Here is a 72,089-nt window from a genome sequence, read left to right as displayed (position 1 = left end):
TGTGCACACAAAGCTGCTTCCACAGAAGAATGAGCCCCACAGGAGAAGCTCCGCATTGAGAACACATCTTTTCCTAAAACAGAGACACCTGGACCTGTTCTGAGATTTAATACCTGCAGGGTTTTTGGTCATGGATCAGGGCCTCCAGATCCTTGACATTCAGATATAAAAAAGTTGTGAAAATATCCTCACTGACTATGGTTCCCTTATCTTCTTTAGTTTGGTAAATGCTCTAATAGGATTACTCTTTAGAGTCACACCATGTCCAATACATATTTTAATTTTTATCCATTTGACCTGCAGAGGCCATAGTGATCAGGTGCTGGTTTGTCCTGGAGATATTCAGAGCCAGGATACCCTTGTACAAACAATGCAGCCAATACTGACATGATTTTGGCATGGCAGATCACTCTGACTCTGACCAGCGTACAGGTCCTCATTCTCAGAATGCATTTCCTGAAGCCTCGACAGTAGTAACACCATGGATACTGGGCGAGGGTCTCCCCAGAGGCAGAAGCAAGTGCTGATCCAGGAATAGTGGAGCCAGAATTTTGTCCTGGAATGTCAGAGTCTGAAATGTAGTGTCAGTGCAGTTTTACTCTGTTCCTTCTGGTGTCTTGAGCAGTCCCAGTAGCTGAGCCTTCCTGTTTCCTGCAGGAAGGTCTTTGTCTGGGCTCCTGCTGACTTCCCCTCTCTGTGTCTCTAATACAGTAATACACAGCTGAGTCCTCGGTGCTCACAGAGCTCAGCTGCAGGGAGAAATGGTTCTTGGAAGTGTCCCTGGAGATGGAGGTGTGGCTCTTGAGGGACGGGCTGTAGTAAGAGCTTCCACCACTATTTATGTTCTTGATCCACTCCAGCTCCTTCCCTGGGGGCTGGCTGATCAAGCTCCTTGCATAACCACTGGATGTGATGGAGAATCCAGAAACAATGAAGATGAGGGAGAGGGTCTGTGAGGGCTGCATCATTCCTGGGCCTGGCTCCTGCAGCTGCACCTGGGACCACACACCTGGGAACAAAAATCATCAGTCCCTGTCAGCCATGTGCAGTCACCAGCATCCCATAGACCCATGTCTGATGTTTGGGACACACGCTGGGGGGCTGTCAGCAGACACAGGAGGAGTTCCAGCAGTTTCCTCTTCCACACACAAATCTGCCTTCCCCAGAGACTTGGCCCCGTGTGAGGAGAGAGCTGTGAGCCCCCACAGCCCAGGAGAGGATTTAACCAGTATCTGAGACAGAAATTTGCATGTGGCAGATGCTATTCTCATAAGTGGAGAGAGAGTGAGGCAACTGTCTTTCTGTGCCCTGAGCACATTTCTTCTCTTGGACTGGATGCCATAGGTCAGGAATGGGAGCATAGCTTGGTTATGTATCAACATTGAAACATGCCGATGGACTGCTCTTCTTTCTTTGTTTAAGAGTTAAATCTGGACTGGGTGAAGGATCACACATTTTAGTATTATAGATTATTCAAATTGACCTTAAAAGTGATTAACACTATATGCCCAAACATCTTCCCAAGTCCAGGGAAACACATGAAGTAGACACATCCTTTCCATATTGGAAATCATAATTTCATCGGAAAGAGAACTTGATATAAATTTCATGTATAAATATTGCAAAGTAAATAATAGTTTTTCCCTTGTCCTGGCTGGGGCCCCAAAGCCTGCATGTGGCAGATCAGGTGCAGCCTCTGTCTCAGTCGAGCTCCAATCAAAATGCCACACTAGTTAGAGCTGCTGCCAGAGTCCAGCTCAGACCCTACATCTCAAACAGGTGTTCTATATGCTGCGCCCTTCCTTTCATCTCCCTTCTCCCAGGGCAGTGCAGCCCCTTCTCTCAGGTGAGCTGCTCAGGAGGCCTCCCAGGTTCCTAGAGGACATGGGGCCCTGATACCTGGAGGCACCATCTCCCAGAGACACACAGGCCCTGACTCTGTGCCAGGAGTTGTCCTGAGATGTGTCATCACAGAGGGTCATTTTGAAAACCACCATCCCCATCTTCAGCTGGGAGCCTGGGGAAAGATCTGGAGTCTGGTCCTCGGAAGGAAGCTGGAGTCTCATGAAGGTCAAGGTAACAGATGGAAGGAAATCAAAGTGCAGAGAAGGCACATCATTCATTCTATCACTAAACTAAATTGGAACACATCATGGGAATTGAAAGCATGGTTAATGCCTAAAATCAGGTATTACACATGCTCCATACACAGAAATTTCCCAGTGCAGTGCTCATGATTTAACAGCGCACAACAAGGCCTAAGACACATCTGACAGAATGAGGACACCTATGGATCAAACGTGATATTTTCTCAGGTGACAAATGTCTCAGAAGATGCCCCTTGTCAACAAGAGATCTGAGACTGAGGGATTGGGGCAGTCACCTGGGACTGAGGTGATGTATGTGACAGGGAAGGTGTCCACTCTCCTGCAGGTACTGCAGGGACCCTGTGAGGAGAACTTAGCACAGGTCAGCTGTGCCCAGCATGCAGGAAAGTGAGGTGGATCCGAAAGAGTGAAACCTTGAGAACAGCTGCTCCAGTGAGAGGCACGTTATTGCTCCAGGTGACGCGTGTGCTCTCTAACCCAATCCTGCCCCCACCGCCACCAATGTGGAGGTGAACTCAGCCCCATCCATGTTCCTGGCCCGACCAGTGATTTGTGTCCTCACTTGTCCCAGGGGGACCTCAGCCTGAACTTATCATTTTCTTCTTCACATGTCCCTGTGAAGCTACACATTTCAGGAGAGCACCTGGGTGTCTCCATGTCCCAGTTCTCAAGGAGCTTTACAGACCATGACCCCAGAGAAGTGGGACATGTTGAATCTCTAGTTGCTTTTCTCACTCCCATGTAAAGTGAGATCAGAGGGAAGTGTTGGGTTCCTTCCTGGGATATGCAGAAATGTTTAAATTCAGGGGAAAAAGTATTTCAGGAGAAAGGAGTTTCCATTCTGTGCCACTCAGTGCTGTGTGTGATGAGTGTCATTGTCAGACATGGGTCCCCACCACCATCACTGTGACACCATGACACAGAGTGTGCTGGGACCTAATGATGTGCCACCCACATTGTGTCTCCCTAGAAGGGACACCTGGGCACATGTAATGCCCTGTACCATCTGAGCCCTTGACTTTGCCACTGTCCTTGTCCCTACACCTCCACCTCACATGCAGCTCTCAGCCCAGGAGCCCCATGGCCCAGAATCCTGGACGAGGTTCCTCCTCTTCCCAGACTCCATTTCCCTGCAAACACCTATGGGAAAATCTCACGCCTTCTGAGGTTCTTGCCCACAAGCGAGTTCCTCAGAGTGACCTTCCATGTCACACCTGCTTGGACCCCTGATGCCATTCCTGCCTTGCAGGGTCAGGAGGCATCACTGGTCCTGGGACACCTGTGCACAACTCTAATTAGAGCTGGTGTGACATCTGTGGTAACACATTCAGTAACTAACATTCACCATGAGAGTGCTTTCTTAAATGGACACAGTGACTTTAAGTCCATCCACACCCTTGGACAATCATTGTCACCATCCAGATGCAGAAATTCTCTCTTTCTCACACTGACTCAATGCCATTAAATACTGACTCCCACTTCCTGCCCCAACCCCAGACACCTCATTCTGCATCTGTTTCCATGGCCTTGACCATTGCAGGTTCTCACAAACGTGGACACACACAGCCACTGTGGTCCTGAGAGTGACCCATTTCTCTGGGCACTGTGTCTCCAAGGCTCATCTGTGTTCTTGCAACTGTCATCTTCTTCTTCCTTTTAAAGGTGGTGACAGTGTGTGGTGAGGATGGAGCACATCTTGCTATTTAGGGACCTATTCCTTCTTTCGGGTTTCACAAATATTCAGGTTATATTAACTGGTATTTTTGCTGTTCCCCTGATCAAGAATGAGAGGGAAAAGCATAGGGAAGTCAGAGAACAAACTCAGGTGAAGGGTGTCAACATGTGATGACATAGAATGCAGAGGAAACACCTGTGTCCAAAGGCTGTTCTGGGTTAGGACAAATGGTAATAATTTCTGTAGTGTTGTCGTCTTCTGCCGTGGCCTCCTGTCCATCCTAGAAGCAGCAGGATAAGGAAAGAGGGGAGGTATAGACACAACCCATGTCACAAAGGCAGGGTTGATGGGGTTCTTCATCTGACTGGAACCGGGTCCACCTCCAGGTCACACCTGACTCAGTCTGGAGTCCCTAGGACAGGGGCGCACATCCTTCCCTGTGGCTCTGAGGAAACTGTGACTCAAAGGACGTACAGGGGAAATCATGGAGGAGGGGGTGTGAGGTCTACACAGGAGTCTCAAGTTTAGTTCAAGTGCAAGGACACAGTCCTGAGATGCAGGAGAGGCCCGTGTTCCCAAGGGTGCTGGAGGCAGGGCCAAAGTTCATGTGGATGCTCCAGTTTCAGGGCCCTCATGCAGAGGGTCCCAGTGGTCCGATGCAGGTCTCCAATTATCAGACTGGGCCCCACACATTAGGAAGGACATGTGGCCTCACCCAGTTCAACAATATAAAATATCTTCGCAGAACCATGACTGGTGTGGCCAGTTCGATTCCCATTCAGGGCAGCACATGCCTAGGTTGTGGCTATTTCCCGAGTAGGGAGCATACAAGAGGCAATCTCTCCTTGCCTAATGTCCAACCATGTGGAGGAGAGGAAAGTGACTCACTGTTCCCCAGCAGTCAGGGGTCCTGGCAGCACTGATCATTCACATGTGTGACGGTCTGTGCTGTGTGGGGAAGAGGGTGTGACTCAGCACATAGATTCAGAACCTCAGACTCATCTCTGCACTGTAGCAGAGGAATCATCCTCAGTTGGGGCTTAGTGTGAATTTTTAACTGTTTTGTTTGTCAACACAAAAGTACATAGACTACAGAGTTAGGGGGACAATAAGAACCCAGATGAGAAAGCAACCTTATCTGCCTACCCAATTCTTTCCTCCTTTTTTTGGATGAGGGAGGGTAAGAAATTCAAGACACATAAAAGGAAGCAGGAATGGCCCCTAGGGACAAAAGGAGGTGAATAAATTAAGGACCTTAATTGGAAGCCCTTCCTCCACCCCCCTGGGAACCAGCTTCTGAGATGAACCCCTCCCTTTAAATGCACTGACACCCCTGGTGTCCTGATCTCTCTATGGTGACACTGATGCCCCTTGTGCTCATTAGTGAACCCAATGGCTCTGATGTCCTCTTCTCTAATGAGCACTCCCCGGTGGTATTGATGTCCCTGTTGCCCTCAAGGCTCCATGGTGACAGTGCTGTCCCCTGTGCACGTGAACGACCCTGAGTGTCACTAATGGCCCCGTGTACTGAGCAGCCCCTGCATCTCCACCATCTTGTCTCCCTCCATATCTAAAAGTTTTGCTACATAAAAGTATTTTAGCACTGAATGGTGGGTCTCATGATGACATGTAAACCGTAAGGTCACAGGTCAGGACACACGGCTGAGATGACATCCAGGTTCCAGTTGGGGGTGAGCGAAACACAACATCTCACATGTGGATATTTCTCTACCTCCCCTTCTTCCTCCTGCCACTTCCTCTATACAATAGATAGATAGATGAAAGATAGATAGATAGATAGAGAGAGAGAGAGAGAGAGAGAGAGAGAGAGAGAGAGAGAGAGATAGAGAGAGAGAGAGAGATAGATAGATAGATAGATAGATAGATAGATAGATAGATAGATAGATAGATAGATAGAAATCCCCTGGTGCTCCTGAGTTCCCCTGGTGTCCTGAGCACCCCCTGGATCCCAGCCCCCGCTTCCCTCAAGGGAGGTTTGTGCCTGGGCTCACACTGACCTCCCAGTTGACTTCAAGTCCCTTGGCCACACCCTGTCACTGTTGCATTGTCTCCTCAGCTGCCCCACCCAGGGTAGGTTTTCTCACTGTCTCCTTAGCAATGATTGGCCAGGGCAGGTGGTTGGGCCTTGGCTTCTCTGAGGATCCGCCCTTTCTCCATTCCCACTGACAGTTGTCCCCAAGAGGGGACATGAGGCTGGCAGAGGAATCGGTCACTCTGAGGATGCCCTTCTTGCCCCTTGGGCTCTGGGTGGCACAGGTCTTGTCCAGCATTCTCAAGGCTGTCCTTTATTGAGCTCCATCTCCTCCAAGGTAGTTAGATGATAAAGGAGCTGCTCCATGACAAAGGCCTTCAGACACCAGGCTGGCTCTCCTACAGCCCGAGTTTTGTGGGCCAGAGACACGTCATCCACAAGTAGAGCAGGGTACTGTTTTGGCCACAATATCTCGTGATGATGTCTCAGGCTGACCAGGGAGACTTGCAGGTGGATGACCCCTTTGTTCCTCTCAACTGTTACTACCTCAGCTCCTCAAAGATGTTCTTCTCTTCGTGGTCACCATGGACACCTATAGGGCTCTGAAATGTATGCTGATGGTGGATGACCTGACCTATGATATCCAGACCCTAAGGATTCCAGAAGTTTGGACATGTGGATTCTCAGATAGTGACTGACACCACCTAACAGGACCCATGTATACATGGGGCAGAAAAAAAAAACCAGAGGCCTCCCCTGTTTTCTCAAGTGAATGCCAGTGAAGCCTCCAGGCTCAGCAATTACATCTATACAAGTCACCCAGGAAATATGAGAGGATGTCTCATGAGTTCCTCCTCTGTACAACAGTGTGTCACTATGTGCCCAAATCCTGGTAAGTCTGGGTAGGTTATTTGAGTCCATGTTCCAAAGTCTTGCTCTAAGGCACTACATCAATCCGTGTCCTAATAAGGTGTAATGTGAGGGGTCCAAACAATGTGGGCAACTAAGTGGTGCTAGGAAGCATCTAGCCCACAGCCAAGGAGTCAGATCTTTATACAGTTCATGATATGAGGTAATTCCTTGCATTCCTTGCAGCCCAGCCCTCCTGTCTCCCACAGGGAAGATTTCTGGACTCACATTGACTCCCCCTGAGTTTCTCTCACAAAGTAATGCACGACTCTGTCCTTGGCTCCCAGGCTGTCCATTCACAGGGACAGCACGTGTTTGCCATTGGCCCTGGAGAAGTTAAATTGCCCCTCAGAGAGTTGGCATATCGTGTGGTACTTCCATCCCCATTAATGTCTGAGCTTCACTCCAGCCCCTTCCCTGGAGCCTGGCAGTCTCAGTGCACATGGGGCCACTGAAGGTGCATGCAGAGGCTGGGCTGGAGAGTCTCAGAGATGTCCCAGTTTGAAGTGTCTCCCATACTCCACCAACTGCACCTCATACTGGAAACCTCAAACACAAAGACATCCTTGTCAATAAACTGTCCCCTGTCCACTATTTCTCCCAGACATATCCACTCAGATACTCAGTGTTTCTCATTCTCCATAAATTACCTGTTAAAATAGCTACAGGGAATACCCAGCAGAGGCCATGTTCCATGGTGAGTGGTCTGTTTCCTGTCCTCAACATGGACTGGGGACACCCTGATACCCCGGGCTGGGTTCCTGTCCCAGAGCTGCAGGGTTGGGGCTTGTCTGCTTTACCTCAGTAGAGGAACCCTATCTCCATGTCCTCCTACTATATAGGGAGCTGTAGCACTGGCTAAATAAATGATGACAAAGCCTCAATGTATGACTCTCCAAGGATATATGTCTGTTAAGAATTAAGCCTCAGTCTTGGACAGTTTGGCTCAGTAGGTTGCATGACGTTCTCGTACTGAAGATTGTGTATTTGATCCTAGATCTGAAAACATATGATCCACTGTCTAGGTCTGAATGGGAGGCAATCTCTCTCTCTCTCTCTCTCTCTCTCTCTCTCTCTCTCTCTCACCCGTCTTTGTTTCTATCTCTTCCTTTCCCTCTGATAATATGAAAAAAAAAGACTTATATTGAACATATGAAAGTAATAATATAAAAATAAAATAATTACTTCCTACATATGCTTCTATTCTGTCCTCAGTGACCCAACTGCTCCAGGAGACTTTGTCATCCTTGGTTAACTTAGAGATCTTGATATCCAATGATTTCCCAGGGCCATCTGTAAGTCTGATTATGATAAGTGCTTCTTTAAGGGGAGGTAGAGGGAGATGCAGCTCCAGGAGAAGAAAGAAGAGAAGTGACCATTGATGCCAGGTGACCTGTTCTAAGCTGTGGGTAAAGCGAAAGAGGTCACAGGACAAGGAAACTGGTTCTAGATGCAGAAGAATCCCATCAGACTCTCCATGTGAGACTCTTCAAGCTGCTATAAATGTGTGCCATGGACTGCGAAGCAAATGAACAATGGCTTTTATGTCCCACAGGCATGTAGGCTGGAAGTCCACAGTCCAGAAGCCAGCATAACAAGAAATAAAATGGTATATACCTCTGACTTACACATCAAATAGATTTACAATGTGGTGTACAAAACCACTCATTAAAATAACTCATATTCTATGTTTCTTTGTGAGCATATTTCAAGCACCAGCATTCTTCATCTTGCTTGTACAAGATATAACCTTGACCACACCTTTGGGTGATGTTTATTGTCCAGTGACAAGAATTTGTCTGCCACCAAACACCTCTAAAGCACTCTAAGTATACAGCCATGTTAGGACCAGCAATGACACTGCCTGAACATCCTCAGCCTCCCTCCTGATCTCTCTGTCCTCCTTGTTTCTCTCCCTCCTTTTACACCCTTCTGCCTGCAATGAAATTTTGAGAAGGGCTTTGATACAAAACCTGCCTTTTGTTATAGTTTTTGTAAAATAGAAAGAACAGTATGTCCCACCCAGTAAGGCCCTGGGATGCCCTGGCTGATGTTCCAACTGCTTGTGACAGGCTGGCCCCAAAGCAAGGGTTGCAGAAATGTACGGATTGCACAGTGTTACCCAGGAACTGTCTAGTTCTGTTTATGATAATGACTCCCTGTTGTCCCTCTCCATCAGCTGCCTTTAAATAATTTGCTAAAAAAGGAAATGAGTTTCATGGGAGTTGAAGCACCTGAAAGTGGGCAAAGGCCCTCGTGTGCCAGAGTGTGAGCCCCAAGAACCACCACTTGTGTTCTTTTTAGCATGAGTTGACTACACAGGACTCAATGTGTCACATGACAGTAGGCATGAGTCAAAGAGATTTAAGAAAAATGCCAGTTCTAAGGTGGGATTTGCAGGGTACATATGGTGTTTTCAATTATTGATTCCTGGATTATGATTGAAAGCACACGTCTTTTCTGTTTGGGAGATCTCTGTGAGCTACAGTCTGTGTAATGCCCAACTTTAGCCCCAGGTGTTCTCTGTCTGTTTTATTATCTTGTAAGGGCTTGGATTATACTTTGTTCTTTTGTTCACCAAGAGATTCCTGTCTCTGTGTGATCTGGGTGTGGTGCCATTTAAAAATTTTGAAGAACATTCATGCTAATATATCTTCTCAGTGTCTCCTGTCCAGAAGCCAAAATTTAGCCCTGTCTTCAGGATGCTCCCTTGGGAACACCATGCACTTACACAAATCAGGACAAACAGAATTGTCCTTAGTAAACCCCAGTGACTTGGCAGGGAGCCCTAGGTCAGAGCACTGTACAGCCACCAGGGAGCCCCTTTGCTGGACCTGCCAGATACACTGGTTCACTCATATCTCTGAGTTCAGAAGCTCTTGGTGGCTTTCAGAGCCCTGATGTCCACAGGATATCTGCTTGCAGGTTCCATGTAAGTATCCCTTGAGCATAGCCCTAATGCCAATGTACTTCTACTGTTCAATAAATTGCATATACACAAACACTGTGATAAGTTTCATGGCAGTGACCCAAGTATCCACTTCTCCCCAGTTCCTAACACTTGGGCAGGATCTCGACTCCCATCTGCACAAATGAAGGATCTATTATGAAGACGGAAAGAAAGCCAAGAAGATTGATGTGAAAGCTGGTGAGTGCCCACCCTTGTGGTTTCCTGTTTCCCTGGCACCTGAAATCAGCAGAGGCCATGATGAGAAGATCTTGGATTGTCCTGGGGAGATTCAGACACAGCATCAATTTGTCCACTCAGTGTATCCAATACTGATGTGATTTTGGGGTGGAGGATTTCTCCAACCTACAGCATTCAGGTCCCTCTTCTCAGAGTGCACTGCCTGTAGCCTCGAGGGTAGTGGCAAAGAAGACACTGGACCAGTGTCTCCCCGGAAGCAGGAGCAGATGCTGATGCAGGAATAGTGAGTCAGAAAGTTGGTCCTGACTTGTCAGAGACTATGGGCCAGTGTCAGTTTTCCAGTTTCCTCTGATGTTCTGAGCGCCACCTGCAGTCCAGCCTCTCTGTTTCCCACAGGGAGGTTTGTGTCTGGGCTCTTGCTGACTTCCCCTCACTGTGTCTCTTGCACAGTAATACACAGCTGAGTCCTCGGTGCTCAAGGAGCTCAGCTGCAGGGAGAACTGGTTCTTGGATGTGTCTCTGGAGATGGAGGCTCGGCTCTTGAGGGATGGGCTGTAGGAAGTACTTCCACCACCAGTTATGTACCCAATATATTCCAGCCCCTTCGCTGGGGACTGGCGGATCCAGATCCAGCCATAACTACTAGTTGTGATAGAGAATCCAGAGACAGTGCAGGTGAGGGAGAGGGTCTGCGAGGGCTTCACCATTCCTGGGCCCGACTCCTGCAGCTGCACCTGGGACCTGACACCTGGGGAGAAAGAACATCAGTCCCAGTCAGTCACGTGCAGTCACCACCATCTCATAGACCCATGTCTGACTTCTGAGACACTCACCCTGGTGGGCTGTCAGCAGGCACAGGAGGAGACCCAGCAGCCTCATGTTCTACACACAGGTCTGCCTTCCCCAGAGACTCAGCCCTCTGTGAGGAGAGTGCTGTGAGCCCCCACAGCTCAGGAAATGTTTTAACCTGGAGCAGAGAGGGAAATTTGCATACAGTAGGCTCGTCTCATAAGTGAGGGGAGAGTGAGGCCACTGTCCTTCTGTGCCCTGAGCACGTTTCCCCTCTTGGACCCGATGACAAAAGTCAGGTCTGGGAGAGTATTTGGCTGTGAGTCATCTTTGAATCATGCCAATGGACAGCCATTCTTTCTTTGTTTAACATTAAAGCTGAACTGCGTGAGGGATCACATTATTTCATTTTCATAGATTATTCAAGTGGATATTAAAACAGATTAAAATTAGGGCCAAACAACTTCCCAAGTCCAAAGTAATACATGAAGTAGACACATCCTTGTCACATTCGATAATCATAATTTCATATAAAGAGAACATGATTTAAATTTTCATGTAAAAATATTGCAAAATAAAGAACCATCTTTCCCTTTCCCTGGCTGAGACCCCTGTGCCTGCAGCTGGTGGTGCAGGTGCAGCCTCTGTCTCAGTCCGGCTCCAGAGAATGGGCTACACAGGTTAGGACCTTCTGCAGAGAGTCCACCATAGATCCTGAAGCTGACACAGGTGTTACACAGACTGGGCCCTTTCATCTCACTTCCTCCCAGGCAGAGCAGCCCCTTCCCACAGGTGAGCTGCTCAGGAGGCCTCCCAGGCTCCTAGACTACATGGGCCAATGTGTCCTGGAGTCACGTTTCTCCAGGGCAGCATGGGCACTGACTCTGTGCCAAGCCATGTCCTGAAACATGTGAGGAGTATGGGCCCTGCTTCCTGGTCACAGAGGGTCAGTTTGGAACCTGCCATCACTGTGTTCACCTGAGAGCCTGGGGGTGTATCTGGGGCCTGATGTCCCGGGAAGGGGACAGGGAGCTCTTGAAGGACAAGGTGAGGGAAACCAAAGTACAAAGTAGGTGTATCTTTCATTCAGTCACTAAACTAAAGAGGAACACAAGATGGGATAAAACAGCCTGATAAAGGCTTAAAACCAGGTTCCCTTACCCGAGTCTCAAACACCCTCTATCTACAGAAAGTCGCCACTGCAGTGCCCATCATCTAATAGTGCAGAGCAAGGACTGGGGCTCATAGGACAGACTGAGGGCATCTAAGGACCTGCTGAGAGGATACCTCAGGCGACAAATGTCTTGGGAGATCCCCCCATTGCTTACAGGAATGGTGGGTTGGTACAGCCACATGGGACCAAAGTGACATCTGTGGTGGGGATGACACTGTTGTCCTGCAGGGGCTAGGGGGCCCATCAGCAGTGCTGGGTCCCATCTGTTGTGACCAGCATGAGGGAATGGGAGGTGAGAGCCAAGGGAGAGATGCTGTGAGAACATATCCTCCAGCGAGCACCATGCCTGTGCCCCAGTGTACACTTGTGCTCTGTAACCAGCTCCTGTCTCCTCCCCAACATGGGGGAGAACTGAGTCCCTGTTTAGGGCCTTGAAAAGCCCAGAGTGTCCTCACCTTCCCCAGAGGGCCCTCAGAGTGAACAAGTCCTCACCTCCTCACCTTTGCCTGCGATGCTGCCGAGAGGTCCATTTCAGGTGGGTGCCTGGGTGTCTCCGTGTCCCAATTTTCCAGGAGCTTTAGATACTGAGGCCTGAATAAGTGGACCCTGTTGAGGATCTTGTCATTTTCTTCACTCCCATGCTAGGTTAGCTGCTCAGAGGATGCTTCAAAGTCAATATTTATGGAGACAAGGTGTTTCCTGAGAAGGTTGGGCCCATTATGTGTGACATGGTCTTGTGTGTGTGTCCTGGACAGTTGTGTGTCCCCACAACTCATCCTGGTGACTCCATATATTAGAGAATGTAGGGCCCTAGTGATATGCCACACACATCGCATCTCTCTCAAAGAAGTTCCGGGTCCTTCTCATGCCCTGCACCCTCTCAGGATGTGACTAACCCACTTTCCTTGATCCCACATCTCCACCACACTCACTGGTCTCAGTACAGGGATCCCTGTACCCCAGAGTCCTGGAACAGGTTTCCCCTCTTCCTAGATTCTATTTTCCTGGAAATACATATAGAACAGTCCCACCACTTCTGAGAGTTTTGCCCCAAATTTTTGGCAGGCTAATCTATTTTAAATGCACAGAATGACATTAAACATGTCCAAAAGTTTGTGTAATCTTTCACCTTCCAAGTCCAGAATTCCTCTTTCCCACACTGACTCCGTGTCCTTTAAATAACAACTCCCCATCTCCTGTCTCCCAGCCCAGTTACCCTTTCTGTACTCTGCCTCCACGCTCTGGATCCTTCATCTCTCACAGACCTAGAAGCACACAGCCACTGTGGTGCTGAGAGTGGCCTCTTCCCCATGTATTGTGTCTCCAAGGCTCATCTGTGTTTTTGCATCTGCCCAGGTTCTCTTCTTTTGAATGGGGATGATGTTTCGTTGTGACGTTGGAGCACATCTTGCTATTGAGTTTCCAATAGTTGCTTGGAAACTAGAAATTTTGTGAATACCTAATCAGAGAGGAGGAGCCACGGTACAGGGGAGGAAGGCAACACATTTAGGTAAAAGAAGTCAACACAAATCACCTGAAATGGGCAAGAAGCACCTGTGACCAGAGGCTGTCCTGAAATAGGAAAAACAGTAATAATTTCCACAGTGAGCTCGAGGTCCTATGTCATGGTCTCCCATCCATCCTGGAAGCAACACGATGAGGACAAAGGGGAGGGAGAGACACAGTTTGTGTGACACAGGTTGCCTTTGTTGTCAGTGTGGTTCTTTGCCAAGGTGGGAAAATGTCACACAGGAGTGCCATGAAGGAAAGGACCCAGGCACAGGGTGGTCTTTCATCAGCAAACAGACAATATCTGTTCTCCCTTTGCTGTTTGCACTGAGAATGTAGGGAATGAGAGTCACCAAGAAGAAAATATTGTCCCTGTATGCAGCTGAGAGCTTTAAGAGGAAACTCTGCTCCCAAGAGGAAGCCTCTTCTTTCCTCCCCCCAGACCCACACCTGCTCTTTGGGGGAGGCCTCTGTGCTGCAGGGATGCCAAGAGGTCCCCCTGTGTCCTGAGTGCCTCCTGTCTCCCCCAGGGAAGTGTCACTGGGCTCAGGCTGACTTCCCCTCAGTGTCTCTCACACAGTCATACAGGGCTGTGTCCTTGAGAACTTATGTATCTGTCATCTGGGTGTTGTGCCTTTTATGACTTGTGAAGTTCTTTCTTGCTAATGACCCAGCTTCTTCTTTTAGAGGATGTAATTTGAGCGTCCTCATTCATTTGAGGTTTGTCTTCATTTTAGATGTTCTGTTTCTGTTTGGAAATACGCAGCTGGATCTCAGGCCCATCAGAGAGGACATTAAGCCACATTTTAGCCTACTGGTCATCTCATAGCAGGAAGGAAAGAACTAATACGAATGTGCCCTGACTGAGAAGACAGTGACGGGTACATACACTATACATTTGGTGTAAGCATCCATGTTGTTACATCATCAGATTCTACTCAGAAAGGATTTAAACTGAAGGTCCAGAGGGCAGAGGAAGGTTTCCTCCCCTCTCAGACTGTCAGCTCGGAGAGAAGAACCATGAGATAAGTTTTTCGAACACTCTGAACCTTCCCCTGGAGGGTGGGAGCTGTGCTGGTCCTGGGAACTGTGGGAAAACTAGTGCAACCCCCACACTCTGTGCGGGTGCAGAAATAGCAGGGGTGACAGCCTCTTTCCCTGTGAAGAAGATAAAAGACCCCTTTTAGCCAAGCTGCTCTGCACCCAGGCCTGAGGTCTCCCCTGCTCTCCTCCAGCCACCGTGATGTTGTCAAGGACACAGGAGAAGAAGGAGGTCTTGTCTTCAGTACCATTATTATTCATATTGTCAGTACATATGGAAAAAGAAAGAACTATCAAAATATTATTTTTCAGGATCATGTGTGTAAAAATGATATTGAATCTGGTTAAATATAATCGATTTCTTATAAAGTTATTAGCATAAATATGTGTTATGCCTGAGTTTGCAGGAATAAATTCATGTTATTTATGTGTTTGAGAATTTGTTAAGAAAATCGCTTGGGTTAATAATTGACTTTAAATTGTCATGAAGTTTTAAGAACTAATAAATAGATGAAACTAAACTAAAATTTTCTGATACAGTTTTTCAGAAATATATATATTCCTGATATATTACATTTATATGACTTAAACATATATAAACACAGTTTTCCAAAGTTCAGCATCTTGGAACTTTGAGGTTTTGCTAGATTAAAAGGTGAAAATCATTAAATATATAGATATTTTGAGGTAACCTGATACTAAAATACCAATTGATAAGAATGTGCCTACTTTAGCTTTTTAAGGCAGAGAACCTAGAAAGTGGATTTGTATTGCTTACTTAGTACATCTTGTACTTTATTGGAAATACATATCCTGAAAATTTAAATGATTGTCAATGGAAAAAAAAAAAAAGGCTTGTTTCTAAAATTCATGAAGTGTTCATAAAAATATCAGTCTGAAGAATCTTAATTACTTACATTAAATTGTCATAAAAATCAAGATTTCTAAGAATTGAGAATTCTAATTAATTTGGAGAGCAATTGTATGGTTTCACAATAGAAGTATAAGGTATGAAAACCCTTGTTGAAGAAAAATAAAATATTTTTCTATTTAAAATTCACTCATTTCTGATTAAGTTTTTAAAGGCCAACTAAAAGAGTCTATGTATATTGCAGAAAGACTGTATACATCACAGTGAGGTTATTCAAATGAAAGTTCGTAGAATGCAATCTTGAGAGGAAATTACACAGTTAACTTGAATTATGAATTAAACTGAATAAAGAATCTAAATACCAAAAGTAATGTAAAACAGATTTTCTTTGTTTTATCTTCAGTCAGTTGAAAGGGGAAAAGTTTTCCCCTTTGCAAAGAAAGAAAAAGAGAGTATATTTTTAAAAGTAGTTATGTGTTATGTTAATCAGGTACTTGATTACTTAAAAACCCATGTTCTTTATTGAAAGAAGTAAAGTTTTGCTAGCATGTATTTATGTTTGATTCTTATATTGTCACCTTCTGAAACTCAATATCCAATAATTAAATATTGTTTCATAATGATATACAATCTTTTGGTTGAATATGTTCAAAATCTTCCCAGGGTTTAATATTTCTAATTATTTTATTTATTTATTTTTAGAGAGAGGGGCAGGGAGGGAGAAATGAAGGGAAATAAATCAATGTCTCGTTGCCTCTAATGCCACCCCTACAGGGGACCTGGGTCGTGACCCAGGCATGTGCTCTGACTGGGAATTGAACCGGTGAGCCTTTGGTCGCAGGACAGCATTCAATCTGCTGAGTCAAATCAGCCACAGCCCCAGGGCTTAATTTTATTTATTTATTTATTGGTCTGTTTGTTTACATTTATATATTTAATTATATATAATTTTAAAAAATTTATATATATATATATATATATAAAGTGTATATATACACACTTTTCCTTGATGTAAAATTGGCTTTGTGTCATTCCAGTAGGTTCCTAGAATGTCACATGGATTTGTCCTATCTTCTTTGGCAAAATATATTTTGAACCAATTAGCCTCATTTGATATGCTTATTCTACATGGGAATTATCTTTGTAAAAAACAAATTAATAACTATGTTCTATTTCTACACACATATTTAAAATTAAAATTTCATCTGTAATTTTAAGATAACTTAAAATGTTGTTACAGCAAAGAAAATTTCTTTGTCAATCCCATTGTAATTAGATCTATAACCATATCATTGCAAGTTTCTTCAGAATAAATCTTCAGGTCTGATTTTTTAAGGAGAGAAAGATTGCTAGAATTCTATGAAATAACAGGATTTATAGAAATACTTGCAAATAGTCACGCAAATAAAATTGATTAAGGGAGAGGATGAACTGAAGATGATTGTAATTTGTTCACTTTTGTCAAAAATAGCTAACTTTTAATCTTTTTGTTTTCCAGACATAAGAAAACTTGCATTTTTCATAGAGCAATTTGGTATATTATTATTTAATAAGCAATATTATAGCATTTATATGATTATCTCTACCTGATCCCTCCAGAATTTAGAGACTCAATGACTATTGTTATTTCCATAGCAACATATTTGTTTTCATAGATTCAGCAGGAATCTGATTTATTCATAACAGCACACATATAACCAGTTTCCAATTGTGGTTTTATTAACCAAGATTTTGACTGGAATGTCATGTCTGAGAGAGACATGCCTCGATCCTGAATATCAGCTAAGATTTAAGAATGAAAAATGACTTTGAAGAGAATTAACAACCCTGTGCAGACATTGCCTGGGGCCTTTTTATTCAAAAGGTTTATGGCTGCCTTTCCAGGCGACATGTGAAGATTTCTGTTCTGGAATATGACAAGGAGAAACCTAACGACATTTTCGGTCCCGCAAGAACTTCAAGGACTCCCTCAATATTATAAATATACAGGTAAAGGCTAATATCAGCTGGGTGGCTATTATTCAGAAATCTCTGGACTTTCTACCTAAAGTTGTCTTAGATAATCTCGTTGCTGACCAAGAAGGACTTTGCATGACTGCCAACTCTACTTGTTTTTCCTACATTGACCCCTGAGCAGAGGTGGAAACAAGCATCACCAAACTCAGGCACAAACATGATGCAAACAAACATTGGACCATCACAGTCCTCTCTTTGAGAAACCTGGAAATAGGATTAGTTTATTTTCAAAGCTTCCACAAGGACTCAGATCCATACTAGGAGAGAAGAGGTTGAACTATTCTATTCTTTAAAATGGTTGTATATGTTTCTTTTTTCTTTTTCTTTTTTATTGAAACCAACAAGTAGAGTTGTTTCCATTTTCCTGCTATCACTTCCCCTGCCTCACCCACCTCACCTCCCACCCTCAACCCAATCCCTTTTGGCTTTGTAATGGGTCTTTTATACTTGTCCCTTGACAACCATTCCTTTTCTCTTCACCGTTATACTCCCATCTCCTCTAGTTACATTCACTTCATTCTTTATGTTAATGCCCCTGGTTCTATTTTGCATGTTTTTTTGTTTGTTTTATTGATTAGGTTCCACTTATAGTTGAGATCCTATGGTATTTGTCTTTCCTTCTCTTCTTTCCCTCTCTTCTTTCACTTAGCAAAATGCTCTCGTGTTCCATCCATGTTGTCACAAAGGGTAAGAGCTCTCTAATTCTTTCTGCTGCATAGTATTCCATTGTGTGAATGTACCACAGTGTTTCAATCCACTCGTTTAGTGATGGAAACTTAGGTTGCTTCTATCACTTAGCTATTGTAAATTGTGCTGCCATGAACATTGGGTGCACAGGTTGTGTTAGTATTTCAAATATCTTTATGGTTTGATTTTCCCATGCTAAGAGAATACAGTCTGCTCAACAGGCACCTCTAAAAATATATCTGCTTTTAATTCTTGAAATTTTGGTTTACAGGAGGTCAGGATTTTCATTGCCAAAGAAGATTCAGAGAACATCAATATCATCATAGGTATGGAGAAATAATTGTCAGTCTTGATAAATAGGGCATAATAACTTGATACTGCTGTGACTTTCCATGAAATAGAATTAGAATAAGATGTACTCGTAAATGTGAGGTCTCTGAGGATGCAAGTCAACTGGTCTTCTGCAGGTGCATCTCACCCTTCCCCAAACAGCTTTCAGTCATGGCCTCCAGAAACGCTCACATAGGAAAGCCTGCCCAGAACTTCCAGGCCACCGTCATGTTTAAAGGCACCTTCAAGGAGGTGAAGCTTTCAGAATACAGAGGGAAATACGTGGTCCTCTTTTTCTATATGTTGGACTTGACTTTTTTGTGCCCAATGGACATCATTGCTTTCAGCGAGCATGCCCAGGCCTTCTGCAGCTGGGCCGCAAGGCTCTGGGAGTCTTGGTGGACTTGCAGTTCACCCATCTGGCTTGGAGTAACACCCCCTGGAAGTTGGGAGGCTTGGGCCCCTGAACATGTACCTGCTGGCTGATGTAACCAGAGACTTGCCCTGTGAGTATGGTGTGCTGAGAGAAGAGGAGGGTGTTGCCTACAGGGGTCTCTGTATCATTGATGACAAGGGTGTCCTTCGCCAGATCACTGTCAATGACATGCCTGTGAGGCGCTCCATGGATGAGACTCTCCAGCTGGTGCAGACCTTTCAGTGCAGTGATGATCATGGGGAAATCTGTCTCACTGGCTGGAAGCCAGGCAGCGACACCATCAAGCCCAGCATGGATGACAGCAAAGAACACTCCTCAAAATAAAACTAGGCTGACACACAGGTGCCAGGCTTGGGCTCTTGGACCCTACCTGGGAGCCCTGGGCTGGATCAGGAAAGTGCAGACCTGCCACTTCATATTCCATAGTCTGTGACCCTAAAGGTCTTGTCTTAGGCCTTTGGTGAACCGTGACCCATCCATGGATCTGCCAAATAAGGAACAGGATAGAGGGGACCAATAAAGTATTAGGGACAAAAAAAAAAGAGATGTACTAATAACTTTGTAAAAACTCATATTGATAGTTTCATCATAAGCATATTACAAACTCCAGCATTTCATGTCTTGTTTGTACAAGAAATGACCTTGACCATGATTTTGGTGACACAGATCACTAAACTGTAGGAAGTGTCCTGACACCAAACATATCCAGGCTGATGACATTAAAGATCCACATTGGGACCAACGAGGTCACTACCTCTGTGTTCACAGCCTCTCCTCATGATCCTTTTGTTCTTCTTGTCCCTCTTAAAAAATCCCCTTCCTGTGCTGAAATATTAATATGGCCTTTGAGAAAAGAGAGCTTTACCTTCCATATTGGTGGCAACTGAACAAAACCACTTTTCTTTATCTCAACACCTGCAACCTGAGTATTGCCTTTTAAAGTGGCAGGCAGTCAGACCTGCATTTGGTCCCACCAGGATGGTGTCTTCAGGAGAGGGCCCTCATTTTGGTAGATACAAGTAAAATTCTTGTAAGTCTTCATGGTGTAGAAACACCAGCCAGCTCTCAGGGCTCAACGAGAAAGTCACTAACCTCATCCTGGGCAACCTCTTGACCTAAGCATCTCCCAAAACCTCACCTCCTAATAATATCCTCTTTGCAGATGGAGATTTTAACATATACTATTGGGATAATAGCTGCATTCAGTCCACAGCACTGCCCTGAACCTCTGAGGAGAGGGTGGTCCTGCCAGCACCTTGGCCCTGGTCCAGAGAAGGGATTTCACACACTGACCCCAGACAGTATGGATTCCAAGGCCATGTGTGGGACACTTGATTCAGTTGTCCTAGGAATATAGTGCTGGCTGTACATGGTCTTCCTTTAGCCAGGGTGTCCCCATGCTGCTCCCTGATGTGTGATGGCATCAGCATTGGCCCAGGGACAGGGACACTCACAGAGCTCTGATCTCAGATGAGGAGGCTCCTTATGATGTCAGCCTGAGTGAGAGCTGAAAGAACATTATGATGGCATAGACTGTGCTGGAACCTGGAACACTTGTAACCCCAGGAACTTACTGTCACAATGTCATCTCTGTGATGCTTGTCCAGAGACAAATGTGGAAAAGTCATCCTTGTGAGTAGGGGCTGGAACAGTGCTCCATTCTCTATACTCCAGGTCATCATGGATGGGGAAATAAAATAAGTCATCTCAGACACTGTTCCCACTCAGCCAAGGAAAAAGGCGGTGATTCCCTCTCTTGCAGAATTCCCCAAGGCGTTGTGTTTGATGGCTCACTGGTTAAGGGGTTTAGAGTGGGTTTAGGAAGGATGAATGTACAGGTGATCTCATTACAGCACTATGTTAACGTTTACAGAGAATAGATGTCATTTTGAAGAAAAAAAATGTAAGAAGCACACCGGTTTACAGGAGACTGAGATGAGATGAGTAAATATAAGAGTGTAAACATAAGAGTGCCAAAGGGTTTAGGGTCAGGGTCTGCGAATGGTGTAAACTTCTTTCCCAGCATGAGCTGGTTAATCTAGCTTTTCAGGAAAAACAAAGCCTGCTTCAAGGAATTTACCTCTAGGCCTGATTGCTCCTGGGAATGGCCTGACCCAGTTTAGGGCTCTCTCCCGTATTGTTTCAAGCCTGAGCCAGGCGGGGAGAGCAAAGCTTCCAAGAGATAAGACTTCTTTCAGGTAGCTTGAGGAGTCCTTCCATGTCAAATCTGGGCAATGGAGGTCTTTCGCCCTATCTCTGTGTCCCCAAAGTCATTCCCATGATGGAAAGTCATTTCCTTGTGACTGTGCCTGTCTTAGGTTGTGCTGCCATTGAGAGGTCTGTCCCATCAATGACTAACCAGCCATTTTTCATGGCCAAGCAGAGTGATGTGAGGGAGGCAGGGTCTCTGTGCCTGCCAGAGACACAGGTTTTGTCTCCTCAGTGGCCTGTTTTCCCAAGGTTTCCTTGTCCAGCTCTACCTTGGGGCCTTCTTGCCCATTGGTAAGGCTACAATTCCTGAAACCAGGTGGGGTGTTTCCTAACATCCTTGACTTTCACGTACTTACTTTTCACCAAGCCCAATTCCATTCTCCCTAAATAGGAGAATGTCCTAGATCTTGCTGGGGAGTCACTGAAGTCCACATCCCCAAACGGGTCCCTGACCAAGAGTCCCAGATGATGCCTCTATGAATATCCCTCACTCAGATGGCAAGATGTTGCCAATGTGTCCCTGCACGAATCACATTAAATAGCAAGTGTGCTTTCAGAAGCATACTCCGTGCCTCTTCCTTGCAGTGCATCTGGTCTCCTGAAAACTTCTCAGAGTTTCTGATGAGTCCCTGACATCAGTGGCCCCAGTACCATGTTCTAGGCTGTCAGAGGAAGTTAGGAGGCTCATCACCCTGTCGTCTACTCAACCCAGCCCAGCTGTCACCCTTCTCAGGGTTTTTGACACACTCAGGATGTAGGTTGTCACACCGAGTCTCTTGCACAACAATGCACGGCCATGTCCTCAGAATTCAGGCCATTGACCTGCAGGTAGGCAGTGCTGACAGAGGTGTCCATGGAGAATGCAAATCATCCAGAGAAACCTGGGGCATACGTTGGTTTCCCAATTTGGTGCTGATCTATCCTATTTATTGCAGGTCACCTTCTAGGGTTGTCGCACCCAGTTCAAGCATAGTTGGTGAAGGTGTATCCAGAAGCCTTGCAAGAGACCTTCATAGATGTCCCAGGCCTCCTCACCTCACACCTGAATGTACCAGCTGCACCTGGGAGCGGGAACCTGTGGAGAGGAGACATCAGTGGGAGTATATCCTCCTTGGCTGTCCCTCATCGCCTCCTTAACCCAGAGCCTGGGGAGTCCCTTACCTGTTGCCACAGCCACCAGAAAGGGGCCTCTCCAGCTCCAGTCCATGATGAGGGGCTGTACCTTCAGGACACTGCAGAGGAGGGCGTGGCTTTAATTGATGCTCTCAGGGCACACACAAATCTGCATTTGACCTAGTTTTCTTCACATTTGTATTTTCATAAGGAAGTTAAATCATATTTGCATATTTGTTTCTACCTGAGAAAAGATACAGGACAAGGGACAATGGCCTTCAGAAGACTGAGATTCCACATCCTCATCAATTTTGGAGGCTGTGTCCCCAGTCCAGCCCCTCAGCGCTGTGCAGACATAGCTCCTTCCGATGAGGAACCAGCTCCCACAGGACATGCTGCTCATTGTGAACCCACCTTTGAGCGACCATAGACCACTGGACCAGTCTGGGCTTCATATGTGAAAGCTTTTATCCTAGATCGGTGTGTGTCTATAAATTGCTACATCAAGTTTGTTAATAAAACCGTCACTATTCTCTGTTCTTTGGAATTCACATACAAAAAAACCCTCGAAATAACCACAGTGACTGTGGTTCTCACATCTTATCAACTTTGGTAAATTCTCTGATCAAAAAGGACGTTAACAATCACCATATTCAACTCTTATTTTAGATGTGTCCATGTAAAAAGGAAGGCGCAGGGTCTCACAGGAAATTTCTCCCCAGCTCCCCCTGCACCTGCTCCAGGGCAACAGCTCTGAGCCCATGAGTCCCGTGGGCCCCTGCTGCCCAGCCAGCTTCCTGCAAGGAAGGGTCCTGTAGGGGCTCACAGGGCATGGACATCTCAGTGTCACTATTTCAGAGTTAAAATATGTGCCCTCACTTGAGGATGCTCCCTCAAGGACCCCATGTGCATCAACACCCCTGCACAGAGAGCTGGCCTTACTAAACCCCAGTGGCTCTGCAGTGAGCCCAAACCTAAGCTCTATGAAGCTACCAGGGAATCTCTTCCCCAGAGCTTACAGATGTACTTACAGAGTTTATACCTCTGAGTCCAGCAGCTCTCAGGGGCTTTGGGGACTTCTGATGTCCTCATGTTCCTCTGCTTGAAGGTCCTATCTGAGTATCACTGCTCATGGTACAAATCCCACTGCAATTCTACTGTTTAATAAATCTCTCTCTCTCTCTCTCTCTCTCTCTCTCTCTCTCTCTCTCTCTCTCTCTCTCTCTCGCACACACACACACACACACACACAGAGTGATAATTTTACAGATAATAACTCCAGTTCCTACTTCTCCCCTGTTCCTAGCACATAGGCAGGATCCCCACTTTCACCACAATTATATCAGTGATGTACTTGAAGGACAGCAAAAAAGGAAACATGATTGATATGAAGACTCTAGAGAGCCCTCCATTGTGGCTGCCTGTTCTCCCAGCACCTGGAACCAGTAGAGGCCATGGTGAGAAGATCCGGCCTTGTCCTCGGGAGGTTCAGACGCAGGGAAAACTTGTCCATTGTGTGCAGCCAATACTGTCTTGGTAAGGGTGTGGCTAATTTCTCTGATCTACAATGTATAGGTCCCCATTCTCAGAGTGCACTTCCTGAAGCCTCGAGGATAGTAACACAGTGGACACTAGACCAAGATTTCCCAAGGAGCAGAAGCAAGTGGAGATGCAGGAACAGTGGAGGCAGAAAATTTCATCCTGGCTTTTCAGAGTCTGTGGAGCATTGTCAGTGGAGATTTCAACTGCATCATCTGCTGAATTGAGGGCCACCTGGAGCTCAGCATCCCTGTTTCCTGCAGAGAGGTTTGTGTTTGGGCTCTTGCTCACTTCACCTCACTGTGCCTCCTGCACAGTAATACACAGCTGTGTCCTCGGTGCTGACAGAGCTCAGCTGCAAGGAGAATTGGTTCTTGGACATGTCTCTGGAGATGGACACTTGGCTCTTGAAGGACGGGGTGTAGTAAGTGCTTCCACCACCATTTATGCCTCCGATCCACTCTAGCCCCTTCCCTGGGGGCTGGCGGATCCATCTCCAGTCATAACTACTGGTGATGGAGTATCCAGAGACAGTGCAGGTGAGGGAGAGGGTCTGAGAGGGCTTCACCAGTCCTGGGCCTGACTCCTGCACCTGCATCTGGGACTGGACACCTGTGGACAAAGAGCACCAGTCCCATATTATTGTTCAGTCACCCTTATATCATAGACCCCTGTCTGACATCTGAGAAACTCACCCTGGGGGGCTGTCAGCAGGCACAGGAGGAGACCCAGCAATCTTATCTTCTACACACAGGCCTGCCTTTCCCAGAGACTCAGTCCTGTGTGAGGAGAGAGCTTTGAGTCCACACAGCCAAGGGGAGGATATAACCAGGAGCTGAAAAGGAAATTTGCATGTGGGCAACTCTTTTCTCAAAAGTGGGGAGAGACTGAGGCCCCTGCCCTTTTGTGCCCTGAATTTATTACTTCTCTTAGTCTCAATGGTATAAGTCAGGAATGGGAGAGGACTTGGGTTGTTAGTCAACTTTGATTCATGCTAATGGACAACGCTTCATTCTTTTTTTAGCAGTTAAATCTGGGCTGGATGAAGGATCACATAATTTCAATTTCATAGATTTATACAGGTGGATATTAAAACAGATTAACCTTATGCACAAACATCTTCCAAAGTCCAAAGAAATGCAAGTAGACACATCCTTTCCAGATTGGATAATCATAATATTATATGAAAAATAACTTGATGTAAACTTTCATGTGCAATAATGCAAATTAAAGAACTCTCTTTCCCTTGCCCTGGCTGAAGCCCCTGTGCTTGCAGATGGCAGAGCAGGTGTAGCCTCTGTCTCAGTCCAGCTCCAGGGATTGGGCCAAACAGTTTAGGACCTTGTGCCCAGAGTCCAACTCAGACCCTGAAGCTGACACAGGTGTTAGACATTCTGTGTCCTTCCTTCAGTCTCAGTTCCCCCAGGGCAGTCCAGCCCCTTCCCTCTGGTGAGCCACTCAGGAGGCCTCCCAGTTTCCTAGACCGCATGGTCCCCTGAGACTCTGCAGTCACCTTCCCCCTTAGGCACGCAGGCACTGATTCTGGGCCAGTAGGAGTCCTGAGATACGTGAGGAGGATGGGACATGCTTCATGGTCCTACAGGGTCAGGTTGGAACCTGCCACCCCCGTGTTCACCGGAGAGCCTATGGAGGGGTCTGGAGGCTGATGTCCTGGGAAGGGGACTGGGGGATGAGGAAGGCCAAGGTGACAGATGGAGAGAAACCAAGGTCTTGAGTAGGTGGATCTTTCATTCTATCACTAAACTGAGGAGGGACACAGGATGGGATTTTACAGCCTGGAAATGATTAAAACTATATTTTCTTGTCCATCCACAGAAACTGCCGACTGCAGTTCCGACTAGTTCATAGTGCACAGCAAGACTTGGGGCACATATGGCAGACTGAGGACTCCCTTGGAACAGATGTGAGAGATTTTCTCAGGTGACACATTACTCAGGAGATTCCCCCTTTTCGACAAGAGAGCTGAGAGTGACCAGCATGAAAGAAAATGAGGTGGGTTCAGAAGGAGAGAAGCAGTGAGAACAGCTCTTCCAGTGAGCAGCACACCATTACTCCAGGTGACGCCTGTGCTCTGTGCACACTCCTGTCCCCACACTCGATGTGGAGGAAAACTTTGCCCCTGTCCATGTCCCTGGCCAGCCCAGTGATGTGTGTCTTCACCTTCCCCAGAAGGACCTCACCTGGACATGGCATTCCCTCCCTCACATGTCCCTGTGAAGCTGCCCAGAGACTCATTTCAGGTGAGCACCTGGGTGTCTCCGTGTCCCACTTCTCAAGGAGCTTTAGTGACCATGACCTCAGATAGGTGGAACCTGCTGAAGGTCTTGTCATTTCCCTCACTCCCATGCCAGGTGAGAGCAGAGGGAAGTTTTGGGCACCTGCCTGGTGGACACTGAAAAGTGATAATTAATGAGAATAAAATAAGTACAGTGAAGGGAGGGTCCATTCTTTGCAGCACAGTCCTGTGTTTGATGAGCATCATGCCCATTGTGCGTCCCTAAGTCATCCTGCTGGAATAATGGGCAGAGTGTGCTGGGCCCTAAGGATCTGCCACCCACATCATATCTCCCTTGAAGAGACACCTGGGTACATGTAATGGCCCCTGCCATTGAAGGACTTGACTTACCCACTGGTCTTGTCCCCATGACTCCATCTCACACTCTTCTCTCTCAGCTCAGGGACTCCCCTGACCCAGAATCCTGGACAAGGCCCCCTCTTCCCATATTCCATTTTCCCTGGAAACACCCAGGGGAAAGTTTCACCCCTTCTTAGGTACTGACCCACAAATGCGATCCTCAATCGACCTTCCTTGTCACCCCTGTCTCCAGCCCTGACTCCATTCCCACCCTGCAGGGTCAGGAGGCAGCACTGCTCTTGGGACACCTATGCACACCTCCCATGAGTGCTGGTGTGATGTCTGTGGCATCACATACAGTAACTAACATTCACTGTGAGAATCCATGTTAAAGGGATGCAGTGACATTAAGTCCATCCACACCCTTGGGTGACCTTCATCACCATCCAAATCCAGAGATTCTCACTTTCTCCCACTGAATTCAGGCTATTAAATAGTAACTTTCACTTCCTGCCTCCACCCCAGACACCACATTCTGCATCTGTTCTCAAGTCCTTGACCACTCCAGCTTCTCACAGACATGGACACACACAGCCACTGTGATGTGACATGTTTCTCTAGGCACTGTGTTGTCAATGATCATCTATATTTTAGAAACTGTCCGCTTTTTCTTCTTTTTAAGGAAAATGATATTTTGCAAGGAGGTTGGAGCACATCTTGCTGTTCATTTACCTCTTCCTTTTCTCTGATTTTCACAAGGATTCAGTTGATTTAATAGGTGTTTTTTGCTGTTTTCCTGCCAAGAAGTAGGGGGCTTGGCACAGGGAAGGCAGAGAACAAACTCAGGTGAAAAATGTCAACACATGATCACCTGAAATGGACAGGGAGCACCTTTGATTACAGGCCGTGCTGAGTTAGGAAGAAGATTAGTAATTTCCATAGTGATCTCGGGGTCCTCTATCATGGTCTCCCCTCCATCCTGGAAGCAGCAGGATGAGGAGAAAGGGGAGGGAGGGACACAGCCTGTGGGACAAGGGCAGGGCCGATGGGGCCCTGGGTCTGACAGGAACTGTGTCCACCTTCAGGTCACACTTGACTCAACCTGGAGTCCTTGGGACAGGGGCACACATCCTTCCCCTGCCCTGTGGCTCTGAGGAAATTAGAGACTGTGAAAAAAAGGGGGTTCGGGGAAATGGAGGAGAACATGTATGTGAGGATCACAGAGGAGTCTCAAGTTTAGTTCCAGTCCAAGGACACAGCCCTGAGATGCAGGAGGAGCCTGTGTGTCCTGGGTGATGGAGGCAGGACAAAAGCTCATGTGAATGCTACTAAACCAAGGTCCTGGGCAAGAGGGTCCCATTGGCCCCCTGCAGGGCTTCCATGGTCAGGCAGCACCCACACATTAGGAAGGGCAAATGGTCTCACCCTGTTCACTGATATAAAACACCCTCACAGAGCCCTGGCTGGTGGGGTAGATCCATTCCCAGTCAGAGCACATGCCTAGGGGACAGTGCTGCCCCTGGTGCTCATGAATGACCGTGAGTGGCACTGATGTCCCCTGCTGCCCTGAGCAGCCCTTGCAGTCCAGCTGTCTGGTCTCCCTCAGGGAGACTTGTGTCTGCAGGACAGGAGAGCCAGTCTCCCTCAGTTTATAACAAGTTTCCCACAGAAATCTGTTGGAGGCCTGGCTGGAGTGGCTCCCACTGACATGTAGACTGAAAGGTCACGCAGGGCACATGCCTGGGTTTACATCCATGTTCCAGTTGTGGATGAATGAGAGGTAACCTCTCACATATGGAGGTTTCCCTCCCTCTTTTTTCTCTTCCCTCACCCTCTCCTTAATGATAAGACAAATGCATTTAAAAAAATAAAAGGAAAAAAAGAAAACAATATTAAAAAAAATAAGATGAGCAGCTATATTGTTCCTAAACATGAAACATGAAAAGATAAGGTAGAAAAAATTACTTTTCTTTTTTCATATATGTGTTTTTAACGTTGATTTTCTGAAATTTAAAAATAAAACAAATATATATTTGCAAGGCCAGGTGAAATTAATGAAAATAAATCTTTATTTCACATTAGCATTTAAATTACATATTTCCTCCATCCACTATACGTAAGTCCTATAGATTTTAAAAGCCAAAAATTTTTCACAATCATCCAGGAAATGAGGAGCAAGAGGGTGATGTGCAACAGGGGAGACAGAGACCTGAGGGGACAAGTTCCTGGGGGATGACCCCCACCGCTTGCGTTGAGGCATGACTGTTGGAGGAAGACATGTGAGGGCATTGTGTGCATGTTGGCGACAGAGTGTGAGATCAGCACACAGGGGCCTGGATGGGCTCTGCTCCTCTATGTGGGAAACATTTCCAACCACGGGGAAGACAAGAGCACTCAGGCTGGTTCTTAACCAAGGAAGAAAAAGGACACACAGGAACCTGGTGAAGGGAAGGTCCCAGGCCCAGGGTAGAATCTCATTGTTAAAAATATAATGTCATTAATCCTTTTGCTATTTGCAGTGAGAATGGGGAAGATGAGAGTCGCAAAGACAGAAAAAGTGTCCTAGATGCAGCCAAGAGCTTTGAGAGGAAACCCTGCTCCAGAGGGGAAGCACCTTCTTTCCCCACCAGGCCTGCACCTGCTCCTGGGGATGCCAAGAGGTCCCCTGTGTCCTGAGTGTCCCCTGGTGCCCTGAGCACTCCCTGCAGCCAAGCCCTCCTTTCTCCCACAGGGAAGTCTGTCTGAGCTTATGCTGTCTTCCTGTTTCTCTACGCAGTCATACACAGCTGTGTTTTTGGTTCTCAGGCTGTTCATTCACAGGGACAGCACGTGTTGGCTACTCTCTCTGTCGAAGGTAAATTGGCCCCTCAAAGAGTTGGCATATGATGTGGTACTTTCATCCTCATTAATGTCTGAGACCCACTCCAGCCCCTTCCCTGGAGCCTGGAGGACCCCGTACACATCGGAGCTACTAAAGGTGAATCCAAGGGCTGCGCAGGAGAGTCTCAGAGATGCCCCAGTCTGATGTCTCCCCCAGACTTCACCAGCTGCACCTGAAAACATAAGGACATCCTGATCTGAAAACTGTTCCCTGTCAACTGTTTCTCTAATTCATATACACTCACACTCTCAGTGTGTCTCATTCTCTGTAAATTACCTCTTAAAATAGCAACAAGGAAAACCCAGCTGAGCCCAAACTCCATGGTGAGTGATCTGTGTCCTGTCCTGAGCAGGGTCTGGGAACACCTGGGAATCCTGGGCTGAGCTCCTCATTCCAGAGCTGCAGGGCTGAGGCTGGGCTGCTTTTCATGAGCAGAAGGACCCCATTTGCATGTGTTCCAACTATATCAGAGTTGTAGTTTTGGACAGAGACTTGAAAGGCGTGGCCCCAACATGTGACTTGCTCCATGGTCATGTTTGTTAACAATTACTCCCCAGCCTTGGATAGTTTGGTCCAGGAAGTTGAACTGCCATCCTGTTATTGAAGGTTGCAGGTTCAATCCCAAATGTGGGCAGTTATGATCCTCTGTCTAGTCATGTATGGGAGGCAAAGAATCTCTCTTTTTCTTCCTCTCTCATTGTCCCATCATTTCAAATCTTTTTTTCTCTCTGATAACAATGAAAAAGTCTTCTGATGAAGAGAAAAATAATAATATAGAAATAAAATGATTACTTCCTGCAGAAGTTCCTGCATTCTCCCCAGTGACCCAATGGCTCCAGGAGTCAGGTCCATGCCCTAGGAGAGTAAACTGTCATGAATGAAGAGTTTTAAAGTGAGAGATGCCTTTTAGGGTCACCGGTAGTGAGCACACGCATAGAAATCAACCATTGCGACCTGAGGAGTTAGGAAGTTCTATCTGACCCGGTTTCCCATACGGAGTAATCAGACTACGGACTAAGAACAGAGTGTGACCCTACAGCACGTGGACCCAGGATTGGAGGAGGTGAAGTCTCTGGAGATTCGGAGACAGGAACATGAATTCCACAGAGAAACAGGCACTGCTCCTGGGCCATATTGTCTAAGTGCAATTTGGGGCTCAATGTGCGGCAGCCTCTCTATGTCGTGTTTGTCCTTATTCTCTAGACTCTGTGGTTAAAACAGTTTCAAACCTTTTCATTCATTTTCATGTGTACACATGCCACTGGGAAAAGCCATCACCTGGTCCTCATTAGATTGGCGACACCTGGGCAGTGAGTCACACTCAGTCATTAACCTCAATCTTGGCGAGATCTACTTAGGTGAAGGTGTAGTTAAATATTGTCATGTAAGCATCCTAAAAGTATAGAAATTCCATTATGAAAAACCGCAATGCCAAATATGAGTATGATATAACTGAAAAGAAATGAAATCATAATTGGTATGAAGAACATCATTTTTTTTCATCCATTGATTACATTTAAATTATCTTCCGTCCCTGCAGCCACTCTATATAACTTTCTCTACACCAGGTCACCTATGGCATTTCTTTCTTATTTATATCATCAGCATCTGTTGGTCTGTGTAGTGGTGACATAGTCCTCATCAGGAACTAAGGGACAGGTTCATCCTTGGTTCATCACAAGTAAATTTCAGGAACTCCATCCCTTATCTCTTTCAACCATTTTTGTGCCTGCATATACCACTGGGGAATGGTGTCACCTGGCCCTCATGAGATGGCTGTCATCTGGGCCTGAAGCCCCATGCTGCATGGAACAGTGAGCTGAACTGGGAAGAGAGTCTCCCAGGTGCATGGGTGGTGGATAAAGCAACCCTCGGGCCACCACTTTCAGGGTTCTTGGTCTTTATGTAGTGATTTTCTTCCTCATGCAGCTGGTTCAAGTTTTTTTTATTTCCTTTCCTCAGAAATAGACTCACATAATCATGTAGTCATTGATATGTTGAATTGGCAAGAAGGCTATTTTTATATAATATGGCTCATGTATTGCTTAGTTGTATTTATCTTCATTTGAATTTATTTTGTCACATTTTATTGTGACAGTTGTCATATGTGCATGCATTTGAAAAAAAACATCCTAAGTGGTCAATTTTTGTGTAGCAAATTTAATATTGAAAATGAGGAAAATGAAACGTTTTCAGCATGTTGTGCTTTATTATTTCAAGGAAGATAAACATGTGATAAAAATTTATAATGCAAAAGGTTTTCTACAATATATGGAGAAGATGCTGTGACTTATCAAATGTGTCCAAAGTGATTTGCAAACATTGTGGTGGAGATTTCTCACTGAAAGATGCTTCGTGGTGGGTTAACCAGGTGAAGTTTATAACAATCAAATCTAGACATTAATGGACAACCATCATTGTTATACCACACTGGATCTAGCCTACATAAAAATGTATATGTTATGTTATGGAAAAAAAAACAGTAAATGGAATTTTTGGCCACACATTCATTTGAAAACTATCCCATCTTTCTCACTCAGCAACTTAAAAACAGGAATTGTAGCCTCCGGGACAACGTGGAAGGACCCGGAGGGTGTTGTGCTGTAATAAGTGTGTGTGGTGCCAGGTGGGACCTGGATGCATTGGGCCATCACATTCACAATCTGTGTAAGTGCCGGACACTCTGCTGTAGGCCAGACATTTCTATAAAATATACAATGTCAGTTGGAATTTAAAATAAAAAAGAGAACTAATCCTAACATCGCTGATTCTAAGGTGGAGTGGAGCAGAGGACAACAGGTAGGTGTCAACGGCTGAGTCCAGGAGTGAGCTCACAGATTCCATCTTTACTAGGGAAACTCAGAGCATCTGTAGTTATATCGGAGACTCGCACTGAGTACCTCATCCTGGTACTACTCCCTGGTGATTCAATCTGGAGTAAGCAAACTGGGGGCTACTAATCAAGATTTACTATAAAAATCTGACTTGCTGTAGGACCCTTTATGATCCACGCACTGATTTCAACTCTTCAAGGGAAATGTTGCTTGTCTTCTTGGGCATGTGTGTGTGCCTGTGCGCGCGCGTGCGTGAGTGTGTGTGCGTGTGTGTGTGTGTGTGTGCGCACGTGTGTGTTTGTGTGTTAGGCTGGAAATCTACACAAAGATGTTCTGTGTCCCTCTGCATCTTTGTTGTGTCCCCTACAATTGGTGCTGTGAGCATGATGCCAAATTAATGACTATCACCACCAAGGGCCTTCCCTTTTTGGATTTGGGTTCAAGAGCCTCTGTTGCTGGCTGTCCAGCATGCACATGTCCTGCTCCTGGCTGCCTTGGGCATTGAGCTGTGTGGGTCTGGGCCACATTGTTTGCTCCAGAAGAGCCTCAGTCTTTTGGACACAAGAGAATATTGTCTCCTTTACAACAGATAGTTTTCACTGAGAGAATTCAGAGGTGAGTACAGAATCAGGAAACCAGAGAAGTTCCCTGAGGGAAACTATTTCAGTCAGAGGGAACCACACAGGAAATCAGTCCAAAGCTCCAACTGCACCTGCTTCTGGGACAATCCATTAATTTAGGGACACCTAAAGACCCAAGGTGGTCACATCCTCTCTTGCATGGACATTTTTGTCTGGGTTGACTCTCATCTTCTCTCTTTGCATGTCTGCAACGGTAATATATGGCCATGATCTAAAGTTATTGGAGGCTCATGGAGAACCTGAACCTGGTATTATGTGTTGATAGATCACACACCAATGTTAAATCTGGAAGCTGTTAACCAGAATAAAAAATAATAAAGAAACTTTCTGTCCAAAACCATTCTTCCTTCTGATTTAAAACCAGCCCAGACATCTGAATATTGACTTTGTATGCTGCTGTTTTGCCAAATTCACTTTTTAAGGTGAGGAGTTTTTTGGTAGAGTCTACAGGGTTTTCTATGTACACTATCATGTCATCTGCAAACAATGATAGCTTTATTCCCTCCTTTCCTACTTGGAAGCCTTTTATTTCTTTTTCCTGACTGACCACTGTGGCTAGGGCTTCCAACAGAGACATTTGAAAGGACGCTCAGCATCACTAGTCATCAGAGAAATGCAGATCAAAACCACCATGAGGTATCACCTCACACCGGTCAGAATGGCCATCATAAATAGATCCACAAACAACAGGTGCTGGCGAGGCTGTGGAGAAAAGGGAACGCTAGTACACTCCTTGTGGGAATGCAGACTGGTGCAGCCATTGTGGAAAGCAGTGCGGAATTTCTTCAAAAAGCTGAAAATGGAACTGCCTTTTGATCCAGTGATTCCCCTGATGGGCCTGTACCCTAAGAATCCCAAAATGCCAATTCAAAAGAACCTATGCACCCCAAAGTTCATAGCAGCACAATTTGCAATAGCCAAGTGTTGGAAACAACCTAAATGCTCATCAGTATGTGATTGGATTAAAAAATATGGTACATTTACACAATGGAATACTATGCAGCAGAAAGAAAAAAAAGAACTACTGCACTTCACAACAGCATGGATGGAACTCGAGAGCATTACGCTAAGTGAAATAAGCCAGGGGGGAAAAGACAAATACCATATGATCTCACCTATAAGTGGAACCTAACCAACAATACAAAGATGCAAGGAAAAGAAAACCAGCAACACTGAAAGGAAAATAAACCAACAGAGACAAGAGGTAATGAGGGAGGGGGGCAGGGGAAAAGGAAGGGAAGGGGAGAGTCAAGGCACATGTAGCAAGGACTCATGGACAAAACTGAAGGGGAAGAGTTGAGGGAGTGAGGGATGGAGGGAGTGGGCAAGGGAAAGTGGTGGGGGGTAGGCAGAGACAAATGTATTTGAAAAAATAAATTAATTAAATGAAAAATAAAATAAGCCCAGATATCATTAGCCACTGCAGTTCCTAGAGCTTGTGAATCAGGTCAAGGGCAGCAAAGAAATAGAAGTCTGGGAAGCAGTATTTGATGGAATTCTCTACAAAAAAAGTGGGTCCTCATGTCTCCAGGAAACTTCATCACATGAACTATTTGAGGAGGTTTGAAGCCCTCATCCAACCTGCAAGGTGAAATAATGTGAAAGTGGAAGTCAATACAAAACTATGTAGCATGGAAGCTAAGAAAGTTCTCTAATAACTCATTGTGCCAAGCAAGCAGCATTAACCTGAAATATCATCCCATATGATCCCTCAAAAGATGAATCGACAGAAGAATGCAAAGCAGTTGCTGGAAAATGTGTATGTTTAGACACTGGTTTTAAGTAAAAATAAAGTAAAATTTTATAACTGCCTATCTCCCGCAGATATTTGATTATTTTAAACCGTTGTCATTTGGAATCAGATACTTTCAAATGAATCTTGTTAAACTTCCCTCTGAAACTGCATCCATGGGATAGACACACTGCTATCACTTTCAATTATCACTCATATGAAAACTTTCAGAGACAGAAGAGGTTGATTCATGCTCCTATGTTACCAGAAACAGCAAATCCTGGCCCAGCAGTGAAGGTGAGGCTTGACCAGGGGCCAGTCCTCAAGGACCCTTTGAAGAGTTCGGATGGTTTCATCCAGCTTCACTCTGTCTGGGGTGTGGACTTGTTGTAGTCACTTTGTGTGCATTTCTGCGATGCCTGGAGTGAATTCCATGACAGAAACCTACACTCCACTCAGCTAATAAAAGCAGCTTGAGATTCCATTTTCCCCAATTTTTTTGTGCAGTGACAGAAGTGCTCACTGTAGAGATGTGTCACAATCCAGCGCTGTGTCATATGGTCAGGTGTCCACACCTCTTGGCCACCACTATCCACAATCTCTGTAAAGATTAAAAAAACATTTTTACATAAAACTTTTATAGGTTCATTAACTTTGAGCTGCTGTGTCCACAGGTCCTCACAAACATACTGGTGACCCACCAGCTTCCCTCAAGACACATCAGTTGTCCCATGTGACATGAGAATGGAGGGAACCATGTAATTAGTGACTTGCACTCACAGCTGACCTCGGTCATGCTGCATTCCAGTCAGGAAAGAATAGTGAAAACTGTTCATGCTAAATACCCCTTCATGTCACCCACAGATTAAAGCTGCCTATCTAATCAAACTCTCTAACAGACTCTGCAGTTGTCAGTGAATTCTACATATTGTGATGGCCAGTACAGTAAACTCTCTCTCAAACCTCATTGGAAGGAAACATATAAGTTGTTTCAGCAGCAAAGGCAGCAGCGAAACTCCATGGTGTTCGTTTTTGTGTTTAGTTTCACATCCAAAGAATCACACAAAATTCTCTTAAATTTGAAGTTTGGTTTATTAGGGCTCGTTAAACTTATGATCCTCACAGATTTTGGGGAGCCTGGAATTTTTTGAAGCAGTCATCAGAGTGAAGGCCTTCCAAAACCTGATCAACTTGTGTGGAAAAATCCTAAGACGTTGGATGAAGACCCCTCTCTAACTCTGTCATCACCACCAAACATCTTAATTTTCATCATCGTATGCTTAGTTAAAATCATTCTTTTCATTTTCTGTAGACATGGTGGATCTCCATGCAAGTGATCATTTATCTCATTTTTGCTCCCTTTTTATGGTTGATAAGTGAAATACATAGTCAAACTCACTTTTATTTTATACTTGACTACTGGTACCTGATGGATCATTTTTGCCACTTCTCCATCTGTCCATATAGGAAATCTTCGAAGAAAGACCAGGCCTCACCTTCAGATGTTATTGTCAAATGAAAGCACACAAACCCTGTGGGCAGAATCCCCTCACCACCATCTCAACAAAATAAACTCCTGAGCCAGTCGTTTTTCCTGGGTCTCTCAAAGTGCGACTGACTTGCAGAAGGGCCTCTCCCAATCCTCCCAGAGATGTCTCCTATGAGCATGATAAACATTCCTTACCCTTCAGTGTGTGTGTGTCTGCCATCAGCCTGGACATCCACAGCAACCTGTTTTGTGTCTTGCTGTCCCTGTCATGGTATCTACTCTTGGTGTTGTGAACATGATGTTAAATCAATGATCATCACCACAAGGCGGGTGCACCTTCTGGCTTTAATTCCATTTGACTCTGGTGTCCACTGTCCAGCAGGCAGGTGCCCTGCTCTGGCTGCCTTGGACACTGAGCTGTGTGGGGCTGGGCTACAGTGTTGGGTCCAGCAGAAAGTCAGCTTAGATTCAGCTGATGTGGGTGAAGAGAGTAGATGATTCATTGGAACTGGGCACCACAGTGTCTGAAAGAGTCTCTGTCTTTTGTTTATGTGAGAAATCAGTCTTTCTTTAACACAGACTAACTCAGAGACTTCAGAGTTGAGTTCAGAATGAGGAACCCAGAGAGATGTCTTGAGGGAAACTGTTACAGGAAGAGGAAATCACGCAGGAAACCAACTCAAAACTCCCAATGAACCAGCTCCTGAGATGTTCTTTGTGTTTAGGGGATGTGAACAGTCCCTGGTGTTCCTAGCCCTTCCTGCAGGGATGTTTCTGTTTGGGCTCATGCTGACGCCCCCTCTCTGTGTCTGTAGTACCGTGATAGAAGATCATGTCCTCAGCCCTCAGGCTGCTCAGCTCCATGTAGGCTGAGCTTATGGACTTGTCTGCAGCCGTGGTAACCCTGATTGGGAACTTTTGTGTGTGGTTATTGCCAGCAGTATTAGAGGTAACACTTCCCTTCCACTCAAGCCCTTGTCCTGGGGCCTGTTGCACCCCGTGCCTCCAGAAGCTGGTGAAAGCATATCCAGAAGCCTTGAAGGGGAGGTTCACTGAATCCCTAGGCTTCCTCACCTCAGCCCCAGATGGTGCCAGATTCTCCTTGGAGAGGACCTCAATGGAAAGTAGGTAGCAGTGGGTGGAAATGGCCATTAACTGTTCCTCATTCCCTCCTCTACCCAGGGCTGGGGAGTACCTTATGTGTGGCCACTGCCACCAGGTAAAAGACTCTGCAGCTCCAGTCCGAGGTGAGGACTGTGCCTTCAGGAATCGTTGTAGGGGAGAATGTGGTTGTGAGTGTTGCTCTCAGGGCACTGACAGACCCATGTTTACCCTAGTCTACCTCTTCCTGTTTGAATATTCATTAGGCAGAAAGTTTCAAAGATGAAGATGACCCCACCTTAGAGAAGGAAGTGGGCACAAGGACCATGCTTAGTGGGAGCTGGAGACTCCATGTCTAGGCAGGGTTGCCATATATGTGTCCTTGGCAGGAGGCTGGGCACTATGCTGACATAATTTCTCCCACTGAAGAACAATCTCCCCACAGGACATGCTCCTTACTGTGAGCCCACCTTTCAGTGACAGAGAGAGCACTTGGGTCAGTTCTGACCTCATTACATGAATGTTTTATTTCTGGGTCAGTGTGTCTCCAAATGCTGTACCTACTGAGTTACTACAACCACCCTTGTTCTCAGCTCCTTGGAATTCAAAATATAAAGAAGGCTTGTAAATAATTTACTCTAGGTCTCATATCTTAATGAGTTTGGTATATTCTATGACAAAATAAGATAGTTAAAGGAAACTAATGTCTAGCTCTTGTTTCCGACGTTTTCATGGAAAGAGACAAAACCAGGGCCTCATAGTCAATGTCTCCCCAGCTCCTCTGCTTTTGTTACTCTGCAGCATCCCTGATCTTGTGTGTCCTGGGCGCCCCCTGCTGCCCATCCCACACCCTGCAGGAGTGGACCCTGTCTGGGTTCTCAATGTATTGACAATTCAGCATATCTTTTCTAGAATTGTAGTCAGTACCCTGACTTCAGGATGCTCCCTCTAGGACACCTTGTGCTTTTACATCTCTGGGCACAAAGAACTAGCCTTATTCAACCCAGCGACCCAGCAGAGAGCCTCAAAACCTGGGGACTATTGGAAAATCAGAGCACCTGCCCTGGAGTTACCAGATGCCCTGACTTGGCCAATATCACTGAGCCCTAAAGCTCTTGCAGAGTTTGGGAGTCTGCAATGTCCTCAGGTTCCCCTGGTTAAAGGTCTCCTCACTTTTTAATACTGTTCTCTCTGGGGATGAGGGGTTAAACATATAAACTTAGAAGGGAGACACATGTGTTCATGCCACAGTGCTTACCTGGAGCCTCTGGAGTCAGGGTCACCCTGCCACCACCTTCACCTCTGTCCACTGAATGGTTTTCACACTCTGACTGGCAGATTCTATGGGAATAAATGTGTGCATATGAAAGCCCCTGGTCTGCCATCAATGATTCCATTATCATAGGAACACCAAATGGGTAGGGTGTGGTCTCCCTTTGTTAAGGACTCCCCAGCCTTGCTCCCTCCTGTGTGATGATCATTAGTATTATCCCAGGGAGAGAGACACATGGCATGTGGGGCTGTGCTCTCAGAGGATGCCACCCCTTAGGACCTCTCACTCGGCAAGGAATTAAAGAACTCTGTGATGTCACAGACAGTGCTGGAACCTGGAACACTTGCCCTCCCTTGATTTTGATGCCAGAGTGCCATCTCTGTGATGATTGGACAAAGGAAAGGACACAGAATTTCATCTTTGACATCCACACACTTACACTTCCCTGAGCTCACTTTCATTGTGTATACATACGGGACAACTTAGGCCTTTCTTGGGAGTCACTAGAGTCCAAATTCCCAAAAGCTGAACTGGCCCAAGATTCCCTGACGCTGCCTCCGCAAACATCTCTCATTCAGAAAACAAGGAAGCTCCCATTGTGGCCCATGTGCAAATCACAGTAAATAGCAGGGATCCTTCCAAGAGCATCTTCCATGCCGCTTCCTTGCAGTGCATCTGGTCTTATGATACTTTTGCCCCTGGCAGCATCAGTTCTGGTCTCTGTTCTGTGACTGTGAGTGAGGAGGCCAGGGGGATCATCACCCTGTCACCTCCTCAGCCCTGTACAACCATCGCTCTTCTTAGGGTTTGTGACACACTCAGGAAGTGGGTCATCACACTGAGCCTCTTGCACAGTAATACACAATTGTGTCTGAGGACACCAAAAGATTTACCTGCAGACAGGAGGTGGTGACAGGGGTGGCCATGAGGATGGAATCTCATTCTGAGAAGCTGTGACCTCTATGCATTTTGCAATATTTGTGTTGATCCAGCCTATAAATTTCAGGCCCTGTCCTGGGGCCTCACACAGCATGACTTGTGGATGTGTCTCAAGAAACCTTGTATGTGACCTTCACTGAGACCCCATAACTCCTCTCCTCAGCCCTAGATGGCACTTGCTGCACCTGGGATTGGACATGAATGGAGCAGAGGCAGGAGTGGGTGGAAATTCCCCTTGACTTCCCCTGGTTTTCTTCTCTACCCAAGAGCAAAGGAGTCTCATACCTGTAGCCACTGCCACCAGCTAGGTAGCTTCCCAACAGTAGCGCATGGTGAGGGGCTGTGCCTTCAGGACTCTGTAGGGGAGGATAGCTGTGGGTAATGCTCTCAGGGCACAGGAAGACCCATATTTAGCCTACTTTACCTCTTCTCATTTGCAAGTCATGAGGTAAAGTACTCCCTACCTGATTAACTGATTCCATGTGGGGGAGGGTAGAGGACACAGAGAACATGATCAATGGGATGATCAGCGTTCAAGTTTGAATCAGTGTGACCTGGTATGTGTCCCCTGCCAGGCCTCTGACCTCTCTGTAGACAAAGTTCCTCTCACAGAAGAGTGAACCCCTCATAGGATGTACTCTTCATTGAGGACACACCTTTGAGGGACAAAGACACATCAGGAGTGTTCTGGGGTTTAATACCTGTAGGTTTTATTTTTGGATCAGAGTTTCCAGGCCCTTAACATTCAGATATAAAGAAGCTGCAGAAACACTGGCACTTACTGTGGCTTCCTTCTTGTACTATGTGTGCTAAATTCAGTTATTGAGGTAGATATTTAGAGTCACACCATGTCCACCCTTCTTTTAGATTCTTTTTTTATGGAAAAAAAAAAAAACCCGAAACCTCCCGGGGACATGCCTCCCCAGTTCCCTCTCCACCTACTCCTGATGCAGGAGCCTAGAGATCATGAGTTCTGCATGCCACCTCCTCCCCAACCCCAGCTCTGCAATGAAGTGTCTCATCTGGAATGACATGGCATGGGTTTCTCAGTGTCTGTTGTCCAGAAGTTCTCAGCAGCTTTGAAAGACGATGATGTGCCGGGATCACCTGCTTGCAGGTCTCATGTAAGTATCCCTGCACATGTCACTGATGCCAATGAACTTTTACTGCTCAAAAAATCACACACACACACACACACACACACACACACACACACACTCACACAGTGATACTTTTCATGGTAAAGACACCAGGTCCCTCTTCTCCCCAGTTCCTAGCATATGGGCAGGATCTTCATTCTCACCCAAAATTTTAAAGGCTGAATGTGACAACAGAACAAAAACAAACAATTGATGTAAGGATTGGGCAGTGCCCACCTTTGTGGTTTCCTGTTCAACTAGCACCAGGGACCTGTAGAATCCATGATGAGAAATCCTGGCATCTCATGGGGAGGTGCACACTCAGGGTATACTTTTCCACACAGTGTAGTTAATGCAGCCCTGATTTGGGGGTGGAGGGTCTCTTTGACACACAGCATACAGGTTGCCCATATCAGAGTGCATTGTCTGAAGCCTCAAGGATATTAACAGTGTGGACACTGAACCAGGGTCTCCCCAGGAGCAGAAGCAGATGCTGATGCAGGAGTAGTGGAGCCAGTAATTGGCCCTGGCCTGTCACAGTCTGTGGACCATGACAGTGTAGGTTTCCACGGCTTCCTCTGGTGTCCTGAGTGACCCCTGCATCCCAGCCTTCCTGTTTCCTGCAGGGAGGTTTGTGTCTGGGCTCTTGATGACTTCTGCTCAGTGTTCTTCTTTCACAGTAATACACAGCTGCGTCCTCAGTGGTCACGGAGCTCATCTGGAGGGAGAACTGGTTCTTGGACGTGTCTCTGGAGACGGAGGCTCGGCTCTTGAAGGATGGGCTGTAGTAAGTGCTTCCATCACTATATAGGTACCCAATCCACTCCAGCCCGTTCCCTGGGGGCTGGCGGATCCAGCTACAGTGTGTACTGGTGATGGATACACCAGAGACAGTGCAGGTGAGGGAGAGAGTCTGTGAGGGCTTCATCAGTCCTGGTCCTGTCTCCTGCAGCTGCACTTGGGACCGGACACCTGGGGACAAAAAGCATCAGTCCCTGTCCGCCCTGTACATTCACCACCATCCCATAGTCCAGTGTCTGACATCTGATACACTCATCCAAGGGGGCTGTCAGCAGGCACAAGAGGAGACCCAGGAGTCTCATCTTCTACACACAGGTCTGCCTTCCCCGGAGACTCAGCCCTGTGCGAGGAGAGAGCTGTGTGCCCTCACAGCCAAGGGGAGATTTAACCAGGAGCTGAGAAAGAAATTTGGATGGGGGAACTCTATTTGCATAAATGTGGAGAGACTGAGACCACTGTCTTTCTGTGGTCTGAGGACATTTCTTCTCTTGGACTCAATGGTATAGGTCAGGTATGGGAGAGTAGTTGGGTTATTAGTCCACTTTGAATCAGACCAATTGACAGCCCTTTCTTTGTATAACAGTTAAAGCTGGACTGGGTGAGGGATCATTGAATTTTGATTTCATAGATCATTCAAGTAGATATTAAAACAGATTAACCTTATGCCCAAACATCTTCCCAATTCCAAACAAACACATGAAGTACATCCATCTTTCAAATTTGATAATCATAATTTCCAATGAAAAATAATTCGATGTAGATTTTCATGTAGAAAATATTGCCCGGTAAAGATCAGTCTTTCCCTTGCCCTGGCTGAGGTCTCTGTGCCTGCAGCTGAGAAAAGTGTTAGACACACTTGGTCCTTCCTTTTGTTTCCCTTTCCCCAGGGCAGTGCAGCCTCTTCCCTCAGATGAGGTGATCCTCTCAGGAGGTCTCCTAGGTTCCTAGACCACATAGTGCCCTGAGCCTTGGAGGCACCTTCTCCCACAGACACACAGGCTCTGACTCTGGGCCATCAGTTGTCCTGAGATGGGTGTGGACAATGGGCCCCGCTTCCTGGTCACAGGTGTTCAGTTTGCAACCTGCCATCTGCCTGTTCTCCCATGAGCCTGGGTATGGCTCTGGAGGCTGATGTCCTGGGAAGGGGATTGGGAGCTCCTGAGGCCAAGGTGATGGTAACCAAAAGATGGAGGGAAACCAAAGTGTTGAATAGGTGTATCTCTCATTCTATCACTAAACTGAGTTGGAACACATGACGGGACTCGAGCCTGGCAAACCTCAAAATCAGGTATCCCACAAACTCCATCCACAGAAACTTTCCACTGCAATGCCCGTCACCGAATTTTGCACAAGGACTGGGGCATATCTGAAAGACTGAGGTCTCCCATGGGCCACACATGAGAATTTCTCAGTTGACAAATGTCTCAGAACATCTGTCCTTTGTTGACAAGAGAGCTGAGACCGAGGGTTGGGGCAGCCACATGAGACTGAGGTGAAGTATGTGACAGGGATGGGCCCACTCTCCTGAAGGCCCCGTGGGGCAGCAGTGAGGAGCCCTGAGCACAGGCTAACTGCGACCAGCATGAAGGAAAATTAGGTGAATTCTGAAGGGGAGAAGCAAGAAGAACAACTTTTCAATGAGCAACACACCGTTGCGCCAGGTGATGCCTGTGCCCTGTATGCAATCCTGCCCCCACCCACAACATGGAGGAGGGGAACTCAGCCCCATCCATGTCCCAGGCCAGCCGAGTGACATGGATCATCACCTCCCCAGTGAACCTCAGCCTGGACATGGCATCCCCTCCCTCTCATGTCCCTGTGAAGCTGTCAGAAACACATTTAAGGAGAGCACCTGGGTGTCTCCATGTCCCAGTTCTCAAGGAGCTTTAGTGACCATGACTGCAGATAAGTGGAGCCTGTTGAAGGTCTTGTCGTTTTTATCACTCACAGGCCAGGTGAGAGCAGAGGGAAATGTTGGGCACCTGCATGCAGGATGCAGCAATATGAAAATTCATGGGACAAAGTGTTTCCAGAGAAGGGAGGTCCCATTCCATGCCACACTGTCCTGTGTGGGGTGAGCATCATGGTCAGTCACGTGTCTCCCCCACCCTCCTGCTGATACCATGGGAAAGAGGGTGCTGGGCCCTAATGACATGCCACCCACATTGCATCGCCCTGGAAGAGACACAAAGACACATGTAATGCCCTGCACCATCTAAAGCATTGACTTGCCCAATGTCTTTGTCCCTATGCCTCTACCTCACACTCCTCTCTCAACCCAGGGACCCCTATGACCTAAATCCTGGGTGAGGCCCCCCTCGTCCCAGATTCCATTTCCCTGCAAACACTCATGGGAAGTGTCACTACTTCTGAGGTTCTTGCCCACAAACGAGCTCCTCAGAATGACCTTCCATGTCACCCCTGCTTGGACCCCTGACCCCATTCCTGCCCTGCTGTGTCAGGAGACACTACTGCTCCTGGGAATCTGTGCACACTCCTCATTAGAGCTGGTATGATGTTTGTGGTAACACATACAGTAACTATCATTCACCATGAGAATCCATTTTAAATGGGCAGAGCAATCCAGGGACCCCCATGGGCACTAAGTCCATCCACATTCTTGGGCAACCATCGTCCCCATCCAGATCCAGAAAATCTCATTTTCTCACACTAAATTAAAGTGACATTTAAAAACTACTCCAAATTCCTGCCCACACCCCAGGCACCACATTCTGGATCTGTCCCCATGCCCTTGACCACAGCAGCTTCTCACAGACGTGGACACACACAGCCACTGTGATCCTGAGAGTGACTCATTTCCCTGCACATTGTGAGTCCAAGGCTCATCTCTGTTCTTGCAACTGTCAGCTTTTTCTTCTTCAGGTGGATGAAATTTTGTGTTTAGGACGAAGCACATCTTGCTATTCAGTGTCCTATTCCTTCTCTATGATATTCAAAGTATGCAGTTTGTTGTAAGCAGATGTTTTTGCTGTTTTCCTTATCAATAAGTAAGGGGTACAGCACAGGGAAGTCAGACAGGAAATTCAGGTGAAAGGAATTAACAGGTGATCACATGAAATAGACAAGAAGCACCTGTAACCAGAGGTTGGGCTGAGTTAGGACAAATTGTAATGATTTCCATAGTAAACTCGGGGTCCTCTGTCATGGTCTCCGTCCATCCTGGAATGAGCCAGATGAGGAATGAGGGGAGGGAAGGACACAGACTATGAGAGACTTGGAAGGCTGGTGTGGCACTTCATAGGACAGGAACCTGGTCCTCCTCCAAGTCCCATGAAATTCTGCTTTGAATCCCTCGGACAGGAGACCTGATCCTGCCCCTGCCCCTTGACTGTGTGGAAAGAAAAGAATGTGGTAGAAAGGGGGTTCAGAGCAAATGGAAGAGAAAGTGAATGTGAAGGTTAGTCCAAGGATACAGCCCTGAGGTGCAGGAGGAGGCAAGGGGTTCCTCTACTTACCTCACAACCCATCAGTATTTCTCCACAGGAGCCTCAGATACACTTGGGACACACATATTCCCTATCAAACACCAAACTGTCATAACAGACTCGATCATAAGGGTAATGGGACAAATGCAGCAGAAAGCCTATTTCAACCCATTAAAATGTCACCTCAGAGATTTTAAGTTATCACAGAGCTTTCTCTTTGTGCCTGAACGTGCCCTCCATCTGCTAGAACTGGGCTTGTTCTGTAAATTGTCTACCAAGGAAAATATTAATCTAAAGACAGCAGCTTTCTCTCAGGTCTCACTGCCACACATACTCCAACTACATATGGTTGTAACATGTTCAGGGGGACTCAGAGGTGACAATTTCCCTCCTGAAACCCACAAGAAAGTAATTGAAACAATTTTGACAGGTGGCACTCCAGGGCAACCTGTTAACCTTCACCGAAATGGCATGAGATCTCCCGGAGAAATTCCGAAGAATGAATATTTCTTTGGATGGACTCTAGGACGCTGGTGGGGAGCAGCTTCACATCAGCCTGTACTGCAGAATATCCCCAAGAATTTTATCACCCAGAGACTATAAAAAATGACACATAACATGCTAATATTAAGAAAACTTGGGTCCCTGTAGCTAAAGTTGTCTTAGAGAATCAAAATGCCTTAGACTACATACCAGCAGAACCAGCAGGATTTACATGACCATCAACTCCTCTTGTTGTTCTTACATTGACCCCTCAGCTCAGATGGAAATCTCCATCTCCACAGCCATGCACTGGCTACCTGGCATCAACAATCATTGGATCACCATATCCCTGTGTTTATGTGAACTCCACATTGGTCTATTGGTATTTTCAGAGATACCTCAGGGATTTAGGTCCAAATAAAATATTTTAATGTAGATTTAACCATTCTTCTGTTTATAATCCTTGTCTGAATCATTTCACATATCTCTCTACAACTTGTTCTTCCTATGCCATAAAAGTAGTATCTGATCTATAGTGACCTCCAGAAAATACATCTGCTTTTAAATCTCAAGAAATTGTTTTCCAACAGTCTCAGGTTTTTTATTCCTTCAGGATCTTCAAAGGCTATCAGCAACTCCAAAGATATGGAAGAAGAATTGAGAGCTGGGAATTGTAACAGAGAATATAAACTACTGATATAACTTACCATGAAATAGAATTGTCAAGATGTACTAACCAACTCATACTAACTCATGTACTGAAGGTGTTTTACAAGTATATAGTAAGGACTACCAATTCCATCCCTGCTGTACAAGAAATAGCCTTGACCACAGATTTGGCTGACACAGATGGCACAATCCAGGAATTAAACTGGCACGAAAACAGTTCTAGAATGATGACAGTGACGGTCTATGTTGGGACAGCCAAGACACTGCCTGCAAGTCCACAGTCTCTTTGTATTTTTTTTTTTTTGTCACTCTAACTCCCTTTAAAAGGTGTACCTGCAGTGAGAGATGTTCATGGGCTTTCAGATGTGAGTATTTCATCTTTCTGGGTTCCAGTGCATGAATGAAACCACTCTCTTTCACCTCAGCACCTGACTCTGGAGTCTTGGCTTTTGAGTGTCAGGCAGCCTGGTCTCCTTTTGATTATATTCCATGGTGTCCATCACTTCTGGTGAGGCCCCTCTTCCAGCATCACATCCAACAATTCCAGCTCACTCCTACCATGGAAGTAGGGTCAGCAAAATCTCTGAGCTCACTGAGTAAGGCAGTAACCCATTCACAGGGCATACTGTTGACCCAATCACCAACCAAAGCCTCACTTTTTAATACTGTTCTCTCTGGGGTGAGGAATTAAACATATACACATAGAGGGGAGACACATGTGTTCATGACACAGTGGTGACCTGGAGCCTCTGGCTTGGCTTTGGTGCCCCATGCGGTAATGAAAGCTCAATCTTGAAATCTTTATAAGATTCTAACAAAGCACATTTAAGAGAGCCTCCATAATCCATTGTTACTCCCGTTATGTTTATGCCAATAAATGGCCTGATAGGAAACTCAAATTAATGCAGTAAACAAATTAGTCTTAGTTTCACTCCAGTAAAATTGAGGTTGATTCACATTGATAAATTGTCTTTCAACATCAATGGACAGCCCTTCTTCCACTATTGAAAATTAAAGCTGGACTAGATGATTTATTCACTCTATATTATTTGCAAAGGGCATTCAATTATTTAATAAAATGGGTTCACATTATATGCAAATATTTCCCAAATCCAATGAAACACATAAGTACACTCAATGTTTCCAAATGTGATCATTATAATTTCACATGAAATTACATTTCCAATCAACTTTGATTAAAAAATTGTTACAAAGAAAAAAAATCTTCCCCTTGACCTGCCTGACGCCCCCATTCCTGCAGGTGGTGGTGCAATTACAGCCTCTGTCTCAGTCCAGCTTCAGGGAATGGGCCACACTGGCTAGGACCCGCTGCTTAGAGTCTAGACCAGGCCTTATGGCTAGCACGGGTGTTATCCATGCTCTGTCCTTCCTGTGTCCCACTGCATTCAGGGCAGGCAGCTCCTCCTCAAACATGGGCCAATCAGGAGGACTCCTGGGTTTCTATACCATGTGGGACACTGAGACCCTAGAGCCACCTTTTCCCAGAAACAAACAGGATACGACTCTGGGCCAGAAGGTGCCCTGATGTGCAAAGACGAAGGGACCTGCTTCCTGCTCACAGGGAGTTGGTTTAGAAACTGTCTTACCTGCATTCACCTGAGACTCTGGGGGTGGATCTGAGGGCTGATGTCCTGGGAAGGGGAGTGTGGGCTCATGATGGGCAAAGTGACAGATGAAGGGAAACCTAAGTACACAGTAGTTGTATCTCTTATTAAGCACTAAACTGCGGTCAAACCCCTGATGGGATTTAACAGCCTGGTAAATGCTGAAAAAAATTGTTTGCTTCCCTATCTTACACACCCTCCACATACAGAAACTGCCCACTGCGTTGCTCACTATCTAATAGTGTGCAGTGGGGTCTGGGCACATCTGACACACTGATGGCATCCATGGAACAGATGTGAGATGCCCTTAGGTGAAAAATGTCCCAGGAAACTCCCCCTATCTTGACAAGAGAGTTGACAGTGAGAGGTTGGTACAGCCACATGGGATCAAGGTGGTATCTGCGATGGGGATGGCACTACTGTCATTCTAGTGCTGCGGGACACCTATGAGGAACACAGAGCACAGACCAGCTGTGACCAGAATGAAGGAAAGGGAGCTGGACCCCGAGGGAGCTGAGAATGCCTCATGCAGTGAGCAGCACACCTGTACCCCAGGGATCACCTGTGCTCTGTATCACACTGCTGGCCCCTCTCCAGTGTGGAGGAGGAGACCTGAGGCCCCACTCATGGCCCTGGCCAGCCCAGTGTTCTCCGTCCTCAAGAGAACCCAGAGGCCCCTCAACCTGGACATGCCTGTTCTTCCCTCACCTGTCTCTGCAACACTGCTCAGAGATGAATTTCAGATGCCACCTGGGTGTTTCTGCATCCATTTCCCAGAAGCTTTTCAGACCATGAGACCTGCCTAAGTGGAACCTGTTAAAGGTCCTATCATTTTCCTCACTCCCACATCAGGTGAGAGCAGTGGGAAATTTTGGTTATTGTTCAGAGTGCTCTGCAAAGTGAAAATTCATAGGGAAAAAGTGTCTCCTAAAAAGGGGGGTCAAGCTGTGCACCACAGTCCCATGTATGATGAACATAATGGCATGCATGAGTCCCCTTCGGTCATCTCAGGACATGACACACCCACACTCCCTGTCCTCACACCTCCACCTCACACACTGTTCTCAGCCATGGACTCTGTGGCCCAGAATCCTGGACCAGGTTCCCCGTCTTCACAGATCACATTTTCCATGGGAACACCCAAGAGACAGTCTCACCCCTTCTTAGGTCCTTGCCCCAAAGAGAGCCTCTCAGGAAGACCTCCCATACCAGACCCTGCCTGCAATTCTGATGCTATTCAAACTCTTCATGATCAGGAAGACCACCTCTCCTGGAAAACACATGCACTCTCTCATTAGCATGTTTGTGGTGTGTGTGGTTAAACTCACATTAACTAACATTCACCTTGCTCATCAATTTTAAATGGACACAGTGATATTAAGTGCATTCACAAATTTGTGAAACAACCATCACCATCTAAATCCAGACATGTTCACTTTCCCAAACTGACCCAGTGCCCATTAAATAATAATTCTCCTATCCCTCCCCCCCGCAGCTCCCTTACTCGGCCCAACCCCATGCCCTTGACCTTCATGTCTCACAGATGCGGGAGCAGGCAGCCACTGTGGTTCTGAGGGAGGCGCCTTTTCTGTGTCCCTTGTGTTTCCAACACTTACCTGTGTTCTTGCATCTTCACACTTGCTCTTCTTTTTAAGTGGGGATACCATTTTGTGCTGAGGATGGAACAAATCTTGCTTATTGAGTTACCTATTTTTTCTGCCATTTTCACAAGAATTTATTGCTCTAAACAGGTGTTCTTGCTGTTTTTTTTTCTGATCTGAAAGGAGGGGACATGGCACAGGAATGATGGACAGCAAACTTGGGTGAATGTGGTCAACACATCATCGTATGAAATGGACAGGAAGCCCCCATGACCAGAGTCTGTGCTGAGTTAGGAAAAATAGTAGTAATTTCAATAGTGTGCCTGTGGCCCCCTGTTATGGTCTCCTGTTCATGCTGGAACCAACAAGACAAAAAGAACGAAGGAGGATTGGATGCAGCTTGTGTGATGGGGGAAGGACTGGTGCAACACTGGGTCTGATAGGGACTCGGTCCAACTCTATATCACACGAACCTCAGCACGGAATTCCTGTGACAGGGACACATGTCCTCCTCTGCACTGCGGGTCTGAGGACATAAGAGACCCCTGACAGGATGAAGGTTCAGAGTAACTCAAGGTGCAAGAGCAATTAGTGTGACAGAGGATTCTCAAGTTCAGTTCCAGTCCAAGGAGGGCAGGCCTGAGACCCAGGAGGAGCCCGTGTGCCCTGAGAGCTGTAGGCAGAACACAGCTCTTGGGGGCATTCCAGTTCCAAGGCCCTCTGATGGGAGGGTCACACTGGTTCCCTGCAGGGCTTCAAGGATTGGGCAGGGCCCCATATCAGGGAGGGCAATCGACTTTGGCCAGTACTGATTGCAAACACAATCATGCAAACTCCCTAAAAATGTTGAAAGAGCTATGGAGGCACTCCCTTCCAGTTAAGTGAACCCCTAAATTAGCTTTTAAATGGCTGCTGTATTCCCCAGTCCCATCAGACTCAGATGACCTTCCCCACATCGTCCTCAATAGCGATTTCATGATCTACCACTAGGAGAGTTATGTGATGAAAGGGGACTCAGGGAAAAGGGCTGATGAAGCTCAGGGGGAGAACTTAACATGTGTGTAAATGACAAAGGCTACAGTAAAACCCCAGTGCAGACCCTCCATTCATACCTTTCACCTCACAGAGCAAACGTGAATCCCACACCTTTGAGTACAACTCCAGTGAAGGACGTCTAACTCAGGACTCTTGGATACTCCAGAAGCTGCAATCCCTGCAAGGAGGCAGCTGACCAATGACCTGTGGTGAAGTGAGAAAAACCGCAGACAGCAGAAAATGGCTCTCAAATGCCCCTTCAAGTCCTCACACTAGTCCCTGGTGTGTTCTCATCTGCTTGCTCCAGATCCCGGGATGCTGTGCACCCCAATGCATGACTATGCCCCTTTCCTTTGCTATTACAATTGTTAGGTGGACTCAGGGGTCTGAGCCTATGTTTTGATGCTGGAGTCTGGGAGTTTCCAAGCCTCCCCTTCTGCATCCCAGTCACCCTCATCTGAAAACATTGATTTTGAAAATCCTGAGTAATTACTCCTTTGCCCCATGTGGGTCAGTCAGTTTACCCAAGTCCCTGCCCATCATGAGAACCTTTACCCTTTGACCATGCAAACCCAGGGAAAGCTCTTGGTCTGGCTCCTGGAAGTCACTTCACCCCTGCTGGGGAGGCCTCATCACCCTCCTGGGGCTCGACGATGTCAAAACTGAGCTCTGGTTCTGGCAGGTGTGGAACAGTGGATTGAGTAACAGCCTGCGAACTAAGGGGTTACAGATTCGATTCCCAGTAAGGGCACATGCTGGGATTGCAGGAGAGGTTCCCAGTAGGGGACACTAGAGAGGGAACCACATACTGATGTTTTCCTCACTCTTTCTCAATCCATTCCCTGCTCTATGAGTAAATAAATACAATCTTTGAAAAAATTGAACACCATCTGATTGTGTGGGTGTGGTCAATATAAGACTGTGTATCTAAAGCTCATTTGGGTGGAAACCATTCTGGGCTCACACAAGGGCTGCAGCCAACCATGCTGGGTGCAGGGTGTGGGGACAATGACCCCCACATCACCAAGCTTCCTCTCTGGCAGGATTGACCAGCACTCAGCTAGCTGCTGACATGTAAGCCCTGGGAACTTCCACTTGCTGCTGAGTTGTCTTTCCTGTTGGAGTCCTGGTCCAGATTCTGGAGAAGATGCAGAAGCAGATGTCAGATGGAGAGGAAAGCCAGACTATGGAGAGAGCCAGTTCTCAGCCTCCACCTACACCAGCTTCTGCTGTGGATACCTGGCATCTGGGTCCTGACTGCCCCCTAGTGTCCTGAGTGGCCCCTGCAGCACAGCCCTCCAGTGGCTCCCTTAAGCAGGTTTGTGTCTGGGCTCCTGCTGACTTCCCCTCACTGTGTCTCTTGCACAGTAATACACAGCTGTGTCCCCAGGGGTCACGGAGCTCAGCTGCAGGGAGAACTGGTTCCTGGATGTGTCAGCAGTGATGGAGATGCGGCCCTGGAACGCTGGGTTGTATCTTGTGCTTCCTGACCACCACCCCATCCATTCCAGTGACTTCCCTGGAGGCTGGCGGACCCAGTTCCAGTAGTCACTGCTGGTGACTGAGCCACCGGACACTGTGCAGGTGAGGGAGAGGGTCTGTGAGGGCTTCACCAGTCCTGGGCCTGACTCTTGCAGCTTCCATTGGCACAGGACACCTGGGGACAAAGAGCATCTGTCCCTGTCAGTCATGTGCAGTCACCACCATCCCATAGACCCGTGTCTGACTCCTGAGACACTCACCCTGGGGGGCTGTCAGCAGGCACAGGAACAGACCCAGCAGTTTCATCTTCTATACGCAGGTCTGTCTTCACCAGAGTCTCAGCCCTGTGTCAGGAGAGAGCTGTGAGCCCCTACAGCCCAGGGGAGGATTTAATCTGGAGCTGAAACAGAAATTTGCATGTTAGTATCTCTATTCACATAAGTGGGGAGAGACTGAGGCCACTCTCCGTCAGTGTCCTTAGCACATTCCTTCTCTTGGACTGATTGGTGTAGGTCAGGTATGGGAGAGTAGCTGGGTTATCTGTCAACTTTGAAACATGCCGATGGACTGCCATTTTTTCAATGTTGAACATTTAAAGCTAGACTGGGTGAAGGGTCACACTATTTTAATTTCATAAATTATTCACATGGATCTTAATATAGATTAACACTATATCCCTAAACAGCTTCCCAAGTCCAAAGAAATACATAAAGTACACACAGACTTTCCAGATTAGATAATCATAATTTCTTGTGAAAAATAATTTGATGTAAATTTTCATGTATTAACATTTGAAAGTAAACAACAGTCTTTCCCTTGCCCTGGCTGAGGCCCCTGTGCCTGCAGGTGGTAGAGCAGGTGCAGATTCTGTCCCAGTCCAGCTCCAGAGAATTGGCCATGAGGTTAGAATCTGCTGCCTAGAGTCCAGCTGAGACCCTGAAGCTGACACAGGTGTTCCACAAGATGTGCCCTTCCTTTGGTCTCAGCTTCCCCAGGACAGTGCAGCCTCTTCCTTCAGGTGAGCTGCTCTGGACACATGCCAGATTCCTAGACCACAAGGGGCCCTGAGACCTGGAGTCAGCTTCTTCCAGAGAAACACAGACACTGACTCTGGGCCAGCAGGTGTCCTGAGGTGCTTGAGGAAGACGGGACCTGCTTTCTGGTCACAGAGGTCAGTTTGGAATCTGTTATTTCCATGTTCATCTGAAAGCCTGGAGACAGATTTGGAGATGTCCTGGGAAGGTGCATCATGAAGGCCAAGGTGACAGATGAACAGAAACCAAAGTACAAACTAGCTGTATCTTTTATTCAAACATTTAAGACAAGTGAAATTTATGATGGGACTCAACAGCCTGGTAAACGCTTAAAACCAGGTTTGCTTGCCTGAGTCCCCAACACCTTCCATCCACGGAAACTCCCCACTGCAGAGCCCATCATCTAACAGTGCATAGCAAGGCCTGGGGCACATCTAACAGACTGAGGGCATCTAAGGATCATCTGAGAGATTTCCTCAGGTGACAAATGTCTCAAGAGATCCCCCCTTTGTTGACAGGAGTGGTGAGAGTGATGAGTGGTTGTAACCTCGTAAGACCGAGGTGGCATCTGTGAAGCGGATGGCACCGCTGTCCTCCAGTAGCTAGGGGACCTGTCAGGAGGGATGCAGCCAAGCCATTGTGACCACATGATAGAAGGGGAGGTGGAAGCCAAGGGAGAGAGGCTGTGGGGACATCTCCTCCAGCGACAGCACACCTATGTCCCAGTGTACACCTCTGCTCTGTAACCCACTCCTGTTCTCTCCCCAATATGGAAGAGAACTGAGCCCCTGATTAGGACCCTGCCCAGCCCCATGTGTCCTCACCTGCCCCAGGAGCCCTGAGAAGGGACATGTCCTCCCCCAGCACTTTTTCCTGTGATGCTGCCCAGAGACACATTTTAGGTGGGCACCTGGGTGTCTCTGTTTCTGTTTTCCAGGAGCTTTAGAGACTGAGACCCAGAGAAGTGAACCTGCTGAGTATTTTTTTTTCATTTTTCTCACTGCCTTGCCATGTTAGCTGCTCAGAGGATGCTACAAAGTGAAAATTCATGGGGACAAAATGTCTCCTGAGAAGGTTGAGCCCATTCTGTGTGGCATGGCCCTGTGTGTGGTAAGTGTCCTGGACTGCCATACATCTCAATAACTCACCCTGGTGACACTGTAAGTCAGAAAGTGCTGGGCCCTAATGACATGCCACCCTCATCATATCTCCCTCAATGAGGCTCCGGGTCCTTGCCATATCCTGCACTCTCTCAGGATGTGACTCACCCACTGTCTTTTGTCCCACACCTACACTTCTCACACATCTCTCAGCCCAGGGACCCCTGTAGCCCAGAGTCCTGGAACAGGCTCCCCCTCTTCCCAGGTTCCATTTTCCTGGAAACATTCATAGAACAGCCCCACCACTTCTGAGGGTTTTGCTCCAAACATTCACCAGGCTAATCTATTTTAAGTGCACACAGTGATGTTAAACACATTCAAAAGATTCTGCAACCTGTCACCTTACAAATCTAGACTTTCTCACCATCCCACACTGACCGAGTGGCCTTTAAATAATAACTCCCCATCTCTTGCCCCCACCCCAGTTACCCTTTAGGCATCCAGCCCCCACACCCTTGACCCTCCGTCTCTCACAGACCTGGAAGCACACGACCACTGTGGTGGTGAGAGTGGTCTATTTCCCCAGGGATTTTTTCTCCAAGGCTCATCTGAGCTCTTGCATCTTCTTTTCTATGAGAACAGTGGTCCATGTTCTCTTCTTTTGAAGGGGAGGTGGTATTTTGTGGTGAGGACGGAGCACTTCTTGCTATTGAGTTTCCTCTATTTGCTTATAAACAGGTGATTTTGCCATTTTCCTGATCAGAGAGTAGGATGTATGGCACATGGAAAGACAACAACAAACTCAGGTGAAAGGAGTCAACAGGTAATCACCTGAAATGGACAGAAAGTTCCTGTGACCAGAGGTTGTGCTGAGTTAGGACAAACAGTAATAATTATCATAGTGAGCTAGGGGTCTTCTGTCATGGTCTCCAAACCATCCTGGAAACAGCAGAATGAGGACAAAGGGAGGGAGGGACACAGCCTGAGTGACAAGGCAGGGCTGATGGGCCCTTCATCTGACAGGAACTGTGTCCACCTCCAGGTCACACCTGACTCAGCCTGGGGTCCCTGGGAGGGAAACACATCCTGCCCTTGCCCAGTGGCTCTGAGGAAATAGGAGACTATGAAAGAAATGAGGTTCAGTGAAAATGGAGGAGAAATTGTATATGAGGGTCACAGAGGAGCCTCAAGATTAGTTCCAGACCAGGGACACAGACTTCAGATGCAGGAGAGCCCCATGTGTCCTGGAAACTGGGGACAGGACCAAAGTTCATGTGGAATCTCCAGTTCCAAGGCCCTCAAGCAGGAGGATTCCATTGGTCTCCCGAAGGTCTTCAACTGTTAGGCAAGGTCTCACAGGTTAGGAAGGGTGACCAGTCTCACCCAGTTCACTGATATAAAATAGAATCACAGAGTCTCAGCTGGTGTGGCCATTTTGATTCCCAGTCAGGGCACATGCTGAGGTTGCTGCCACATCCCCAGTAGGGAATATGCGAGAGGCAGTCACTCATTGCTTAATGCCCAACCATGTTGGGGAGAGGAAAGTGACTCACTGCTCCCCAGCAATCAGAGGTCCTGGCAGCGCTGATCATTCGCAAGTGAGACGGTCTGTGGTGTGTGGGGAAGAGGGTGTGACTCAGCCCATGGATTCAGAACAGCAGGCTTAAAGCTGCACTGTAGCAGGGGAATCATCCTCAGTTGTGGCTTAGTGTGAATATTCAACTGTTTTGTTTGTCGACCCAAAAGTACAGACAGTACAGAGTTAGGGGGAAAATAAGACCCTGGATGAGAAAGCAACCTTATCTACTTACCCAGTTCTTTCCTTTTTTTGGATGAGGGAGGGTAAGAAATTAAAGACACATAAAATGAAGCAGGAATGACCCCAAGAGATAAAAGGAGGTGAAGAAATTAATGACCTTAGGGAAGCCCTTCCTCAAACCCCCTGGGAACCAGCTTCAGAGCCGGACCCCTCCCTTTAATTGCATTGAGACCCCAGTGTCTTGATTGCCATGTGGTGACACTGATGTCCCTTGTGCCCATTAGTGAGCCCAATGGCTCTGATTCCCTCTTCTGTCATGATCACTCGCCAGTGATATTGATGTCCCTGATACCCTCAAGGCTTCATGGTGACAATGCTGTCTCTTATGCACATGAACGACCCTGAATATCATTGATGACCCCATGTACAGAAAGCCGCTGCATCTCCATCCTCTTGTCTCCCTCCATATCTAAAGGTTTTCCCACATAAAAGTATTTTAGCCCTGATTAGTGGGGCTCATGATAACATATAAACCGTAAGGTCACAGGCCAGGATACATGCTTGGGATGACATCCAGATTCCAGTAGGAGGTGAGTGAAATGCAATATTTCACATGTGGATATTTCTCTCCCTCTCAATCTCCCTCCGGCCACTGTCTCTATACGATAGATAGATAGATAGATGATAGATAGATAGATAGATAGATAGATAGATAGATAGATAGATAGATAGATAGATAGATAGAAAGAAAGAAAGAAATCCCCTGGAGCTCCTGAGCACCCCCTGGATCCCAGACCTCGTCTCCCTCAGGGAGGTTCGTGTCTGGGCTCACACTGACCTCCCAGCTGACTTCAAGGCTCCTGGTCACACCCTGTCACTGTTGCCTAGTCCCCTCAGCTGCCCCACCCAGGGTAGATTTTCTCACTGTTGCCCAGGCAAAGATTGGCCAGGGCAGGTGGTTGGGTCTTGCCTTCTCTGAGGATCCTCCCTTTCTCCATTCCCACTGACAGTTGTCCCCAAGAGGGGACATGAGGCTGGCAGAGGAATCGGTCACTCTGAGGATGCCCTTCTTGCCCTTTGGGCTCTGGGTGGCATGGGTCCTGTCCAGCATTCTCAACGCCGTCCCCTATGGAGCTCCATCTCCTCCAAGGTAGTTATACCAGGAATGAGCTGCTCCATGACAAAGGCCTTCAGACACCAGGCTGGCCCTCCTACAACCTGAGTTTTGGGGGCCAGAGACACGTCATCCACAAGTACAGCAGGATACTGTTTTGGCTACAACGTCTCATGATGATGACTCAGACAGACCAGGGAGCCTTGCAGGTGGATGACCCCTTTGTCCCCCATGACTGTTCCTATCTCGGCTCCTCAAAGATGTTCTTCTCTCCGTGGTCACCATGGACACCTATAGGGCTCTGAAATATATGTTGAAGGTGGATGGCCTGACCTATGATATCCAGACCCTAAGGATTCCAGAAGTTTGGACATGTGGATTCTCAGATAGTGGCTGACACCACCCAACAAGACCCACGTATACATGAGGTAAAAAAAAAAAAAAAAAATAGAGGCCTCCCCTGTTCTCTCAAGTGAATGCCAGAGAAGCCTCCAGGCTCAGCATGACATCTATACAAGCCACCCAGGAAATATGAGAGGATGTCTCATGAGTTCCTCCTCTGTACAACAGTGTGTCACTATGTGCCCAAATCCTGGTGAGTCTGGGTAGGTTATTTGAGTCCATGTTCCAAAGTCTTGCTCTAAGGCACTACATCAATCCGTGTCCTAATGATGTGTAATGTGAGGGGTCCAACCACTGTAGGCAACTAAGTGGTGCCAGGGATCATCTAGCCCACAGCCGAGGAGTCAGACCTTTATACAGTTCATGATATGAGGTAATTCCTTGCACTCCTTGCAGCCCAGCCCTCCTGTCTCCCACAGGGAAAATTTCTGGGCTCACATTGACTTCCCCTGAGTTTCTCTCACAAAGTAATGCACGACTCTGTCCTTGGCTCCCAGGCTGTCCATTTGCAGGGACAGCACGTGTTTGCCATTGGCCCTGGAGAAGTTAAATTGGCCCTTCAGAGAACTGGCATATTGTGTGGTACTTCCATCCCCATTAATGTCTGAGCCTCACTCCAGCCCCTTCCCTGGAGCCTGGCAGTCTCAGTGCACATGGAGCCACTGAAGGTGCATCCAGAGGCTGAGCTGGAGAGTCTCAGAGAGGTCCCAGTTTGAAGCATCTCCGAGACTCCACCAGCTGCACCTCACACTGGAAACCTCAAACACAAAGACATCCTTGTCAATAAACTGTCCCCTGTCCACTATTTCTCCCAGTCATATCCACTCAGATACTCAGTGTTTCTCATTCTCCATAAATTACCTGTTAAAATAGCTACAGGGAATACCCAGCAGAGGCCATGTTCCATGGTGAGTGGTCTGTTTCCTGTCCTCAACATGGACTGCGGACACCCTGATATCCTGGGCTGGGTTCCTGTCCCAGAGCTGCAGGGTTGGGGCTTGTCTGCTTTACCTCAGTAGAGGAACGCTATCTCCATGTCCTCCTACTACATAGGGAGTTGTGGCACTGTCTAAATAAATGATGACAAGGCCTCAGTGTATGACCTGTCCAAGGGTACATATCTGTAAAGAATTAAACCTCAGCCTTGGACAGTTTGGCTCAGTAGGTTGCATGATGTTTTGCTACTGAAGGTTGTGCATTTGATCCCAGATCTGAAAACATATGATCCACTGTCTAGGCCTGAATGGAAGGCAATCTCTCTCTCTCTCTCTCTCTCTCTCTCTCTCTCTCTCTCTCTCTCTCTCTCTCTCTCTCTCTGTCTCTCTCCCTGCCCCGTCTTTTTTTCTATCTCTTCTTTACACTCTGATAATATGAAAAAAAAAAAGACTTCTATTGAACAGACAAAAGTAATAATACAAAAATAAAATAATTACTTCCTACACATGTTTCTGTTCTCTCCTCAGTGACCCAACTCCTCCAGGAGACTTTGTCATCCTTGATTAACTTAGAGATCTTGGGATCCAATGATTTTCCATGGTCTGTAATTCTGTAACTCTGATTATGATAAGTGCTTCTTTCAGCAGAGGTAGAGGGAGATGCAGCTCCAGGAGAAGAAAGCAGAGATGTGAGTGTAAGTATCCCTTGAACATAGCCCTAATGCCAATGCACTTCTACCATTCAATAAATTGCATATACACAAACACTGTGATAAGTTTCATGGTAATGACCCAAGTGTCCACTTCTCGCCAGTTCCTAACACATGGGCAGGATCTCCGCATCAATTTATCCACTCAGTGTATCCAATACTGATGTGATTTTGGGATGGAGGTTTTCTCTGACCTACAACACTCAGGTCCCTCTTCTCAGAGTGCACTGCCTGTAGCCTTGAGGGTAATGGCACAGAGAACACTGGACCAGTGTCTCCCCAGGAGCAGGAGCAGATGCTGATGCAGGAATAGTGAGTCAGAAAGTTGGTCCTGGCATGTAACAATCTGTGCACCAGTGTCAGTTTTCCAGTTTCCTCTGGTGTTCTGAGCGCCCCCTGCAGCCCAGCCTTTCTGTTTCCCACAGGGAGGTTTGTGTCTGGGATCTTGCTGACTTCCCCTCACTGTGTCTCTTGCACAGTAATACACAGCTGAGTCCTCGGTGCTCAAGGAGCTCAGCTGCAGGGAGAACTGGTTCTTGGATGTGTCTCTGGAGATGGAGGCTCGGCCTTGAGGGACAGGCTATAGAAGTACTTCCACCACCAGTTATGTACCCAATATATTCCAGCCCCTTTGCTGGGGACTGGCGGGTCCAGATCCAGCCATAATTACTAGTTGTGATAGAGAATCTGGAGACAGTGCAGGTGAGGGAGAGGGTATGCGTGGGCTTCACCAGTCCTGGGCCCAATTCCTGCAGCTGCCCCTGGGACCTGAAACCTGGGGAGAAAGAACATCAGTCCACATCGGTTACGTGCAGTCACCACTGCCCCATAGACCCGTGTCTGACTTCTGAGACACTCACCCTCGGGAGCTGTCAGCAGGCACAGGAGGTCACCCAGCAATCTCATCTTCCACACACACTTCTGCCTTCCCCAGAGACTCAGCCCTCTGTGAGGAGAGTGCTGTGAGCCCCCACAGCTAAGGAAAAGTTTTAACCTGGAGCAGAGAGGGAAATTTGCATACAGTAGACTCAAGTCTCATAAGTGAGGGGAGAGCGAGGCCACTGTCCTTCTGTGCCCTGAGCACGTTTCCCCTCTTGGACCCGATGACAAAAGTCAGGTCTGGGAGAGTATTTGGCTGTGAGTCATCTTTGAATCATGCCAACGGACAGCCATTCTTTCTTTGTTTAACATTAAAGCTGAACTTGGTGAGCGATCACATTATTTCATTTTCATAGATTATTCAAGTGGATATTAAAACATTAAAATTAGGGCCAAACAACTTCCCAAGTCCAAAGGAATACATGAAATAGACACATCCTTGTCACATTCGATAATCATAATTTCATATAAAGAGAGCATGATTTAAATTTTCATGTAAAAATATTGCAAAATAAAGAACCATCTTTCCCTTTCCCTGGCTGAGACCCCTGTGCCTGCAGCTGGTGGTGCAGGTGCAGCCTCTGTCTCAGTCCGGCTCCAGAGAATGGGCTACACAAGTTAGGACCTTCTGCACAGAGTCCACCATAGACCCTTAAGCTGACACAGGTGTTACACAGACTGGGCCCTTTCATCTCGCTTCCTCCCAGGCAGAGCAGCCCCTTCCCACAGGTGAGCTGCTCAGGAGGCCTCCCAGGCTCCTAGACTACATGGGCCAATGTGTCCTGGAGTCACGTTTCCCCAGGGCAACATGGGCACTGGCACTGTGCCAAGCCATGTCCTGAAACATGTGAGGAGTATGGGCCCTGCTTCCTGGTCACAGAGGGTCAGTTTGGAACCTGCCATCACTGTGTTCACCTGAGAGCCGGTGGTGGATCTGGGGCCTGATGTCCTGGGAAGGGAACAGGGAGCTCATGAAGGACAAGGTGAGGGAAATGAAAACATGGAGGAAACCAAAGTGCAAAGTAGGTGTATCTTTCATTCAATCACTAAACTAAAGAGGAACACAGGATGGGATATAACAGCCTGATAAAGGCTTAAAACCAGGTTCCCTTACCCGAGTCTCAAACACCCTCCATCCACAGAAACTTGCCACTGCAGTGCCCATCATCTAATAGTGCAGAGCAAGGACTGGGGCTCATAGGACAGACTGAGGGCATCTAAGGACCTGCTGAGAGGATACCTCAGGTGACAAATGTCTTGGGAGATCCCCCATTGTTTACAGGAATGGTGGGTTGGTACAGCCACATGGGACCAAAGTGACATCTGTGGTGGGGATGACACTGTTGTCCTGCAGGGGCTAGGGGGCCCATCAGCAGTGCTGGATCCCACCTGTTGTGACCAGAATGAGGGAATGGGAGGTGAGAGCCAAGGGAGAGACGCTGTAAGAACATATCATCCAGTGAGCAGCACGCCTGTGCCCCAGTGTACACCTGTGCTCTGTTACCAGCTCCTGTCTCCTCCCCAACATGGGGGAGAACTGAGCCCCTGTTTAGGGCCTTAAAAAGCCCAGAGTGTCCTCACCTTCCCCAGAGGGCCCTCAGAGTGAACAAGTCCTCACCTCCTCACCTTTGCCTGCGATGCTGACGAGAGGTCCATTTCAGGTGGGTGCCTGGGTGTCTCCGTGTCCCAATTTTCCAGGAGCTTTAGATACTGAGACCTGAATAAGTGGACCCTGTTGAGGATCTTGTCATTTTTTTCACTCCCATGCTAGGTTAGCTGCTCAGAGGATGCTTCAAAGTCAATATTCATGGAGACAAGGTGTCTCCTGAGAAGGTCAGGCCCATTCTGTGTGACATGTTCTTGTGTGTGTGTGTGTGTGTCCTGGACAGTTGTGTGTCCCCACAACTCATCCTGGTGACTCCATATATTAGTGAGTGCAGGGCCCTAGTGATATGCCACACACATCGCATCTCTCTCAAAGAAGTTCCGGGTCCTTGTCATGCCCTGCACCCTCTCAGGGTGTGACTAACCCACTGTCCTTGATCCCATGTCTCCACCTCACACACTGCTCTCAGCACAGGGACCCCTGTACCTCAGAGTCCTGGACCAGGTTTCCCCTCTTCCTAGATTCTATTTTCCTGGAAATACACATAGAACAGTCCCACCACTTCTGAGAGTTTTGCCCCAAATTTTTGGCAGGCTAAACTATTTTAAATGCAGAGTGACATTAAACATGTCCAAAAGTTTGTGTAATCTTTCACCTTCCAAGTCCAGAATTCCTCTTGCCCACACTGACACCGTGCCATTTAAATAATAACTCCCCATCTCCTGTCCCCCATCCCATTTACCCTTTCTATACTCTGTCTCCACGCCTTTGACCCTCTATCTCTCACAGACCTGGAAGCACATAGCCACTGTGGTGCTAAGAGTGGTCTCTTCCCCAGGCATTGTGTCTCCAAGGCTCATCTGTGTCCTTGCATCTTCCCATGTTCTCTTCTTTTGAAGGAGGATGATGTTTCATGGTGATGTTGGAAAATGTCTTGTTATTGAGTTTACAATACTTGCTTGGAAACTAGAGATTTTGCTATTTTCCTAATCAGAGAGGAGGGGCCACAGCACCTGGGAGGCAGGCAAGAAACTTAAGTAAAAGGAGTCAACACATGATCACCTGAAATAGACAAGAAGCACCTGTGACCAGAGACTGTGCTGAGATAGGACAAACAGTAAAAATTTCCACAGTGAGCTCGGGGTCCTCTGTCATGGTCTCCCATCCATCCCGGAAGCAACGGGATGAGGGCAAAGGGGAGGGAAAGGCACAGCTTGTGTGACAAGGGCAGGGCTGATAGGCCTCTGGATCAGGGTCCACCCTCAGGTCGCACCTGCATCATCCTGGTATTCCTGAGACAGGGACACTCATCCTGCCCTGTGGTTCTGAGGAAATCAGAGTGTCACAGAAAGGAGGTTCAGGGGAAATCATGGAGAAGGGTGATACAAGGATGACAGAGGAACCCCAGTGGTAGTTCCAGTCCAAGGACTCAGGTCTGAGACGCTGGAGCAGCCCATGTGCCATGGGTGCTGGAGGCAGGACCAAAGCTCTTGTGGATGCTCCAGTTCCAAGACCCTCAAGCAGGGGGGTCACACTGGTCCCCTGCAGGCCCGCAATGTTGGCAGGTCTACCACATTGGGGAGGACAATACACCTCATGCAGTCCACTGATTAAAATCACACCCTCAGAAACCTCCAACTAATGTTTCAACAAATATGCAGGCACCCTCTGCCAGTCAAGTGGACCCCTAAATTCACTATCACATGATCCACACATCCAATATTCTCAACAGACAGTCAGCCTTCCCCCCACATCATCCTCAATAGGGTCTTCATGATCTGCCACTAGGAGATTTATCGGGTGAATGGGAATCAGGGGGAATGGCTGATGAAGATCATGTCTGAGACCTCAGCTTGTGTGTTAACAACAAAGGCCTTAGTGAGTCCCCAGAGCAGCCCCTGGGTTCACACCTTGTGGGGGATCCTGTTCCCAGAAGTCGCTCTGGTCTGCCGCAGATGAAATAACAGGTTGTTCCAGACACTTATTGCCTGTCAAGAAAAGGGGGCAGTAATTCCCTCTGGAGGGGAAGCCTTGAGCCCTTCTCGGAAATGGCTTTTATTGAGAATGATTATGTGCAGGGGTCCACAGCATACAGTAAAGCTCATCAATCCATGTCAGAGAGCTATAGATAACAATAAGAGGAAAACATAGGTCAGCCTTGGAGAAGGGTCTGTTAGACACACTGATGTCAGATGATCATTAAGACAAGGTTCACGGGCTCAGGAAACTACTCCTCTCCTTTGAGACTAAACACTTGATTTTTCCTTATCAGGGCAGTGCGAAACAGAGCAAGCTTCAGTAAATATAACTCATTCTGTAGGCTGGATTTCCCAGGGTACCCTTGGTGCCAGTATTGGGTCTTGTCAGCCACTCAGCATCTCTGGTTTTCTGGCCGGGGCTAATAGGTCCTTTTAAGGTCTGGCTTGTGCGGGTTACAATTCTGGATACCTCACAAAGTGGTCCTCAGGAATACCTCACAGCTCATGGAGCAACTGTGAACCCCACACCTTTGAGAACGGTTCCAGTGCAGGACGTCTAACTCAGGATTCTTGACTCTTCCAGAGCTGAAATCCCTGATAGGAGGCAGCTAACACATGACTTTTGATTTAATGAGAAAAGTCTCAGACTGCAGCAACTGCCATTAAACATGTTCCACCATGACCGCTGTGTAGTCCTTTGTGTGTGCTTATCTGCTTTCTCATAATTGCAGATGGCTGTGCACTCCAGTGCATGACAGCCTCCCTCTCACTTCTTATTGCAATGAGTAGGTGGGCTCAGGACTCTCATCCCAGGTTTGATGCTGGATGTCTGAGTTCACACTTTTGAGTCTCATCCATTTTGTCCCCATTTTCTCTCAGCAGGACACACTGATAAGAAAGCCCAGGTGACCACTCCTTTGCCCCTGGTCGGAGAACCAGTCCACCCCAGCCCCTGTTGAGGTTGAGGTGTGGCCGCTCTGCTTCCCTTAGAGCACTGAACATCCTCACCCCAAGCCCTGCCCACATGACAGCTTTCCATGCCCCCCACTCTGACCACAGCACACCTGGACCAAGCACCTGGCCCGGCTCTTGGGAGCCACTGTGTCTCTGCTGCAGGGTCTGCCCGGCTCTCCAGAGACCTCAATCTCATCAGAACTGAGCTCCACCTTGTCCCTGGTGTGTGAGTACCATCAGGATCTACATGCTAAGCTACTTAGGTAGGAGCCCCTCTGGGTCTGCACAGGGTCTGCAGCATCAGTGCTGCATGCAGGGTGTGGGGACAGTGACCACCAACAATGCGTTTTTCCTCTCCATTGAGACTGACCCCTGCTAATGACTCACTATCACTCTGAATACTGCTGGGTACAATCAGGTCTTCTAGACACTGTCCCCAAGGTGGGAGGGCCCAACACAGGAAGGAAGGGGAGGAAGGAGACAGACATTTCCCTGGTCAGATGGTTCAGCAGGCAATGAAGCATCCAGTGTGTGGCTGCATTTATAATGGAAGCCACAACTGACATTTGCCTGAGCATCGCTGATTGACATGAAGCCCTGGATGCACACAGCCTCCTGAAGCAGGGGCCCAGGTTCTACAGCCATGTTCATCCAGGGCCACGTCCTGGAGCAAGTTGGACTCCAGGTGGGGCAGAGACATTGGGGATCACAGGCAGGCCCCCGGTTGTGGGCACTGCGGATTTTCCATCAGCCCCAGAGTCTGTGTGCCCATATTAATTGGTTGGACCTAATGAAGAGGTTACTTCAGCCCATGAGGGCCAGTTACACACCAGCACCCCTCCAGGCACAAGGACAGTGCAGCCACCCCATATTTCTGCGGTCCCATGGCAGGTGCTGGTGAGTGAGCAACACAACACGTGGCACCCAGTGCCAGGCTCTGAAGGAGCCAGGGAGCAAGAGGGGTACAGGTGAGTGTCCTCAGCCACATGGGACACCAGGGAAAGGAAACAGGCCTCGTTTTGCATTCTGCTTGAAGATGAGGCTGCCATGCAGATGAGCACAGGGAGGTGAGGGAACATGTCCACAGGGGGTGGGGCAGGAGCCAATCAGCACCCAGTGGCCCAGGTGGGTGGATGGAAGCCCTTCCTTCTAGAAAGACCCCAGGTGTCACTCAGAAGAGAGGGATGGTCACTGCACATAACTTGCACACGGGGCGTTTTAGGAGAGAGTTGCTGTTGGTGACATTTCCTTCACACGTTGTATGGGGCTGTGTCCCTTCAGGGACTTTCTGGTGCACCTTTGGAACCTGGGGAGGAGTCCTTGCAGGTGGAGGTGCTATGAGAGGTGTCACTGTTGAGGTGTGGCTGCTCTGCCTCCCTTACACAGCTGAACATCCTCTCACCACAGGGTCCCATAACCTACTCCTTAGTATTTACCCAAAGGAGAATAACAATAATGTCCACACAGAAACCTGCACCCCACAGAGTGTTTATAGCAGATTCACTCATATTTGCCAAAACTCAGAAATGACAAATATGTTCTTCACGGGTAAATGAAAAACAAACCGTGGTCCATCCTGACCATGGACACTGAAGTGTCCCTTAGACTTAGCAGAAAGACTGAAACGAATGATGGAAATGTGAGGAACAGATGCCTGAGGACCCAAACCAAAGATATTATTTCAAGAATGTGGTGGTCGGTGAGGATGAAGGCAAGGAAGCGGTGGCGTGAATGAGACACTAGAGAGCATCAGTTGAATGTTACCTCGCATGGGTGTTTTGCACATGAGAGCAGCTGTCAGAGTGGATGGTGTATCCCAAACACGACAATGAGCATATCTCATGAATGTCACATATGCAGTATTATGTTGTATCCCACTGCACTTCAACTCTTCACATGTAAATTATATGTAAAGTAAATCACATGGACACGCACACAAAGAGATATGCACACCGCACACAGTGTGATGGTTCTCATACTAAAGCACTCTCGGTCTCCCTTCTTCCCTCTATGTAGCAGGGACCCCACATGGTTTCTAGGCCTGGGTGTGACTTCCTAAGTGACTGACTCCAGCTCTGTGAGGGATACCCTCGATTTTCATCCATTCCTGATGCTTCATCCTGAGGATTATCTTCCTTTATAACCTCCTACCCATGAACACAGGCCCCAGCATCCTACGTTCAGACTCACTGTTCTGTGGCCCACAGCTGCATCTTTCACTGGCTGCAGGAACCACCATCTCCTTGTGCACCTGGCTGTCAATCCAGACCTCATAAACATTCCTGTACTAATCAAGGTGACACTAATGAGGAGTCAGACACAGCCAGCATTACTCAGGCTCCCTCTCAAAGGTGGCCTTGTCTAGGGTCGGTCATGGAGGAGCTGTGGTGATGTCCCACATGTGGACTCCATGTCCTGCAAATCCAGAAACCTGGCAGATACGTAGATCTCCCTTAGTTCCAGGGACTGAGAAGAGCATGTGGTTGGTCTTCCCTGTCTGGACAATGTCACAGGCTGTCCCTGCCTAGGAGAACACTAGAAAATGTTCCATTTCCACAAGACCTTGAACTTGAGCTGGATTTATCGAACAGGTGCCAATTATGTTGCCACCATGTCATTTTAGTTCTTGCATATGTTCCCTCCATATTGATCTTGTCATTACAATATATTATTCCCCTTGGGACCTGCATCAAGAATACATCCTTTCTGATCAAAGATTCGGTGATCTGATGAATCAAGTACACCTGTATCATTTCAGTAAATACACATGACAAATATTCCCACATGAAGGCTAATTGCATGAATTATTTTCAAGATGAATGGATAAATTTGTTTGTAAGATCCATCACTGTGGACCAGTGTATTGTAGAGTAACATCAGCTTGTTCTGCAAAAGTTTCCTCAGTGGGCTCTCAGGCCACACAGTGCTGTTTATTCTTCCTCAGTAATATCATTGGAACAATCATAAGTGTCTGGTACTGTCAATGAACCTCAGGGATTTAGGGCGCACAAGGAAAGGTGGTAACAGCTCTGCAAGTTCTAACATGACATTAATTCCTTTGATCCACCATGTGGTCCCCTAGTGCCTGGTTCTGTCTCAAGTTAACTCATGTGTAGACTCTGATGGGGAAATTTGAGAAAACTTGCCTGCCATCTGATTTATGAGAGAATTGGCCATTTTCTGGTCTAAGCCACTGGCTCAGTGCAGAATGGCAGCCACAATGAAAAGAAATCCTGGGCTAAAGAGGGAGCAGAGAGGTCTGGGGACACCTGAGGAGAGACGGAGGATGGAGGTTTCAGAAAGAGAATGAAGAGAGTAGCTGGAGAAATCCCAGCGCTCACTCGACTCCATAGAGCAGCAGCTTGAGAGGATCCAATACCTCTCCCCCAGGAGGGACTCTGCCCCACCCTGAACCACCTAATATGGTACACTGAGTACAAAGTGACTTGATTAAGAGCTGAAGGTGGCAGCCACAAACAGTAGATTGCGGGAAGTCTCAAATACACTGCCTAAAGTAGGCAGGGATGACATCTGCCATCATCAGAAGCATATCTAGGAAATAAAAACAGCAGTCTGCTACCACAGACGTTCACACCACAAAGTCAGGTTGTCAAGGTAAATCTACATAAGAAATATGATCTCACTTATAAGTGGAACCTAACCAACAATACAAAGATGCAAGGAAAATGAGACCAGCAACACTGAAAGGAAAAGAAACCAACAGAGACAAGAAGGAAGGGGGTGGGGGAAAGGAAGGGAAGGGGAAAGTCAAGGGACATATAGCAAGGACTCATGGACAAAATCCAAGGGGAAGAGTTGAGGGAGGGAGGGAGGGAGGGAGGGGGCAAGGGAAAGTGGTGGGGGGTAGGCAGAGACCAACATATTTGAAAAAATAAATTAATTAATTAAAAAAAGAAGAAGAAGAAAAGAAGCAGAAGCCAAACAAATAAAAATAGTCTCACAAATAACAAGATGACAAAAAATATTCCCCACTCGAAGGGAAAGGAGGAATCCCTACAAAGAACTAATTGAAATGGAGGTAAGTAAAGTATCAGATATTGAGTCACAAACAATGGTTCTTAGGAAGTTTAATGAGCTCAGTGAACTCAGAAAGAATTACCAAAATCTATAGGGAAAGTACATGGAACTTACTACAGACTATATCAGCATGAAAAAGGACATAGAAATTATCAATAAGAGACAAGAAGAAATGAAGAATACAATTTCTCAAATGAAGAGCACAGTACAAGGAATCCAAAGCAGGCTAGATTAAGCTGAGGACCAAATCAGCAAGCTAGGGGACAAGGTAGAAAAAAGCTCGTAGAAAGAGATTTTCAGTAAGAGTTCCTCAGGAAAGTAGAGGGTACCAGCCTGTATTGGGGAAACAATCCTCTTTCCTGAGCTACCCATTCAAAGGAATGTTCACCTAGAAACACACTATGGACAAACCCAAGATTATGTTTAAGAAATCAGTTTGGAATCCCTGTAGTTCACTCAAAGTGTCACAAAAACCAACCGTCACAAAGCAGCTATCAGTGAGACATGTCCTCAGTCAGAGATCACCTGTGTCTGCTAATGCATTTAGGTAGAGGAGAGGAAACCACTTTAGACTCTTCATGGCGAGGATTTTCTTAGGCACCTGCAAGTTGGATGTCAGAAAGAGAAGAAGGTCCTGGACCAAGGATATAGCACAGCCTACAAGTTCCCTGCTTCTGCAGAGGTCATGGGACTTGTGTCCCACTTGGAATCCTGAGCACCCATGGCAGCTCAGTCCTCCTGTCTTGATGGGAAGACTTGTGTCTGGGTTCAGGCAGTTTCCCCCTCTGTGTCTCCCACACAGTAATGCCTGGCTGTGTCTTCGGCTCTCAGGCTCTCCCTTCACAGGTACAACATGTTTGGGTGTTGTCTCTGGACATGGAGAATCAGTTCACCAAAACGCATGAGATCTCCCCAGAGAAATCCTCTATGATAAATATTTCTTTAGAGGGACTCCAGTACCTTGCTCACGAGCAGCAGCTCATCACCATGTACTTTAGAATCTGTTCAACACTTTGACCATTGATGTCAAAGAAAATGACACCTCAGCTGCTGATATTAAGGAACCTCAGGACTCTCTAGCTAAAGTTATCTTACATAATCAATTTGTCGTAGACTACATACTAGCAGTACCAGCAGGCATTTACATGACCACCGGCTACTCTGTTTGTTCTTACATTGACACTTGAGCTCAGATGAAACCAGCATGCCCCAAATCATGTACTGGCTACCTGGAAAAAAGAACACTGGATCACAAAACCCTTATGTTTGAGTGAACTCTAGATTGGTTTATGTGTCTATTTTCATGGGTACCACAGGGGCACAGGTCCAAAGAGATGATATTTTTAAATTTACATTTAACCATTATTCCCCTTATAAAGCTTGTTTTTATTGTTTCAGAGAGTTTTATGACTCGTTTTTCCCATGACAGTAAAATAGTATCTGCTTTATAATGACCTGTAAAGTATACATCTACTTTTAAGTCAAAAGATTTTCCTTTCCAGCAGGCTCCAGTTTTCATTCTTCAGAAGCTTCAGAAGACATCAATAGCTCCAAAGAAATGGAGGAAGAATTGAAGTGGGGAATTATACCATGATATAAAACCTTTATATTGCTGTGACTTACAATGAAATATAATTAAATTAAGGTTTACTAACTGATAATAACTCACATATTGACAGTGCTTTTCAAGCTTACAGCAAGTGCTACTAGTTCCAGTCCTGCTGTACAAGAAACAACCCGTACCACAGATTTGGGTGACACAAGTGGAACAATGCAGACATTCATCTGGCACCAAACAGTTCTGCAATGATAATGGGGAAGGTCCATGTTGGGATAAACAAGAAACTGCCTTCACATCCACAGCCTCATCCCTTGATCTCTTTGTGTTTTTGTCACTCTAGCTTCCTATGAAAACTGTACCTTCAGTGCTAGATTGCCATGGGCTTTGTGATGAGAGTGTTTCATTTTCGTGGTGTCTGGAATCAGAAAAAAATAATGAGTCTCCCTTTCATCAGCTCCTGAATCTCAAGTATTGGCCCCTGAAGCCTCCAGTAGACTGAGCATCATTTGACTACATTTCATGGTGCCTCTGGTGCAGGCCCCATTCCTGGTTCTCAACCGACAATTCCAGCTCAATCCTCACATGGAAGAAGGATTAGAAACCTTGTGCACTCATTGAAGAAGGGAGTAACCCTTTCACAGGGCCCTCTCTTGACCTAAGCATCCACCACAACCTCATTTTTTAATACTGTTCCCTTGGGTTGAGGATTTAAACTTGTAAACTTGGGAGAACACATGTATTCATGCCACAGTGCTGACCAGGAGCCTCTGGAGTATGGGTCGTCGTGCCCCGACCTTGAACTCTGTCCACTGAAAGGATTTCATGCTCATAACTGCAGCTTATAGAGGGATAATTGTGAGCATATTGCAGTCCCTGGTCTGCGACATGCAATTTCATTGTGATAGGAATTTCGAATGGGCTGGATGTGGCTTCCCATTGCCAAGTGTGCTCCCACCCTGATCCCCTCTATGTGATGACCATTACTACTAGACTAGGGACATGGATACGTGCCTTGCTGTGGTCTCAGGTGAGGAGACTCCTTCATATCTCACCCTGAGTGAGGAATGAAATAGGCTTGTGATGTTTTAGGCTGCAGTGGAACCAGAAGTGTCTGTCATCCTGACTTTGCTGCCACAATGTCATCTCTGTAAAGATTGACCAGACACAAGGACATAGAATTTTATCCTTGTCTTCCATGTACTTACATTTCCCCAAGCACACTTCCATTCTTTGGAAATAGGGGATGTCATAGACCTTTCTGGAGAGTCACTACTGTCTGATTTCTAAAACCTGACCTCGACCAAGATTCCAAGATGGTGACCCAAGGACATTCCTCATTGAGGGGACAGGGAGGCCCCCAATGTGCCCTTTCACAAATCACAGTAAATAACAGAGTTCCATCCAAGGGCGTTTTCCTTGCCATTTCCTATGATACGTCCAGTCTTTTGAATAATTTAGCTGAATTTCTGATATGCCCCTGGCAGCATCAGCCCCGGTCTTAGTTCTGTGACTGTGTGTGAGGAAGTCAGGGGGACCATTGCCCTGTGATCTCCTCAGCCCAGTCAAATCATCCTACTTCCTAGGGTTTGTAATACACTCAGGAAGTGGTTCATCACACTAAGTGAAATATCTCTTGCACAGTAATATACACCTGTGTCTGAGGCCACTGGACCATTAATCTGCAGAATGGAGATGGTGACATAGGTGTCCATGAAGATGGAATCTCATTCTGAGAAGCTCCAGGCTTTATGAATTTAGCAGTATTTGTGTTGATCCAGCCCATAAACTTCAGTTCCTGTCCTGGGGCCTCACACACACCATAAATTGTGGAAGTGTATCAAGAACCTTGCATGTGACCTTCACTGAGACACCAGGATTCCTCCCCTCAGCTCTAGATGGTACCTGCTGCACCTGGTAGTCTACATGAATGGAGCAGAGGAAGGAGTGGGTGGAAATTCCCCTTGATTTCCCCTGGTTTCCTCCTCAACCAAAGAACAAAGGAGCCTCTTACCTGCAGCCACTGCCATCAGCTGGAGGGCTGCCCAGCAGTAGTGCATGGTGAGGGGCTGTGCCTTCAGGACTCTGTAGGGGATGGTGGCTGTGGGTGATGCTCTCAGGGTACAGGAAGGCCCATATTAACCTACTCTACATCTTGTCATTTGCAAGTCATGAGGTAAAGTTCTCACTACCTGATTAACCAATTCTATATTGGAAAGGGTAGAGAACACAGAGAACATGATCAATGGGATGATCAGGGTTCAGGTTTGAATCAGTGTGATCTGGTATGTGTCCCCTACCAGGCCCCTGACCTGTATGCAGACAAAGTTCTTCCTGCAGGAGAATGAACCCCTACAGGACATACTCCTAATTAAGAACACACCTTTGAGGGACAGAGACTCATCTGGAGAATTCTGGAGTTTAATACCTGTACGTTTTATTTTTGGATCAGAGTTTCCAGCTCCTTAACATTCAAATATAAAAAAGTTGCAGAAACACTAACACTGACTGGTTTCCTTGTCATACTATGTTTGCTAAATTCAATTTTTGAGGTAGATATTTAGAGTCATGCCATCTTCACTCACCTTTTAGATTCATTTTTTTTATGAAAAAAAGAGAAAAGACTGAAACCTTCAGGGGAAATGCCTCCCCTCCAACCACCCTCTCCACCAACTCCTGAAGCAGGAGCCTAGAGATCATGAGTT

At 46.9% G+C, this 72,089-nt stretch overlaps 1 protein-coding gene, 1 pseudogene and 3 gene segments (V, D, J or C); 1 reads left to right on the top strand and 4 right to left on the bottom strand.

Moving 5' to 3' along the window:
• The window catches only part of LOC129064951 (Ig heavy chain Mem5-like), an 11,049-nt gene extending 308 nt beyond the window's left edge, over window positions 1-10,741 (bottom strand). Inside the window, exons 1-3 of the mRNA XM_054566218.1 lie at window positions 10,667-10,741; window positions 10,258-10,581; window positions 741-1,009 (exon numbers count right to left, since the gene is read on the bottom strand). Coding sequence (XP_054422193.1) covers window positions 741-1,009; window positions 10,258-10,581; window positions 10,667-10,712 — 639 coding nt within the window. The 5' untranslated portion in view covers window positions 10,713-10,741. The remainder of the gene's footprint in view (window positions 1-740; window positions 1,010-10,257; window positions 10,582-10,666) is intronic.
• A 7,680-nt stretch (window positions 10,742-18,421) lies between these two features.
• Window positions 18,422-19,010, top strand: LOC129064937 (peroxiredoxin-2-like; annotated as a pseudogene).
• Window positions 19,011-23,841: 4,831 nt separating this feature from the next.
• Window positions 23,842-26,058, bottom strand: LOC129064950 (immunoglobulin heavy variable 4-38-2-like). The segment is given in 3 exon segments: window positions 23,842-24,161; window positions 24,245-24,293; window positions 25,999-26,058. Coding segments are annotated over 3 exon segments (429 nt in total).
• Window positions 26,059-39,200: 13,142 nt separating this feature from the next.
• Window positions 39,201-41,277, bottom strand: LOC129064948 (immunoglobulin heavy variable 4-59-like). The segment is given in 3 exon segments: window positions 39,201-39,220; window positions 40,829-41,146; window positions 41,226-41,277. Coding segments are annotated over 3 exon segments (390 nt in total).
• Window positions 41,278-51,144: 9,867 nt separating this feature from the next.
• LOC129064947 (immunoglobulin heavy variable 4-59-like) lies at window positions 51,145-51,622 on the bottom strand. The segment is given in 2 exon segments: window positions 51,145-51,491; window positions 51,577-51,622. Coding segments are annotated over 2 exon segments (393 nt in total).
• Between the last annotated feature and the right edge of the window lie 20,467 nt (window positions 51,623-72,089).

The sequence above is a fragment of the Pteronotus mesoamericanus genome, unplaced genomic scaffold (genome assembly GCF_021234165.1).
Source record: "Pteronotus mesoamericanus isolate MK-2021 breed Mesoamerican mustached bat unplaced genomic scaffold, CSHL_Meso_final contig_170, whole genome shotgun sequence".
Lineage (NCBI taxonomy): Eukaryota > Metazoa > Chordata > Mammalia > Chiroptera > Mormoopidae > Pteronotus > Pteronotus mesoamericanus.
The sequence above is the reverse complement of the archived record's forward strand: the minus strand, read 5'-3'. Positions and strand labels throughout refer to the sequence as shown.